The sequence below is a fragment of the Lampetra planeri genome, chromosome 19 (assembly GCF_965212315.1).
Source record: "Lampetra planeri chromosome 19, kcLamPlan1.2.h2, whole genome shotgun sequence".
NCBI classification, from domain to species: Eukaryota; Metazoa; Chordata; class Hyperoartia; order Petromyzontiformes; family Petromyzontidae; genus Lampetra; species Lampetra planeri.
Window position 1 is genome coordinate 12444269 of NC_136125.1, and position 60203 is coordinate 12504471.

The 60203-nt window shown below is 48.3% G+C and overlaps 2 protein-coding genes across 2 annotated transcripts; both read left to right on the forward strand.

The window, feature by feature from the left end:
- Nucleotides 1-4641: 4641 nt before the first annotated feature.
- Nucleotides 4642-48797, forward strand: NPNT (nephronectin). Its single transcript, XM_078603052.1, has 12 exons — nt 4642-5099; nt 10946-11088; nt 19419-19511; nt 20684-20803; nt 30777-30896; nt 35143-35277; nt 37162-37284; nt 38242-38904; nt 40367-40435; nt 41483-41578; nt 42666-42931; nt 45873-48797. The coding sequence occupies exons 1-12, from the start codon at nt 5014-5016 to the stop codon at nt 45975-45977; spliced, it is 2019 nt and encodes a 672-aa protein (XP_078459178.1). The 5' UTR covers nt 4642-5013; the 3' UTR covers nt 45978-48797.
- A 3360-nt stretch (nt 48798-52157) lies between these two features.
- LOC144724147 (uncharacterized) lies at nt 52158-55289 on the forward strand. The gene is made up of 2 exons (XM_078603053.1): nt 52158-52292; nt 53337-55289. The coding sequence occupies exon 2, from the start codon at nt 53339-53341 to the stop codon at nt 55148-55150; it is 1812 nt and encodes a 603-aa protein (XP_078459179.1). The 5' UTR covers nt 52158-52292; nt 53337-53338; the 3' UTR covers nt 55151-55289.
- Nucleotides 55290-60203: the final 4914 nt, after the last annotated feature.

The following is a 60203-nucleotide window of genomic DNA, read 5'->3' on the forward strand; positions in this document are numbered from 1 at the left end:
TTGATCTACTTCGTTGTTGCTGGTGCATAAACAGAAATGACAAAACCCCCAATAAATTTGTCAATAGCATTGCCCTAAAAGGTTTTTTGTTTAAGAAGTGGCGATGCTGCCAATGGTCCTTATTAGCAGAGAAGGGCCATAGCCCAAAAATGTAGATTTTTTTCATGTAATTATATATTTAAGAAATGTTTAAGTATATTTTTCTTTTTAAGGTAGAATGTGGGTTTTTGCTCGAAAGAAGAATATTGATCTCAACGGTAAATTTATGATATATATTTCGAACACTCTAGTTAATGACTGAACCACATCTTAATTCTCCAGTAATTAGTCCAAAAGTGCTTACGTAGATGATCATGTGAGATGTGATTGTGAATTGTGGCAAAAACTTAAAAATGAAAATAAAAATGGACTTGTGTGGTCTTGAATCGCACGAATGCGAAGCTTTCAAGTGATGAATGCACCACTGCATAATCTATAAATGCCATATGCGATAGCTTTTTTCACCCGGCAGTTTGAGGCAATTGATATCAACATAACATTATGGACATCTGTATGTAATGCATTTATACACTTTAGGTGAGGTATCATCTTACGTTGCGCGCGACACATTCGCTCAGCTCGTGCCCCTGTTGCCATCTCGTGCAGGCGCTCTGCAGTCTACACAGATCTCCTGTGATCTGCGGTAGCGTGGCCCACCAATATCACGGATCCTATTAGTGGCGGGGTGAACTGCAAAGTGACTCCACTCATCCATGGGAAAGGTTTGTGGATAATCACGGATCATAGCAACAATAGTGCCACGGGTGACGGGGTTTTTTCATGGACCATCTAGTAATAGGTAATAGGGTCGCGGATAACAAACGTTCTCTCGTTTGTGTAAAACTTCAAAGGAATTTCCACTAAACCCCAAAGAGGGTGCTCGCAGTGTTTGTAGCTGCTTATCCCCGAGTCGCTGAACCACAGTAGCACCGTGCAGGATTACCTTGTTGGTGCACGAGTGCCACGCACACTTGGACAATGGCCATGCTTCTGCGCCCTTGTTAGCGAGGCCTGCCCATTAAGCAGAGCCTCTCACTCTCCACGCCTGAGTGGCAGCCCGAGTGGACATCGCACGGGGAGAGAGAGAGAGAGGAAGACGGGGGCACTCTCCCTTGTGCAGGAGGGAGGGCTCTGAGTGGGGGCCCTGGGGGTGGCTGACTGTGGTTGTCAGAGACTAGTCTGACCAGTGTTTGATGGGGCACATAAATCTGTATACGTACCATCTGTCCCTGCAACCACATACCAAGATGTGGGATGTCACCTGGTGTATCTAATTACTGAGACATGTATTAATTCGCCCGACACAGATTTGGTGGCTTGTGAATTGATCGTCGTGCACAAGTAGGTGCGCCTAACGTGAGCGTCAAAGTTTATTTTAATTAATCAGTGCACAGTTACAAAGCTAATTATCATTTTGGAAAAAGCCGAAAGTCCTTTCGCTAATTTTGCGGAAAATACTTTGTATAGCAGATATTATTTTTCAGATAATTTATTGGGTCAAATTGAGAAGTCAGATCATTTATTGGGTGAAATTAAGTCAAAATTAAAATCGAGAAGTGAACTGAAACACTCTCGCACTCTTAGTGGCAGGGACTAACGTTGTGAATTGTAACAATTCTCTTTGTTGTTATTTATGTTCATGACCAACATTTGCACTAGTAAATATTGCCATTTATACACTGTTACTAGATGCGTCAATAAAAAAATGTCAGTGGTTGGTTAATGTTGAATCAATTCGCCAATGGGCCTTCCAGATTTGTACTTGGGAACATATGTAATGTTGTGTCTTCACTGAGTATCACCACTAAAGTGTGGCCTGTTAAACTAACACAACTTGTGTCATGGGCAAGAGCCTGATGCAGTGATTTTGACGGTTTACAATGTACCATAGCGTGCAAGTTTGTATATTTGCAGATGCTAAAGTGTTCCATTTAGGGCGTAACAAACTTAAGCAGACACACACTCTCTTGTATGTGCGCAAGTCTGCTCTTGGACATGAGCCGGTGCGGAGTTTGGTGGCAAACCCTGAGTGAAAAAATTATGTATGGCCAACAAAAGAGAACATTTGTGATAACCGCTGTATGAACATTTCGCAAGGGTTATCTTCCAATTCTTTGTCATGTCGAGTAATATACCTTCTGAAAATACCGACCTAGTTTTACCACTTCGCGTGCTACTGAAAAGTGAAATATCTGGTATGTAGTCATGGAATAAACCCAGTTGTACTTTCAAAGTGTAATAGACAAACGGTAAACATCTCCACCTTTGCTCGCTCTGCCCTTCCCTAACAGCAGCACACCTGCTCAGCTGTGGGGTTGACACCTGATTTTGCATGCGCGTGTACAAGTGGCTGTGCTGTGCCAGCCTTCATAGGTGCTCGCGAACAGAAGTATGTTAAACGCTATATGAGGTGGGGGGGGGGGTCTTTGTGTTGTGCGTCTGTGCAGACTTTATCAATTATCCTCTATTCTTGAGCAAGCAAATGGATGACTCGGAGAGCATTTGACGAGAGAGGGAGAGAGCGCAACTGCAGTGAGATTGAGAATTCTTGGATGACCTTCGTCTGTCATAAAACACAACCATGAAGCATCCGCACCATCGCCAGCTCTGCCTCGTCCTTCCTTAACACCAAACCAACAACCGCCGTTCGCCACTAAGTGGCGGTGACATCACTACGGCGCTTGTGCCAGGCTAGGTTCACTTTGAGGCCACGTGAAGTGTCGAATGCCCGCTGGCAGGAGGTCACGAAGCTGATCCAGGTGCCATGGGTGTACTGAGGTGACTGGCAAATGCACCAACTGCGCTCCCCACTGTGCCAACTTTCTGCGTTTTATCGGCCCGGCGTTCCGCTCGTTGTTGTGAGCGTGGCTCCCCAGCCCTCCGCTGTTGCTGGAGGGCGACTGCCTCCATCTCCCCGGCAGCATCCTTCACGAACCTCCTCCACAAAGGCCGATCGTGACACTGCTGCTGCTGCTGCCGCTGCTGCCGGTCATCGGCAAGTCCACTCAGCTCCAGGCCCTTCTGTATCGCGTCAGTCCTGCAGGTGTAGCCGCCTGTAGCAGAGCACGGGAGAGGGTTCATTTTCTTAGGTTTTTCGGTAAAGTCACGTAGGTAAAACATCAAAATTAATAAAAATAAAATAAAATAAAAATCACGACGTTTAGCTGCAGCTAATCTGGCTGTGACGGTCCCACCTGATGACGGAGACTTGTGTTGCCTCCGAAACGTCGTGATTTTTATTTTATTTTTATTAATTTTGATGTTTTACTTACGCGACTTTACCGAAAAAACCTAAGAATATGATTCCTTGCAGTCACGAAAGCTTCAAATCTAGAACGGGAGAGGGATAGAGGAACGGTGTGAAGACGAAAATATAGAGCGAGTTCGTATCTGTCCCTAACTCTTTCTGGCGCCTCTTGCACTCACGTTACATTGCTGCTGTTTTACGGTTATCGTGGGTTTAGTTTACGACCGTTAAATATATCGTTTGTTAGTTGTGAAGTGTTCCTTGAGAACTCCGTACTCGTTCTCTGCGATATTGATGTGTTTGTATTTTATTTGCGTTTCTGCTGCTGCTTCTGCGTTCACGCACCACGGGCCCCCCTTGTAAAATAGGCCGGGTTGGCAACTGGCTGAACGGGATCATCCGGGAAAACGAATCAAAGTAAAGTCGAACGGAAGAGAGGCGCTGTGTGGGCGCTGTCTGCACGCGCCTTCCTCCTCTCAGAGTGGTGAGCACCTGACGTGAGTCACTGGGGTGGGTGGACTGGTGAATGGGTGGGTGTACGGGCGAGTGGGTGAGTGGATGGGTGAGTGGGTGAGTGGGTGGGTGAGTGGGTGAGTGGGTGAGTGGGTGGGTGAGTGGGTCGGTGGGTGAGTGGGTGAGTGGACGGGCGAGTGGGTGAGTGGACGAGTGAGTGGGTGAGTGGACGGGCGAGTGGGTGAGTGAATGGGTGAGTGGGTGAGTGGGTGGGTGGGTGAGTGGGTGAGTGGACGGGTGAGTGAGTGGGTGGACGGGTGAGTCAGTGGACTGGTGAGTGGGTGGGTGGACGGGTGAGTGGGTGAGTGGACGAGTGAGTGGGTGAGTGGACGGGTGAGTGGACGGGTGAGTGGGTGGGTGAGTGAGTCGGTGAGTGGACGGGTGGGTGGACGGGGGAGTGGGTGGGTGAGTGGGTGAGTGGGTGGGTGAGTGGGTGAGTGGGTGGGTGAGTGGGTGAGTGGGTGGGTGAGTGGGTGAGTGGGTGGGTGAGTGGGTGAGTGGGTGGGTGAGTGGGTGAGTGGACGAGTGTGTGGGTGAGTGGACGGGCGAGTGGGTGAGTGAGTGGGCGAGTGGGTGAGTGAGTGGGCGAGTGGGTGGGTGGACGAGTGAGTCAGTGAGTGGACGGGTGGGTGGACGGGCGAGTGGGTGAGTGGATGGGTGAGTGGGTGGGTGAGTGAGTGGACGAGTGGACGGGTAAGTGGGTGGGTGGACGAGTGAGTCGGTGAGTGCGTGGGTGGATGTGGAAAAACAACCCAAGAGCAGGCGAGGCGGGCGGGCGGGCGGTGCGGGTGACCGGGAGAGCGAGAGGGAGGGGGGTGCGAGGGAGGCGCTGTCGCGTCGCCCTGGCTGGAGCCGCACACACACACGGGGCGCTCACGCACAGCTCAGCGGTCGCGTGGGCTTCACTGCGTGCGGTGGAGGTGGTGGGGGGTGGACTTTTTCCGAGTCTTGTCAACTTTCCTCTCCGATATAAACGGGCAGCCGAGTGCGTGTAAGCTGCTTACGGGGAGTTGGCTTCGTCACCCACGCGGGATTGCATTTCATAAGAACAAATACTCTTCTACGGTACTTGCGATTACTTTGAAGGTTGTGCAAACAACAACAACTTTGACAAGCTCACTGCTGGGCTGTCTGGCGTGTTGAAGACATCTCGACTGGGCGCTCTCTCTCCCTGGCTCCCCTCTGCCCGGCGCTGTGGCACAGCAGTGGACACAATGACCCCTCCACCACTCCTGCTGCTGCTGGGCATTATTTGCCTGTGGACACTGCCGACCAGTGGACAGCACCAAAGCCTAAGCAGGTATGGGCCCAACTCACTCACCTGCTGCGATATCGGAGGCAAAGGTACCCCGTGTCGCCTCTTCACAGACTGTTCGGGCAGGTGCCGTTTGCGAGCGCCTATGAAGGCCGGCACGGCACACGAGGGGCTGGTGGTTGGCCAACACCACGCCCGGCCGCCTTTGTCTCCCCAGTGTTGATGTTTACACATCACTTGAGGCTGAGTTGACCTAGGGGAGATGCTACACGCACACTCGCAGACGTACGCGCATTCACCACCTGCTGTAGCGCACGCCGTGCAGGTTATGCATAACGTATACAAAGACAGAGATCCCCCGTATAGCCTTGACATACTTTGGGACAAGTGCCGTTTGCGAGAACCTATGGAGGCCGTCACTTTTAAGTGTTTTTTGTTCTTTTGACGAATCAACCGAAGCATGCAGCTCGTGCGTGGGACACAAATACACTCGGCACAGCAGCGTGTCTCCAACGAGAACCCTTCATTCCCTGTGCTGTACTGGTGCGTGTCTTCTTGACATCAGCAGCCGCATGGCTTGTGTTGGATGCAGGAACGCGTGCACTCGCGTGACGAATGCACCAGTTCCACTTTCGAACTTTAGTCACTTTCTAAGCTAAGCTATGCACACTACGCTATAGGCTACAGTACTTTTATTTGACCAGGTAAGCTTCACCGAGCTGTGTAGCTCTTTCCCAGAAGCGACCTGGTCACAAATGATCGCTCAGCGTAGTGGCTTATCACGTGGACATTTATACATCAGACAAATACTCAAAACGCGTGATGTTGATTCTAAATGTGGAGGGGAAAACTGGAGGACCCGGAGAAAGACACCCAAACTCCAAATACACAGCAGCAGGCGTCGTGGTCGGGATCGAACCCACGACCTCCTGTGCACCAGGCGAGGTAGTTAACATCTCCTAGCCACCGTGGCGAGATGTTAACTCCGATGTTCATGATTAGCAAGCGAACTGCTCACAGGGTTATGAAAATGTGGTTTAAACATGCCTAGTAAAACTCGTGTATTGAAGAATATCCCCTCCTTATACCTTCCACCTGAGTCACACGTGATGCACATGAATGTCGTGTACATGTTATACGTGATGGGCAGTTTTGTTTTGAAACGAGATATTGTTTGATTTGGCATACGAAGATATCACCTTGAATGCACCCAATCTCGTAAGACCTCAAGCCAAGCAGGTGTGAGCTTGGTAAGTAATTGCACTTTGATCGGAGCTAGATTGCTTGGTAATGCCCCGATGTTGTTGGCTTGGCTGTGAGTTGACCGTAAAAAGGTAGTATAGCAACGAATTATTGTATCTATCTGTGTGGAGTGTGTGCATGGGCTTTCTCAGGGGGCCCTGGTTACCTCCCATATACCAAACGTGGATGCGATTGCCCAATCACTCCACCGCAGGCCCGTCTTGAATGAGTCTTGAGACTCCTTAACGATAACTTTACTTCAGCGCTTCTCATTGATTTCAGTCAAAACTACAATTCGGGCTCGCTGTGCGATTAGTGCTTCAGACTTAGAAAAATATATGCATTTTAGGTCGGTACACTGTACTGTTTCATTGATATTAATATTATCAGCACATGCGATGTTGTATATTCTACACATCCAACAGTGACCTTCTTTATGTTAATAGTATTTAGGTGTATACAATTTAATAGTATATTATATTATGAAACAACAAGGCATTTGTGTCTTTGTATGTTGAACTTTTTTCGCAAAGTACGTAGCCAACCGTGCTCATCGGGGCTGCGGGGAATGCAGCAGCAATAATAACAATAACAATAAGCTCGTGAATGAAATCATCTATTCGGCACATCTACTGGGACAATGAGCTTGTGGTGCATCGTCAGGTGGGCAGGTGCAGGAGTGTGTCTCACCCACGAGATGTTTAACACGCAGCAGCAGCAGCTGCTGTACACAGGCCACGTCAAACGGCACAATCAAAGTTGCAGTAGATGAAAGTTATGACGCGTATTTGTTTTGTTTTTTTTATACGTGAGCAAGACTGTTATAAGAGTTTTGGGGGAAAACAGAGTGGTGAGTGTGTTCGAGTGGGTGAGTGTGAGTGTGTGTTGTGACCTGTGTGGTGAGTGTGAGAGTGTGTGTTGTGGCCCTCATTGTGGTGAGTGTGTGAGAGTGTGTGAGTGTATTGTGACCTTCTGTGTGGTGAGTGTGTTCGAGTGGGTGAGTGAGTGGGTGAGTGAGTTGTGACCTGCAGCGTGATGCTAGAACACACTGTGGATGAGATGAAACAGTGAGTTCGGCAGACCGAGTCCTCTAAACAGGAGCAGTGATCACTGTGTGTAGTGAACACGAACGCTAACCATGGCAGTAGCGATAGCAGAGCGACAAGGAGATGACTGGTCTCTCATCAGAGCGAGTGCTGGACCATCTCGACCTGGCCCCTCCACTCTGTAGCCTGTCGACGACATCGCAGGCGACCTCTTCTGCCATCCACTGCTGGATGATAGACCCCCCCCCCCCCCTCGCTGTGTCAGTCCAGGGGGAATGTTTTGACCCCACTTCACTGCACAGCGCAAAGTGCGGGATGGTGAAGGAGGCACCCGTGGCCGCTTCAGAGGTCACTCGCCACTGATGTTATCCGTGACCGAGAATCCAACTGGGATGCGGCGGGTTCGTGGTGTCGTGCGCGAACCGCTGTGCCCCCCCCCGCTCCACCGCATATTCAAGCACCACCCGATCCACTCGTCCTGTACACATCTAGACTCGCAGAAGCCCGTGCAGTCGACCTTGTTAGCTGCTGCGTGTTTCGCGAGTGTTTTGAAGTGTTTTGTAAATGCCCAGTGACGTTGTTATTGCGCATCTCTGCTCTTTAACAATTGTCCCATGCACCATCACGAAACAGCGTCACCATCACGAAACAGCGTCACCATTAATCATCAATAGCAGCGAGCACAGAGCACACACCACCCAGACACACACACCACCCACACGCCACCCACACACACACACCACCCACACACCACCCAGACACACACACCACCCACACGCACACACCACCCACACACCACCCAGACACACACACCATCCACACACCACCCAGACACACACACCACCCACACACCACCCAGACACACACACCACCCACACACCACCCAGACACACACACCACCCACACGCACACACCACCCACACACCACCCAGACACACACACCACCCACACACCACCCAGACACACACACCACCCACACACCACCCAGACACACACACCACCCACACGCACACACCACCCACACACCACCCAGACACACACACCACCCAGACACACACACCACCCAGACGCACACACCACCCACACACCACCCAGACACACACACCACTCAGACACACACACCACCCACACGTACACACCACCCAGACACACACACCACCCACACGCACATACCACCCACACACCACCCAGACACACACACCACCCACACGCACACACCACCCACACCCCACCCAGACGCACGCACCACTCAGAGTTTCAAGGCTTGGGGCATGGCAACTTGGCAGGACAACGCGGTTGACAAGACACACTTCACGTGTTCGTTTTTAACGCCTTAAATTGTTCATGAAAATCAAGCGACCGAGTGCTGCGTTGGAGATCTACTGTATAAATATAAAAACACATCCTTTAGCATTCTTTGCAGGCGCATGATCTGCATTTTACAGGTTTTGAGAAGTGGAAACCATTGCACACAAGAGTATTTGTACACACTGGTTCAAACAAATGTGTTCACTTTTCTGTTCGGTGCCCAGTGCCCATCAACTTTATCGCCACGTGAGTTGTTAACGAACGTGGGAACGTTGGAGTCACAGTTGCTGCCACGTCTTGATCCCATCATCATCATCAACATCAATGACAATGGTCATTGTGATGTACATCCCAAGAGCATCGCATTCGCCCCGGTACATCGAATTAAGCCAAATACTCTTCAGTCAGCTGTGCACGAGGCAGCTGGAATAACCCCATACAGAAGCATGCTGTCCGTGTCTCGGTGTGTTAACTCTGGATAACCTAATTCTAGATTACCTAACTCTAGATAACCTAACTCTAGATTACCTAATTCGAGTCTAATTCTAGATAACCTAACGGGCTCTCTTCACACATTCGCCTACTTTACAAACCCACGTTGACTGCGTTACATCCGAGGGTCTGCCTGCATTTGATGTTAATAGCACAATACGCTCATTTAAAACTAAGTATAAAATTATGAGTTTACGCTGAATGTGAATGGCTTATTCGACATACAAGGCGCAGCCATGCAATCGCTTGCTCACGCCACTGCTGGCAGTCGGGGCCGCTCTGGGTAGCCCCTTCGAGAGAGGGGGGCACGTGGCCGACTCTGCTACGCTGTTCGATGTCTCTGAATGTGTGGGGTATTACCCACGCGTCACCCCACCACGCGCGGCCTGCGGTATTCACATGCCACTGATGGGTGGACGGTGGCGGGCTGGGGGTGGGGGTGGTGGTGGTGACTCAAACTGGCGACCCTCTGGGTTGCAGGGCACCGTGTGGCAACCCCGGGGAAGCATCCCACCCACACACAATGAACACCTCCGGCGGGCTCCGTGCGTGTGCCAAAGAAGAGCATCATGCAGACAGTGCAAGCACGAACCTTCGTAAAACGTGAATAAGACACCTTCACCTAAGTGGAGACAACTTTTGACTTAACCCCAAAACAATTCCCTTCCGATGTAGTCCGTAGGAACACCGACCGACACACACGCAGGGCTGGTTTGCACGGCTCGCCTCGCACAGCTGATTATGAATGCACCATTAGCGTGTGAATGGGAATGCAGATGAGGGCCCACAAAGGGAATGTGTTCGGGGATGACGAGGCTGCCGCGTCGTGCGTCTAACGTACACAACGATGCGAGCCAGCGCTATTCTTAGTTTTTATAGCTCGCGACTCAGTCACTGGAGCACCGAGCAATCCCATCTTGGGACATCACGCATACACGTGTAGCGCGCACTATGCCCGCGCGCAGCCGGTGATCTATTATAGCACGGGTCCTCACAGCTACAGCGCGGAAACTTAGTTTCAGAAACCTTGTTTAAGAAAACTTGTTTCTGAATGTGCAAGTTGTGGTGGCACCGCAGTGTGGTGGACGCAGCCGTGCAGCGACCTTGGTGGAGCAGCCAAGAAAGACGGGGGGGGGGCATTGCCCCATCCACAGACTGTGAACATTCACTATTCTATTGATATTTACCAAAGAAAATATTTAAATGTTTTTATTTATTAATTTGATCAATTTAGAGTCGTGTTTATTTTTTGGGGATATTTTCAGACCTGCCCCCCCCCCTGCCACCTTGGGAAGTTTCTGGATCAGCCTCTGATCCCAATGACCCAGGGCTGGATTCCTGGCCATGCACCAACACCATCTCGGCCTGGCCTACGGCTGCCCTGAGTCGCCCCGGCTTTAACGAACGGGGTGCGTGGTGGAGTGACCGGCTCCGCAATCTCCAGTGCGGAGACAACGAAGCTCACTCCCGTGGCGTCCCGTAGCTCCAGTTCAGGTTTTCCTGCCAAAGAATCCCACACGGGCCTCCCAGTAGAACAGGTCTGGCGATAGCCCCTGCACCCGCGGCTGCGTTGACATCACCTCCGCTTTGCTGTTGCTCTCATCAATGGATCGCCTGCTCATGTCACCCGCTATTACAAAACCCCGAGACAGAGCGCCTCCATCAACCTGAACTGGATCCGCGGCACGCCTCTGGTTGTTACTCCACCTCTGGCGTTGCCTCACCGCAACCAAACATCTGCCCCTCCAGCAGCGCGTGTCCCGCTAATCGGGGACGATGCGCGCGTGTGTGTCGTGCGAGCAGGTACCGCCACTACCACCAGCTGATCGTGGGGCCCCGTGCTCCCTACGGGATCCCGGCAGGCAGCCATCCCGGGGTGTGCCGCTTCGGCACGCGCCTCGACTGCTGCTACGGTTGGCACTGGACGGAGAGGGGCACCTGCCAGCGTGAGTGTGACGACGACGACGACGATGATGACCTTGCACAGCACTGCACCCAAAGGAATGCTCAGGGGGGGGTGGGGGGACATTAAACTTCAACAGATGTTGCCTTCCATGCACCCTCAACTGTAACTCAAGAGCGACTGGCAGTGCTTAATATCTCTCTGAGTATTGTGTGGTCGACTGGGGTAGACACGTAAACGAGTAGCTGCGCTGGATGCGGTGTGGCAGGTGCGGAAAGATCTCCCTGGTCACTGATCCGGGCAGATCTGGCTGAAATTAAGCCCTGGATATTGGGACAAAGCTCGTGGTGGGGGTCTCATCATCATCATCTTTATCACCTGTGGCCATGGTCTATCTGTAGCTGGATGACTGCCCCCCCCCCCATGCCGTCACCATCCCGAACAATCCCGCGATGCCACAATCCGTCATCTCTACGTCAACTGATGTCGTCGCTCCGTCTCCGCGGCGGTCGCGCTCTCTCCGGTGCATTCCTTCCCTTGACTGACGTTCTGTCACCACGCTTGTCCATCGGCCATCCTCCCTTCTAGCGACGCGTCCTGTCCTTCCGATTGTAAATACAAGTGTCTGTTGCACGCACTGTGGCCAGTGCTGAAGCATGGGGATGAATGTGCTGCATTGCCGCCAGCGCTGCTCCCCAAGCGATCGTGATAATCGACAACATACCACACGCCGTCCACGCTGCAGGTGTGGGACTTCTGTGTAAGGCCATATTCTCTGGATTACCAGACCCTCAGGAAAGTAAAACCCACCACAAGCTTTTGGCGAGTGCCAATAAAGTCGTGCAAATCTGGTCACACACATACACACCAATGGTAGTGTAAGTCATGCCCCCAACTTTTGCTTCAAACTACGAGGGGGGGGGGGTGCATCCTATACTCTGGAGAATGTGGTAATACTGTACATAGTGGGGTTCATAGGATGCCTTGAACGCTACTGTACATCGTGGTGTGTGTGACTCGGGGTGGGTTTTTTTCTAATTGTGCATCGTATTCTGGCTCCCGTGTTAGGTCTTTTTGTGGTGTGACAGTTGGATTGGGCAGCCTAAACCTTCAAGACTTGAGAATAGTCACATCCTCCTGGGCGTAATGCAGGGCAGTGAAAACAAGTTCGACCGTACAGGATCAGTAAATTTTGAAGGGGCAGTCACACCCATACACACACAGAGAGAGACACACACACAAACCAAGTACAAATACACACACACAAAGAACTTTTGCCTAGCTCTGGTGGCCCTCAATAAAGTGCCACTTAGAATAGGGGTTAAGCATTGATAGGGCATCTTAAACAATCACACGTTTAATTACAACATACACAGGCCAATAGAAAACACACCGTAGAATAATTATAGTATAAGGTATGTTGTGTTTTGATAAACAATATCCAAATGCAGTGCTGTGGTATGTAGAGTCTGAACAATGCACGCACGGCCATTTTCAGTCCACTGCTGGGGCGAGGCCTTGCCTCAATGTTTCAGTCATGTTTCTTTTTCGACCATAATTCACCACGACGCTCAGTGCCCATCGGTGAAGAGGTGGACATATTTAGTTTCTCGTGCAGAGAAAGTCTCACAATAAGAGGGCCACTGTTGATTCTGACTAAGTGGTGCACAATTTATCGACCCTGATAGGATGATGGGATGAGTGCGGTGAAGTATGGGAAAACAAAACCCATGACCAACACAGCATCGGAAGGCCTTCATCCAACAGTGGATTGCTAAATGGCTGCATATTTTAATCATATTTCAGATTGTATAGAATATTTTATATGTTGACTGTACTATCCAGTCATTGTCTGAAACCATACGAATGTACGTTGAACTTCTTTCGCACCGTACGTAGCCAACCGTGCTAATCGGAGGTGTGGCAGTTATAAACATAACTAGCGATGGTTACCACTGCATGATCGTCTAAAAGAGGAAACACTGCGGTGACTTTCACATTGCAGTTCTCTTCACGTGATTGTTGTAAATCACAACCTCTCCTATTAATAGGAACGCCATACTTATACTCTGTATATTTTTTAAACAAAGAACATCAAAATAACGTGAATGTTTGTTTCTTGGTTTATACTGTAGTATTATCCGCTTACATAACTGGTTAAGTGGTGCAGAAAAAAATTCTTCCAAAAAAATAATGTGTTTAAGCAGCTGTCAGATTCCTAAAATACCGGTTCGCTTTGTTGTACATCCAGTCTTCACGCCTGCTTGACAGATCAGAAGGTGAATCGATTTTACCTGTCAAGTTTGCTCGGGATTTTATCAATGCCAGGCGTACATCAGAGGCTCCATACACCGACCTGTCGTGTTTGCCTGTGCGCAGTATTTATTCAGAATTTTAAAATGTTTTTTGATTTAAACATACTACAGGTGATCCCTTATCGAGTGAATTTACCACAAGCTCTGTACGTATTCAGTAAACCCCATGTCAGTTTTTCGTTGACACGGTTGTAAGTTGTAAAATGCCATTCATGCGACTCTTTTTGGCACGGTGACATAACGGAGTGGTTCGGAGGCTTGCCAGTTGGGGAGTGAATCGCAAATGTTTGGCGGAATGAACCCTCATTTTACGCTTGCATATATTTTCCCAGGAAAACTTATCTGACATTTTTATCATCTCATGCAGGAAAGGCGTATGTTGAATGTTTAATCCATTCCTCGTATGCATGCATGGGCGAACAAAGGTGCCCATAGGAAAGCCGAGCTTGCGAAGCAAGCATGAACTCACAAGCATCGCCTGCCCAGTCACGCAGCAGGTCATTGTCATTATCACAAGACGCTCCCATCACTTGAACATGATTAAACCTATGAAATCTCTCGCTGCAAATGAAAAACAGAACGTGTTTTGAATTCTCTTCCACGTTTGGCAAGCTCCAATTTGAGGAGTGGCACACGAGCGCCTAAACAATCTCGCTCAGCCGCTTGCCTGGCAACTTTTTGCACTGCCAACTTTCCAGAAGCCGTCGTTAAAATATCCATCTGCTTGCTTCACGGTACGAAGCAAAGCCATTTAGCGACACACTCACTTCTTTGTCGGCAGTTCGAATCTGCGTGGTCCATCACTGTTTAATGTTTTTTCGTGAAAGAAAGACACCTAAAAAAATGAAAATTCATCTTGTTCTCACGGTCAAACACAATATGCCTTTTTATTTAAATTAATGCTGCAGGAGGAATTTATTTTGCTTCGTGCTGTACACGACGGCTCTCTGAGTGGCACGGACAATTTCCGCTGCTAAGACGATTGAAGCGCCTTTTTGTTGTCGAGTGTCCCTGCTGCCATGGCAAAGGGCTCTGCTTAAGCTGCGTAAGATCATTGCTTTCATTTTGGAACGTGCAACAGGGGACCTTTTGGGCTTTCAAAAAAAAAAACCTGTGGCTAATTCTTCAAGGTAATGGTGGGTGTAATGGGGCCATTGGCAGGACCGAGGATAGCATTCAGGAATGCTCACAAAGCGCCCGTGTTGTTATCCAGGTTGAGTTGAGGGGAGACAAACAGAATCAGCGCTAATCCAGTAGCCCAGATTGTAAGTGGCCTTGCGTGCGTGTGTGTGTACGTGTGTGCGTGTGTATGTGTGTACGTGTGTGCGTGTGTGAACGTGTGTGTGCGTGTGTGTACGTGCGTGTGTGTGCGTGGTGGGGAGCGGTGGTGTAGCGGTTAGCGCGCTGCGCTATGAACCCGGCGACCCGGGTTCGATTTCTCGCTCACGGCCAACACCAGGGACGATTATCTGAACAGGTCCTGGGCCTCCCCTAGGTCGACTTAACCTGAAATGAGTACCTGGTGCGGTGTGTAAAATCGCCACTGGGGAGACAAAGGCGGTCGGGCGTGGTGCTGGCCACCCACCCCCTCGTGTACCGTTCCGGCCTTCATAGGTGCTCGCTAACAGCACTTGCCCCTACAGTCTGTTAAGGCTATACGGGGGATCTTTTGTGTGTGTGTGTGTACGTGTGTGTGTGCGCCTGGCACGCGGGTGCGTGTGTACACACTTTGGTGCACACACTTCGTGATTATTAATGTGCACGATTATGTTTTCGTAATGAATGAAAAATAGATAATTGTGACCGACTTAGTGAGTAGCTGATGTTAATTGTAATGATGACGTTTTATAACTTTAGGCTAACCATTCCACTTTGAGTAAACCCTGCAGGCCATTTTTTGTGCGGACCAAACTAAAAAAACCGGGATAATCTAGTAGATAGATATATATATGTGACTATTCGTGTCATAACCCAGCTTAGGTCTCATGATGAAACTGAAAAATACATGATCCCAATCGCCAGTGAATCAACAAATGTTGCGCCTGCAGCATGTAACACTAAAGCCGATAGAAAACACGTGCAGCCCGCTATCTGTTACTCTTTTATATATATAGAAAGCGGGGCTGCATAGAGTATACCGTAGAGTGTTTGCCATTGAGCCAGTGTGCATGGAGTCAATTATTCAATACTCGCAGCCACCTGGTGATTCCAGTGGGGAATGACCAAAGCATGCCAACTTCGATAAAGTGGACATTAGTTCATAGCTGGGAGGCCGACCATCCCAAAGTGAGCCAGCGATTTGTAGACATCTGTTGGGCCCCCTCACACCCATCCGGAGGTGTCTGCTGCCCGTTCCGCTCATACCGGGCTCTGGTTCCCACCCACGCCGATGGCGTTACATCAGTGTCGCGCTCCCAACAACGCCGGCGGACATTGTAACAACGCTCACCCCGTAACCCTAGCCCAGGGCTTCCCAAACACCACACCTCAAAACCCTCCCCCACCTCAGCCCAGCGGTCTATTTTTTCTTTTTATGTTTGAGCACAAGCATGTGCAGTGCGCGTTGTGCGCGCGCGTGTGTATAGTGCGTACATTAGTAACGTGCTAGAAGATATATTTGTTCTTTGCAGATAAGCATCAAAGGGATGTGTTGGTACATTTTGTTAATGCTCTGCGTTGAGACACGCCGAGCTGATTTAAGGCTCGTGAATGAAACTTCTCCAAATATAAATGTTAATAATGCACAGTCCGTTGATAAGGTATCTTGTATTGTGATAAATACTTTCCAAATACATTGCGGTTATATGTACAGTATAAATAATAATTCCAAATAATGTGTCTATCTATTGCTGGCTGTGGGGTTTATTTGACCGTGCCTCATTATTAAATTAATTAAGTTCACTACATTTAGGTCCACGTGAGCTTATCGCAGACATTTTTGAACTGTTTTACAAAGTTGGCCACGTGGCCTGGCAAGAGCCACCATTATGATGACCTCATTGGTATGCTGAACAAGTCACCTGTTCATCATCAGCATCACCAGCTATGTTCTAGCCACTGCTGGATGAAGGCCTCTCCAAGCTGTCACCTTCATTCATCCTCCTGAGATGCTACAATCCATCGTGCCCCTACAATCCATCGTGCCCCTACAATCCATCGTGCCCCTGTGCGTGAGCTGAGACGCCATCGAGGCGAGATGTTAACTGCCTCGCCTGGAAAATAGCAGGTCGTGGGTTCGATCCCAAAACTGACGCCCGTATATTTGCAGTTTGCATGGTCTTCCCGTGGTCGCGTGGATTTTTCTTTGGGCCCTCTAGTTTTCCCCTCCACATTTAGAAACATGCGTTTAGGGAATTTGGCCGCTATAAAATTCCACGTAATCAGTCACTTCGTTAAACTTAAATTTGTGGCTGGGTCGCTTCTGAAAAAGAGCTACATAGCTCAGTGGGCCTTACCTGGTAAAGTAAAAACAGTCGTGATAGTAAAATAAAAATAGTCGTGATAGTAAATAGCGATCTCAGCCGATCGCATTCTTCCTCCTCCACGTGGGGCTTTCTTTTCTTTGGCTGCCATTCGGTCACCAGTCTCGTCTGTCGGCCGTCACCCCTTCGAGCGATGTGTCCCCGCGCTCAGTCGCTACAACGTCTCCGCGTGGCATCGCTCCGCGTCTCACCTCTCCTCGGGTAAAACTATTTATCAGGTGAGAATGCTCAAGTTTGAAAATAAATATTCTTAGGTTTTTTCGGTAATGTCACGTAGGTAAAAAATAGAAATTAATAAAAGTAAAATAAAAACTTTTATACATTTTACTTTTTTACCTACGTGACTTTACCGAAAAAACCTAAGAATATGAATCCTTGCAGTCACGAAAGCTTCAAATCTAGAATTGAAAATAAATGTTCCGTGGACTGTTGTTGCACGACACTCAATCTCTGCCTTCACGCCTGCCGACGTCGAGTTTTGACGCTGCATTAACACCCTGGGCGCACAGATGGTGTCTGTGTGCAAGGATTAGTCTGTGTGTTGTTTCAGCAGGTGTGCGTTGGGATCATTATAGCACAGGTTTTTGAAGTTTGTTCTTGCAATAGTGTTTTGGTTTAAAGTGCATGTTGACTTAGATTGCAGAAATATGGTATTTTATTACCAACGGAGCGTTTTTTTTCTTCCTGACAATCAATGAAGGCCATCTTTCCATCAATATTGTTGCTCACCAGCGATTACAAAAGGCAAAGTTACTTGCGGGCAATGAAATCCATCGCAATGAAATCCACAGCCAGGATGAGCGGCTGGGTGGCATCGCGGCCCCGCTGGGCGCAGGGCCCGACGTGGCCTCCATGGCCACCACCTGCGGGCGCCACCTCTCGCCGGCACCGCGAGGGAGGCAGCGCCGCCTCGTCACGCCGTCCACCCGCGCCGCAGGTGGACGCACCGAGCGGCCGCAGCCTCTCACCGGTCCCCTTTTAGCCCCATCCCAGAGATGACGGAGATCAAGGCCCTCTCGCCCACCTAGCCCCCCTCGCGACTCGACGCCCCGGAGCCGTCCAGGGCTCCGCGTTGCGACGTTCCGCCTCGCGCTCGCTGCCCTCCCGGTTAGCCCCGGGGCGAGCTCGCTGTCGAGTTGCGTGGATGCGCCACCGAGACAACGGCTGCCCGGGTCCCCTGGGCGTGCGTGCGTGTGTGCGTGCGTGGCACCTGCGCTCGTTAGAACGAGAGTGATGTGTTCCCGTAACCTAATCATTCGCAAAGTCCCTTCCTCGTCCAGCGCCCGCCCGCTTGTGCCCGTGTCTCGTGATAATACAACGAAAAGTGAACGTGAGCTCTTTTGCCAAGTTCCCACGCGAGAGTCTCTGAGCTCACATGTCTCTGTGTGTCCACTCTGAGAAGCACGAGTATGAAAACACCAAATTGCCGATGCTTTTCGCCCTCCCAACTTGTCACCTGTGGTCTCCTTGCTCATACAACACTCTGGGTTTCTTAGGCAGCGCCGCCCCACGGGGTGCCCACCACCCCGCGTGGTGCCCACTGCCCCGCGGGGTCAGCGCGAGCGTTCGCCCCTCGCGCGACCACGGTCATTGACACCACGTGGCTCTGCGGCTGCAAGTGTTGGGTCTGCGCTGCGTTTTGCCGGGTCCTTGCTTGTGTTAAAGCGTTCGAAACAGCAACCGCTATTGTCAGGTGCTACCCGCGTCACGTCTGCGCCAACTTGAATGTGGTAAGAAGACATGCAAACATCTATGGCTTATTGTCCCTTACGAATAGTGGGGAGTGGTGGCGTAGTGGTGAGGGCACCGCGCTATAAACTCGACTCACAACCACGAGAAAGTGACATCGGAACCGACCCAGGGCCTCTCCCCTTCACCAAGCGACACTGACCAGCGCGGTGAAGTATGACCAAACAACCACCGTGACTGGCACAACGTGGGGAGACATTCATCCAGCAGTGGATTGACACCGGCCTGCATATCAAGTATAATCATTGTCTGACGAATAGCGGCGTGCCGGTAAAACAGAACGTGACTGCCTTTCCCAAAGTCACGGACCCGCGTGTGTCTGTGCCCGCTACGCCACGAGCGTGTCACGTGCGCGTGCCTCCAAATATAACGACACGCACGCAACGGTGTGGAAAGAAGTCTCGATTCGTGTCGTTGGGAGCTTCGCTTTGGGTTGCGTGTGATGCGACTCGGCTCCCTCCCAACCACCAGGGAAGCGCTAACCGGTCAAACTTCATCTACATCGCACGCGCTCCACGCGAATACAACTGTCTCGGGGCACCTCATGAATAGATAAAATGCAATACACCTGGTTTATAACAAGAAAGCAATGTACCCAGGCAATATAATGAAACACTCCTGAAAGCGTACGTTATGATCAAGACTAGTTACTAAAACGAAGGAATAACACCGTGAAAGCATCGGCCGAGCTCACCTCACGTGTTTGCTGTGCACTGTTACAGAGTGGTGGGTCTCTGCGTGAACCGTGGCCTCTACCGACACTCTTTGTCTCCTCTGCCCTGTTGCTGTGGCCCCGATTCCGTACCCCCCCCAACCCCCCCGTGTAGCGATCTGCGAGCTGGGATGCAAGCACGGAGAGTGCGTGGGGCCCAGCAAGTGCAAGTGCCAGCCGGGCTTCACCGGCAAAACCTGCAACCAGGGTACGGCCACCAGTGGAGTAACAGCAGCAGCTGCTGCTGCTGTGCCCTCGTGTATGCATCCCTCACAACAACAACAACAGCAGCAGCAGCTGCTGCTGTGCCCTCGTGTGTGCATCCCTCACAACAACAACAGCAGCAGCAGCAGGATCAGCTGACTGGTCATCGAACAAAAGACGGTGGCCACTGCATCGCGCGCTTTCAGACGCGCTTCTGCGGCCGTCTGGAACGCTCTTCCTTGCGATATTAGGAAGCCACTGGAGCTATGAAAGTTAATTTCTTTAGCACTGCTTTTTTGTGTTTAGTTTGTTGTCCTGCCCCCCCCCGACACCTCCGATTAGCGTGGTTGGCTACGTACGGTGCGAAAAAAGTTCATTACACATACTCCCCGTGTCGGCTGCCTGTGTAAGAAACAAGTTCTATCCGGTGGCACCGCCTGGCCCCGTGGGTGGTTGAGGCTCATGCCGAGGAACTCCTCGTGCTCGGATGTTCCTGAGGTTCACCGCCTGCCTGTGTTGTTGTCCACTGCCTGTGTTTGTGGTGTGTGGGACAACGTGTGAACACGTGGACGTTTTAACGACTCGAAAATGTACGGAGCGCAGCCACTTTGTCACCTCAGGCACGTCGACGGCAGCAATTTATTTAATCAAACAGCTTTTTGGAAGCTTTGTTAGCTTTTGTTTTAAGTGCCCTTGTAGTGCTGCTATGTTTGTACAAACACAAAAAAAAAATTTCTTACAAGCAACATCACTCAAACAAACAATCGCAAATTATCACAACGGAGGTGAAAACAACGCAGCGAAGGCGTTGGCGCTCCCTTGCTCCCAGCTTGCTCTCACTGCGCGAGTCGCGAGGGCTCTCCCCGCTAATCACTCATCTCGCTCTGCTGTGTCTGCTGTCTCTGCTGTCTGCTGTGTGCGCTGTGTCTGCTGTCTCTGCTGTCTGCTGTGTCTGCTGTGTTTGCTGTCTCTGCTGTCTCTGCTGTGTGCGCTGTGTCTGCTGTGTGCGCTGTGTCTGCTGTGTGCGCTGTGTCTGCTGTGTTTGCTGTCTCTGCTGTCTCTGCTGTGTGCGCTGTGTCTGCTGTGTGCGCTGTGTCTGCTGTCTCTGCTGTCTGCTATGTGCGCTGTGTATGCTGTGTGTGCTGTGTATGCTTATGTCTGCGCCACGGCCGGCAGACTTCAACGAGTGCGGCCTGAAGCCCCGGCCGTGCCAGCACCGCTGCATGAACACGTACGGGAGCTACCGCTGCTACTGCCTCAACGGCTACATGCTGGCCCACGACGGCAGCTGCACCAGTGAGTGCACCACGTCGCACCCTCCACCACGTCGCACCGGTGGGCACCCCGTGGGGCGGCGCTGCCTAAGAAACCCAGAGTGTTGTATGAGCAAGGAGACCACAGGTGACAAGTTGGGAGGGCGAAAAGCATCGGCAATTTGGTGTTTTCATACTCGTGCTTCTCAGAGTGGACACACAGAGACATGTGAGCTCAGAGACTCTCGCGTGGGAACTTGGCAAAAGAGCTCACGTTCACTTTTCGTTGTATTATCACGAGACACGGGCACAAGCGGGCGGGCGCTGGACGAGGAAGGGACTTTGCGAATGATTAGGTTACGGGAACACATCACTCTCGTTCTAACGAGCGCAGCAATCGCTGGAGCCTTCAGCAGTGAAAGATATATGACTTATATTCTCCACAACGACACGAATGGTTATTTTTTATTCTTTAAATAATTATCGATTCTTCTTCGATAGTTCTCTTCCGTCTTGGGTTCACCTCTCGCGTCATCCAATCTGTCTGGCCGGCAATGGAGGGAGGAAAAAAAATATTAGGGGGGAGTAGGGAGGTAGGGGGGCCACCCAGGCGTGGCGTGACCGCAACGCCGCGTCTGCCGCGGGTGTCCCCTCTTACCCTCTTGTGAACGTCGCCATCGGGATTGCCGCGCGGCTGGAGCACGAGAGGGCGGGCGGCTGGAGCCCGCTGGACGTCCGCCTCGGTGCCAGCGATCTCGAGTGGCCGCTGCGGTCACCGTCCAGTGAGAGCAGGAATGCCCCTTTGCCGGACCGCCGCCCGTGACTTTGGCTCTCCGTGCGGCTTGTGCGGGCGCTACGGGCTCAGGGTTGTGAATGTTTTACCACCGTGACGTCGTCGGTTCCCGTGTCCGAGTTACCGGGTCGCTGCGAGGTGGCCGTTTTACATTGCGGCTATCCGCAGCTTTTTGCGGTTTTCTCAGTCTCCTGCGTGGCTCTGGATCTTCGCCGGAGATCATGACGGCCAGCAGAGCCGTGTCCGGGAGCGGTGCGAGAAGTAGAATATTGCGACAAATTGTGTAATGCCGCAAATATGCGCGTGCGCATCTCTGTCCGCAACCACGAAGCCTGCGTCACTCAGCGTATTTAATACATTTTTATTAAAGTAATAATATAACTTTTAATATATGCAGGTCTAAGACTGACGAATAAATATTAGGGGAGATTGATGGCACAGTGGCGATTTATATCGGGACTCATCATGGGTGCCCCCCTTCACTGGCCGGCACGGTGAAGTACGGTCAATAAAACGCCATGACCGGGATGGGATGGGGAGGTCTTCATCCAGCAATGGATTGACAAATGTCTGTAAACTATGATTATTATTTATTCTGTGACTCGATGTATTTTCCACTGACAATGACCATAATTCCTCTGGCAAGATTACCCGAAATGCACCCCTGCTAGATGAACGGAGAGAGAGGCTTATTTAATAAGTTAGAATGGTGCAAAGTGTATTTATATACAACTTGGTCTCAGCTCTCAAACAAGTGTCATTCAAAACAACCGAAAAGGTGATTGAATATCACTTGAGGGTTATTAGAATTTCAATGACCCTCACTGTCGCTGATTGTCAGTTGCTGCCGATCGCTGGATTAATGTCTTCACGTCAAGTAGCTGGCCCAGTGGGGGATACATACACACAGCACACTCACCATCGCTGTGATACATACACACATCACACTCACCACCACTGTGAAACATACACACATCACACTCACCACCACTGTGATACATACACACATCACCATCGCTGTGATACATACAGACATTAACAGCGCAAGCACTCTGGGTTTCTAACTAGTGTTAGTGACTTTGTGCAATTAATCATGAATATTGACTCGTCCAGGTCCCTGGACAGGGGGGAGTGGTGGCACCGTGGTTAGCACACTGCACCCAGAACGTGGCGACCTGAATTTGATTCCTGGACACGGCAAATGTCAGTGGCGAGCGGTATCTGAACTGGCTCTGGGCTGCCCAACTTTACCAGCCCACGCTGACCAGAGTGGCGAAGTATGGTCAAACAACCACCACGACAGGCGTGGATTGGGAAGACATTCAGGAAGCAGTGGCTTGACAAAGGGCTGTAGATATTTGATTATGAACGACTTTGTTCACCTTGCATCGTGGCCGGGAGAGAACTTTAGCTCAATGTGCTGTGGAATATTTGTGTTGGTTAAGGTCTCCGAATGCCATCTCAAGTAATACGCGCCGCACAAAATAACCTCAGAGCAGTATCACCACACCGTGACCAACCCTCACTCCGATCTAAGCGGAAAATAGATTTTCGCTCAGGGCTGAATGTTATCAATTATTGACCAGATGGCAATGTCCCACTTGCTGTTTGTTTCTTTCAGCCACAGCTAAATCACATTCACCTCAAGGCCAATTGCAACATTCCATTGGTTATGTATTCCCTTGGTTATGTATCCCCTTGCCAGTCTGCACCACTGAGACCATTCTCCTGTCAAGTCCAGGCTCAAGACTCTCCGCTTCTCCTCTGCCTGTGACTGCCTCTCTCTCTATGAAGCATCTTCATTCTCATCTTACCATGATGACGTCGTCCCAACTCAGCAGTAAACCCTTCTCTGCCCGCTAAACGAAACACCGCTTGTTTTCTTCGTACTATCTCGATGTCCGTCTGCTATCGAGTACAACAAACGTGCGAATTGCCTAATGACCCAATCGCCCGGGATGCTCTCGATCTTATCAGATCTCAGAAGCGAAGCGACGTTGAGCCTGGAGAGTCCTCGGCTGGGTGACCACCCTCGTGCATAAACAACACGGCACGGTCGGCGTTGTGGGCAGTCAGGGTTCAGTGCGGGGAATTCCATCGTTCTGCACTCCCACCCCCACTCTCACCTATCCGCCGCACTGACCAGCGTGGTGAAAATATCCCTCGTGGACTGCAATGTCTTGGGAAGCCTTCACCCCGCAGTGGATAGGCAACAAGCGGGCTGGACATGGCATGTGCGAATGTCTCTCTTGTCGCTGCCCACCGCAGAATAAACCTCCTCCCTCGTCGAGAGCCACCGGTTATTATTATTATTATAACGCGGCCTTGCCTTATTAGACCCGCTTGTTTGTTAAGAAGGCTCGTATGCTCTTCCGCCCAGGATATCCTTTATTAGTTAGTCGTATAATTTGAAAGAACACACACATTCAATCGCACGACATTGAAATAGCTGCCATACCAGAGAGCAAAGCATAGCGGGACACACTTACACACACTTGTGTATATATGTGTGTGTGTGACCACAAGGGAATGTGGCTCGGCTGAGAATAACTGCCACACTGGCGGTTCGTCCCTCATCCCCAAACTATTTTCTGTCTCGCCAGCTTGATTTACATGACAAGTGCTCCGCAATCTTTCACCCCCATTGTTATTGCAATATCAGCAGCGACGGGGCAGGGAGGTAAAACAATAATGAAAGCTAAATTTGTGTCATTCCAGCGTTCGTTTGATGTCACCGCTGTATTGGTTTAGCCACGTTGAAGCGTTGCATGAGGCTCTTGTCCACGCTGTGGACATTAAAGAAGATCTGCGCCTCTGTTCCTTCTAGGTGTTATTTTTACCTTCTGTTTTACCCGAGGCCTCTCTTGCTCTCACCTGTGTACGTGCCCACTGAGCCACCCACCGAGTGGGTCCACGCTATCACCACGCATCACAGTGTTCAAAATATTGGATTAATTATCGAAATAAATCATCACCCTTAATTGCAACAGTTAAATTAATCGCTGGGAATGGGATGAGGGTGGTAAATGATTCCATGCCAACTTACCAACCTACTCGCCCACTCACCTACTCGCGATCTCGCCGACCTGCTTACCTACCCACTCACCAATCTACTCAATGCCTCACTTATCTACCCACCCATCTGCTCATTGACCCTCTTACGTACGTGAGACTTTAGCCAATATTTTCTTAGATTTTGTTTCACTTGGCGGTGAATAGTTTTGCTTCTAGCGGCTGTAGCGGTGATGTGGAGACATTGTTTACATCATCATCATCAGCCACAATAAATTCACTGCCCAGGTTGCGATGAAATAATTCACACGAGCTGAATTCATTGATCCATCTACGTAGATTTACAACATAGACACATTGAAACGCATCGACATTTACACTTGCGGTTCGATGCACGTACCGTGATCTTCATAACCGACAGTAACTAATGGGTCGATGCATCGTTGCACCCCCGGTTCGTACGTATGTGTGTAAGCTCATGGCTCGAGCAGAATGTTTAAATATTTGACTATAAGTAGTGACGGAGCCATCGACGTCTATTAACAGGTATGACGCTTGGCAGAATTCCTCGCGGGCCATATTTCTTGTGCCTTAAACAGGGTCGCGTCTAATCGCCGTGGAAGGTGATAATTTAGGAAAGCCGTTAACGGTAAGCGAGACGCGTGGATCGCGCCCCGCGTGATGCCGCGAGCACGCGGGGAGCGATCTCGACTGCGTCGCTTCAATCGAGCTTCGGAGCCGAGCTGGCGGCAGTCCAAAGCGCTCTGCGCTCGCTCGACGCTCCCAGCCGGGGGAGTTGAAAACATCATGGGACCTCCTTTGCCAGTACTGAAATATAAGAATAGGTTTCTCCCATTTTTTCTGGTAACAAAACTGAAACCTTTGACAAGGAATCATGTCTGCATTGACCACAATACTTGTGGTCAGAATTAAAAAAAAATACTCTGATAACATATGCGTTGTCCATGAAACTGATTGGTCCACACCAGAGAGAGCTTTCTTTTGAGTTTCGTCTCGAACGGTGTTAGAATAGAGGACGACAAAAGGCGTACAGCTCAAAGACAATGCACTATCAGAGTAATGTTTGCATTCTGACCACAAGTATTGTGGTCAATGCAGACATGATTCCTTGTAAAAGGTTTCAGTTTTGTTGCCAGAAAAAAGAGGAAAAACTATTCTCATATTTTGGTACTGGCAAAGGAGGTCCCATGATGTAGATGCTCACCCCGAGCTCTCATTAAAAATAACCTTTGGCGGGTTTCTTCATCTGACATCAGTGAACGGACACGATATATAGAACATAAGAATAGGTCGTTACCCTTTCTCACAATAAAACACTGATTGGCCTACACCTAAGAAACTGATTGGCCTGCATCGAAGACAGTGCATCTGTTGTCAGAGTTTGTTTGCATGTGCACCACAAATGCGTGTGGTTCATGCAGGAACTTGATTCCTTGCAAAAAGGTTTCTATTCGGTGCTTGAACATCTTAACACCTGCTTTGTTGCCGGAAAGGGTAAAACCTATTGTTATTTTTCACATTTCGATACTGGAAAAACATTCCCATGAATACGTTATAAGTTCGCACTCATTAAACGCAAAGTGCTCGCCACAAATGAACCACAACACCTCGCTGATCTCGTCAAGGAGCATAAACCACCATCACGCGACACTCCGCTGGTCATCCTCGCAGCGGAAGCAGCAGCGGCTGTTGTCTCGCCATCGAACAAAGGCGGTGGTCACCGCATCGCGATGCGCTTTCAGACGCGCTTCTGCTGGGGAGTGGGCAGGGGGTGGTGATCGAGTTATTTATCTCCTTGAGACCCCAAATATTGTAATTGTATTGATATTTCCAAAGACAATAAATCACTTTTTGTAATTATAAAAGTAGGGCCCTGTTTAAAGAGAATTCCATTTTGGAGCTGGCTCCCACCACCCCCCCAGAAGTTTGTCGATCTATCTCAGTCTGACATCACCCTCCATCAACGCGCTGGTAAATGTAGCTCACTGCAGTGGCCTGTTTGGTGAACCACTTGCAGTGGGGTAAAGTGTGGGGATCTCCAACTCGAAGGGCAGCTTTTAGGTGTGACGCCGCCGTGGTGTGAAAATCCTGCATTGGTGAGAGCACTGAGGACAGAACTCACAGAGGGATCGAGAAACGCTCCCAAGCCCAGGGGATGTCAGGATTTTTAAATAGGGCCCTACATGAATGATAACAATAATACAAATATTCAATGTACTTTCTCAGGTAAATATCATTAAGACATTATTTTTCCAGGTCTCAGGGGTGGGTGTTCAGAAGGTCAACCAATCACCCCCATCGCCCCCCTCCCTTGGACCCACCACTGCTCCCACATCTGATCCAATGGGGCTGGTTGAGAGCTGACGCGGTATGGCCGGTTGGCCCTGGTTAGGGTTGACCTTTACTGCCAATGAAAAGTGAAAACAATGTTAATGATGGCGACGAGTAGGATGCAAGGACAGGGCTTAGAGGGGGGAGGTTTGAGTGGCTTCACGGGGGAGCCACCCCGCATGGAATGCTGCGGTCACCCTGGAGAGGCGACGCACACTTGTGGACGATGGTCGTGGCTCCTCACACCCTCAGAGGGCGCCCTGACTGAGGGGTGGTGACATCAGCCACTCCGTGCCTGCCGCCAGCACCGCGGGTTTCTGTCTGGTGGAACGTGGGAGCTAAGCGCTAAGCAGGTGAATGGTTAATTGTATAGTATGTGGTTTATTATCTTGTTAATTTCCACTAAACGAATTACAATAGATATATATGTTTTTATTGTCCCAGGTAAGGCCCACTGAGCTACATAGAAGCGACCTGACCACAAGTGATAGCTCAACGAAGTGGCTCATCATCATCACGTGGAAATTTATAGCGGCCAAATACTACAAACGCGAGATGTTGATTCTAAATGTGGAAGGAAAAGCCGGAGGACACAGAGAAAAATCCACACAACCACTTAGAGAGAGAGAGACATACAAACTCCAAATTTCCAGGCGTCAGAGTCGTAATCGAACCCACTACCTCCTTCACGCCAGGCAATAAGGGAGTTAACATCTCGCCACAGTGGCATCCTATCAGTTCAGTCATCACGGTGAAAGTTGTACAAGTGAGATAAATTCCACGCTTAATATTTTATAATTATATTCTTCAAGCCATGCTCTTCATACTGTATTAATATTCGTTCTCACTTTCTAAAACATTTTTAATGCACATTTTTTTACTTCTTTCTCAAAACAATCCCAATTTCACCAACACAACCTGTTCCCGTCCAAGTTTCCATTTCAACAACAACAATAACAACAACAACACAAACAATTTGATGAGCGGTTCAGTGGCTACTCAAGAGCTATCCTGTGCGCACGGCGAGGGGAAAAAATAACAACATTTCACAGAAAACAAAAAACAACGAAATGTTAAACCAGTTCCAGTGGCCGTGCCCGCAGGCACCAGAACCAGCTGAGTGTCATCGGGGCGATGGGCCTGGGAAGCCGAACTGAGGCAGGACGTGATGCCTCGTAGGGTCCCGTTTGACGGGAGAGAGAGTGCCGTGCAATACCCATGGCAATCTCAGCCTCAGGGTAAACAAACATTTGGCAGGGGGAGGCTCGGCCCAGAGGTGGAGCGATGACCCCCAGAGCGCCCGCCACGCTCCCCGGGGCCTCTTCTCACTGCCGCTGTGCGTGCCCACGGATGTCTGGACACCCCCGACATATATGTATTTGTTTTTGGCTTAGAGACACCCACAGAGTTTTGGAAAGAAAACATGGGAATTTTCGACCTGCGTTGTTTCTCCCCCTCAACAAGGTGACGTAAATGGTGACGGCAGAGGCTTTAAAGACACAGCAGCACGTGAGCAATTAGTGCAGTTCCACGCCAGTCACATGTTGTGCAGACTTAACCTCACGACGTGGCTACGAAGAAGGCCAGTTTGCCGAAATGTCACCGATCAAATATATAATTGGATTTTAAGGCAGTGCTATTGATAAATGTGTTGAGTTTTTGTTCTTATAACCATAGTGTGGGAGAATTCTGAAGCGAGGCGAGTGGGCAAACCGTTTGGAACCCTTTCCGTGAGTCTCAGCGATAAGCACGCGGACCGCTTTCCAGACGGACACCGCCAACTCCCGGCGTGTGGCCGTGCCCACGATGTTCCCGGCGGTCGTGGTCAGCGGAGTTCACGAGACGTGACTGGCAGCTGCTGTCCCGCCTAATGCCTGGGACTCGGGTGCCCTCTGCGCTGATCGTCTGCTGTTGACAGCTCCGCGAGATTGAGTTGCCCTCTGCTGAGTTTTGTTAAGCCTCGCGCTGTACAGGGCCGACCACGCCGCTCCTGTTTTACAAGTGGTGTTTATTTTGCAAACTTATGGAAGTAATGTTTGACCTTCTGCTCTTCTGCTCGTCACGTGCTAATAATGGTCCAACGTGCTCTCTGCGAGAGTTGGCCAATGTGTGGCTCCACAGATGTATTTCACGCACGCAGCCGAATGAATATTCCCACTTTGAGTGGTTTCTACATTAACAACACGGCTGCCAAAACGCACTCGCGTTTGTATAATTATGGTGCACAAGCAGTGTTTTGAATCAGATGAAAAATAACCACCGCTTTGTTTTTGCCAAAACGTCCCAATTGGATCTCGTTGGTTTGACAGAGCGTGCAAATGTTTGGATGTTTGTTCTCTGTCCATTGGCGAGGGTTTGTGCGGTGCCAGGAACATGCAGCTGCACTCACCACTGCTCTAAATAGACACCGTGAACTTTCAAAACCTCCAAGCACTTTTTAAAAGTCTGTGGAATAACAGGGTGCTGCTTATTGCAAAGGTAACCATAATGATAGTTATTACTAAATTGAAAACCAATTTCCTGAGTATGTATGTTGAACTTCTTTGCACCGTACATAGCCAACCGTGCTAATCGAAGGTGCATCTGCCTTTGTAGAACTACTTTGTTGTGCTTAGTTTGTTGTCCTTCCCCCGCACCTACGATTAGCACGGTAGGGCTACATACGGTGCCAAAAAAGTTCAACATACATTCATTAGAAGTTGACAAATTATTATAATGATACCAATGATACATGTAATAATGATTGTGACACCGTTGTAAAATTAGAAACGATGACTACAGTACTATGATCATTATGATGGGACTGTGTTGTGGGTATTATTATCCTAGCTGCATTAATGTGTCAATGTCTGCTGTCACTCGAGATGCTGTGTGGTTGTGGTTCGTGCACTATTCACACTAACCCCGACACATGTATGTATGTTGAACACCTTGCCGCATTAGGTGATAGCCATGCCATGCGTTGTGCCAGGTCAAGTTTACTTTGAGACCACACGCACAGCCAAAGTCTCGCTGGCACGGGACAGACTCATCTCTGATGACTTCACTTGTAATCCACTCACGCTCACACAGTGGTCGCTCATTTAACGTTAAGGACATTATGCTGTTAGTGCTGTGCAAGTGAGCACTTACACAGGCAAAGTTCCCCATATAGCTGTTTATGGCGGGACGAGTTTCGCAGTGAGCCCCTGTGAAGGGCGGCACAGGAGGTGGTGTGATCAGGACCAGGCCCGGCTGCCTCTCTCTCCTCGGAGCTGATGATTTACATGGCTTAGGACCACTTCACATAAATCGCTGCTGATATTAGCCGCGATCGGGAATCGATCTCGGGCTTCCAGGTTTAGAGCGCATTGCGCTAACCCCTATGCCCGTGCTCGGCAGGCACGCAAAGACACAGATCTCCCGTGTCGCCTTAACAGACTGCTGGGGTGCTGTTAGTGAGCACCTAATGAAGGCCGGCACGGCACACGAGGGGGTGGGTGGCCAGCACCACACCCGGCCGCCTTTGTCTCCCTATTGACGACATGCACATATCCTACCGGGTACAGGACACATTTTTGGCCGAGTCAACCTTGGGGAGGCCCAGGACCGGCTCAGATAATCGTCGCCGGTGTTGTCCACGAGTGGGAATTGAACTCGGCTCAGCGGGTCCACGTCACAGCGCGATCACCGCACCACCACCACCGCTGCTCCGCTGCAAGGCGCCACACGCACGCACGCAGAGCACGCACACACAGCACGTACACACAGCACGCACACACAGCACGCCACAGCACATGCCGCGGGCTGGCGTGGGTGTCGTGGCGCGAGTGCTCGCTCAGGCCGTGTGCCCCCCCACGTGCCGCCCCCTCCTGCGCAGACATGCGCACGTGCGGCATGGCGGGCTGCCAGCACGGCTGCGAGGAGACGGGCGGGGAGGTGCGCTGCCTGTGTCCCTCCACCGGCCTGCAGCTGGGACCTGACGGACGCACCTGCATAGGTGAGAGCCCCCCCTCCTCCTCCCCCCGCCCGACTTCCACTCCGTCGCATCGCGGACAGACGTCCCACGGCCGCGTGAGGTCGACCCCTCGTCGCCTGCGGTCCGGCGACGCGCAGCGGGGTTGGTGGATCGTGGAGAGCTGGAACGCCGCCTGCTCGCTGCTCGGTGGCGAGGCGCGATTGGTGAACTCTAATCCGAGCCCCAAGTGCAAGAAAGGTTCCGTGTCTGGACCTCACCAGCTGGTGATCCTTATTACTGGGTAAAGGGATTTAGTGAATTAAAACGTTTCAATTTCAAAGATAAATTATGCAATATTGTACTCGGACAGGATATCGTCGATATATTTTTTTATCTATAAATATGTCATATGGATTTGATCAACATTTATACCTCAACTACATTATAGGAGGTTAAGTAGTATTATTTTGAAATTTCGTAGTGTCACGTCAGCCCAGTGAATGACTCCAGATAAAGAGGAATCAGCACGTGGCCTGTGAAGGAGTCACTTGGCAATGTCCTCTCTGAACAACACCAGAGGGAACTTGTTAATCATCAGATTTGGACCAGGCCAAAAGTGAGTTTTAACCCGTGTGTCTGATGAATATCCATTTGAGTTATTGATGATGGTGCTGAGGCCATCGACACATTATCCCTGCTTGGGAACTTGATTTAGTATCAGCTCTTGACCTGGATCTGAACCCGAAATCTAATCTGTACGCAAAATAGACGTTAGCCCTGAGAGCCACCCAGCCAATCCTACTAATGTTAAACATCCTCACCACATACATAAAACATTCACAGCCTTATAACAGAGAAATGTGCAATTTGATAATGTTGGGGGCAATGCTGTTCAATTGGCAGCGTTACCACCCAGCCAGGATGTTTTGGCTTCTTGGCTACAGCCACTGACCAAGTTGCAATAAATTGGCCAGCAGTGAAAATAAGACTCGTACGTACGTGCAGAGTTTGCGTCTATGCGTCAGATTAGCCAGCAAGGACGATGTTGAGCTGCCTCTGAGCATGGGTTTATACTGGCATGCAAGTTTATTTACATGGACATTAAAAAAGAGAAAATTAGTGTTGGCAATGAGCGAAGCTTTTCTGGGAAATTAATGACAAGTTATCAGTTAGGTGTGCTTGCGCATGTTATAACATAAGGGTCTTTAAGGCTGTATAGTTCTATATATATGCAGATGCTATATTAGCACCTTTCACCAGGAAGTAAATCTACTTTAAAGTTTTAATATTTTTTGGATTAGCCACTTTGAGAACTTGAAAGTCAGTGGCTGTGGTCAGACTGTAACAGCTTCTCAAAGGTGTTATTGTCTGCACAACAAATTAATTCCCCGAGTAGCTTTAACAGACTGTTGGGGTGCTGTTAGTGAGCACCTATTAAGGCCGGAATGACACACGGAGGGGATGGTGTGGCCAGCACCGTACCCAGCCAACGTTGCCTTCCGAGTACCGACGTTTACGCATATCACGCCGGCTACTCGTTTAAGGCTGAGCATACAAACTCTGCGGCCTCGATGTGATTCCCACAGCTGACATCAGTGGCATGTCATATATGGATGGGTCCTGGGTCTCACCTAGGTCAACTCAATCTAGTGGCATAACCACATGTGCACTCACATACATTCTACATTCACATGCACGTGCGCAAGCAAGTGGTCACATTAGCCCATATTCCATAACAGCCACCGTAAATATAGCGACATCTCAAATATAGCGACATCTCAAATATAGCCCGTGCTGTCATCTTTGTGGTTTACTCTTTCTCACCCTTCTCACTTTGCAGTCCCACACATGGCTGCACTTGAAAACACGACAGCATTGGTCAGCTGGCCTGAGCCACCTGAGTACTTAAACCACGTCACGAGTGTCCCCTGAAGGACACCTGCATCCAATGGTCTTTGATGTTTACCGAAGGATAATCTATTGGAACTTGGTCAGTTGTCACGGGGATAGGAAGCCACAAAAACCCAGCAGTTGGTGAAACTGTTATTGAGCAACATTGCCCCACAACATGACCCGGTTTTTTCCCCTTTTATATATTTCTATCATAAGGCAGAGTTCATGAAAAATCGAAGTTGGGTTTTAGCATTTGTAGGAGTGGCTGGGTGGTTCATGGGATGGTTGTCCATTCTCGCTCCTTATTTGATTTTGAGTTGAATCTGCCACTTGATATTAAATTAGCAAGCATAGCATGTTGATAGTCTCAGTGCAATCGACGGTAACTGTAGAAAATCATACATGAGGTCATTTGAGTTGTTCATTTGCATTGGCCTCATCCACATTCGAGGAATAAAATGGTTAATCTTTTTAAAATAACCAGGTAACACCGAGTGAATAGAGTGTTGTTCAACATCGGCATTACGAATTCACTAAAGAGGACATCTGTGGTTTTTATTTTCTGGACTGATCTATTTCCTTGGTAAGGTGATGCTCTGCTAACTTAAGTTTAATTGTTGATGAAATCCATGAGTTGCAACAACGAACAACTCTTAGTATTCCGAGTACATTACTGCGTGAATTCTCTCAGGAATTGGAATGTTCATTTCTTCACCCACTAATAAGGATCACCTGCTGGTGAAGTCCATTGCACTGCTTGCATTTGGGCTCAGCTTAAGGGTTTGAGAAGTGAAACTCAGCTGGATGCACTCAGTGAAAGAAGTTGTGCATGTGCCTGGGCTTATGCTGGCTCTAATCCTGTGCCACTCTCAAGGATTTGCTGCTTAATTGCACTTACGACGTAGACCCAGGCAAGGAGGCAAAGAAATTATGTGGGAATACCCTTGGCCTCATTAGGTTTGGATGTAAAAATACAAATAAAATAAACAATAAATATTTTTTAATTCTTCCAGGAAAGGCCCACTGAGCCATGCAGCTCTTTTTCAGGAGCGACCTGGCTGCTATCACAAATGATAGCTCAACGAAGTGGCTTCCCGTCACGTGGGAATGTATAGCAGCCAAATACTCTAAACGCGTGATGTTGATTCTAAATGTGGAGGGAAAAAAACGGAGGATCTGGAGAAAAATCCATTCAATCAAGGGGAGGACATGCAAACTATAAATATACAGCAGGCGTCAGGGTCGGCATCGAACCCACGACTTCCTGCATACCAGGCGAGGTAGTTAACAGCTTGCCACAGCGGAAACATTTTCCAAAAATCTTGGACATTTAACTCCCCTCTCCCCCCCGAGTAACAGCACAAGGTACTGTGTAGGTGTTGTGGTTGTGATATGTTTTTGGGTTGTGCCGCGTGTTGTTTGGCACGATGTCCAACGTTTCGCTCCACGTTCTGGGAGCTTATCCTGGGACTGGATTCGTTTCCACACCACACACGGCACAACCCGCAAAAAACGTCGGAGAGTTATGCAGCAAGAACTGCTTCTGTTCCGACGCGGGATGTAGGCGTTGTGTATATAATCTTCATCGCAGAGATGACAATACGTTTTGTCTATTTGTCTGACGATCTGTCTCTCTGACATGAGTACGCACCTGTGCCTGAACCTGTATAACTCTTTGTATTTTCTCTGACATTCGCAGCCAATCTTTCAACTCAACCTTTTCCCATGTGTTAATGTACATCTCCTGTTCACGTGGAAAGCACTGTGTTTGTTTTGGAGAGTGTCACTTAGCGCCAGCCGTTCATTTGACCTGGACACCAAAACCTCTCAAACCGGCCACTGCAGTCAGCATTGTCTCAGCCTGTAGAGACGTTATTCAAAAGTCAGAGTAACTTCCTTTCCGAATGATGGCATACTCCAGGACAGCGCGTCCACTTGTCACCAGTGGTGGTGCTTGCCATCAGCAAACCAAGCCAAGCCAAGGCTTTTTACGGCCCGAAGCAACCCAAGTGCCCCCAAATTCATGAATGGGGATGCACCAAATATCAGCTCGAGTTGAGATTCTAATAAATATAAAAACCAAATTAACATAATAGAATATTAATCTCTCCAACCTCTACGTTGCCTGTATCTCTCTCTCTCCCACCATATTTTATATTTAATATCTGCATCTTTTTCATTTCATTACATGTCTTCTCTCCATCTTTCTTCTCTCATCTCACTACATCTCTAACTCCTGTCTGCATCTCTTCCGTCATTTCGTGAAGCAGTTTATAATCCAATTGGTCAGGCAGCCAAGAATGATTCCTGCTTTGCGCGCCCCCCATTGAGCCGGCGCCACCGCTGCTTGTCGGGGTGGCAGACGTTGAGGAGAGCCACGTTTGTCTCGCCGTAGACGTGGACGAGTGCAAGGCGGGCAAGGCCGTGTGCCCGCGTCACAAGAAGTGCGTCAACACCTTCGGCAGCTACCTCTGCAAGTGCATCGACGGCTACGACCTCAACTACCACAGTGGCAAGTACCAGTGCAAAGGTGAGAGGCAGCAGGCGTCCATCTCCCGGCGCGGCAGTTAAAACAATGGGCGGGTTTCTCTACTCCCCCTGCCCCTGTCCACCGAGCGGCTATGCAGTCATGGGTGTGCCGCCGTCGATCGGTGGGTCACATGTGATGGAGTCAAGCATGGCTACTCCCACCTCTTCCAAGATGTCTGGCCAGCGTGGAAGAGGAGGTCAATATACCCTCTCAGAGCGGCTCTAGATCTCCTTGTCTGTATGTAAGTTGAACTTCTCTCGCGCCGTACGTAGCCAACCGTGCTCATCCGAGGTGGGGGGAAGGACAACAAACTAAACACAAAAAGCACTTCTAAAGAAATGAGTGTTCAATGTAGATTAAAAGTGCATAGCTTCCCAGTGGCATCTTAATATTGGAAGGAAGAGCGTTCCAGACGGCCGCAAAAGCGCATCTGAAAGCACGAGCGATGCGGTGGCTGTCTTTATTCGAGTGGAGGGCGCTTCCACCAGCAGTGGCATGTGCAAGCAATGGCAGGGCTGCACCTTGACCCTCATCTCTACAGGAAAGGGATTTAGAATAAATGCCTTCACACTGTTATATACTTTAACTACAAACCTCATTTCCTCCATGAATTGGTTGATGTGCATTGCAGTCCCCGGTTACAATGGAACGCCGGGCTGTGGCAGGCAACCATGTCTCAACGTTGACGGTGGCTGCACTGGACTCTATTTTAGCTTCCCGTGAAGTGACCCAGACTGCACATTTCTAAATATTCCATTCACACCAGGTGTTGCCAATGGGGTAACTGAAGATTGACCGCACATGCAGTGCTTTTGGAAACCAGACACACACCTGGCTTTGGGATTTCAAAAATAATTCTCAGCAGATCCCTGCACTGGGCCTGTCCTGAGCGACACGGTGTCTCGACACGAAGCCTCATCCCGCACCCTTCTCGCTTTGCACGTTAGCGTAGCAGCGGGAGTTTCTGTCGCCACGACGGATGTTTGAAGGGGCACCGTGGTGGCGATGGGGCGTCACGGTGGCGAAGATGTTAACTGTCTCGCCTGGTATACAGGAGGCCGTGGGTTCGACCCTGACACCTGTATAATTGAAGTTTGCGTGTCTCTCTCCCCGTGGTTGTGTGGATTTTTCTCCGGGTCCCTCCACAATTAGAATCAACATCACGCGTTTGTCTGCTATAAATTACCACGTGATAAGCCACTTAATTGAGTTATCATTTGTGGCCAGGTCGCTTCTGGAATAGAGCTACTGTATATAAATAAATAGTAAAACTAAAGGATTGTCCTATGCATAAATGCAGCAGCAGCAGTGTGAGATGGAATGGGAGGTTAAATCTACGAATCTTCTAACTCAACGCACCTCTCCACGACGTGCTGGATTCCACAGCTAATCACAAACGCGTGCGTAAGTGTGTGCACAGGTGTGCATTGCTCTTGTTCTGTAGCTAGGTGTGGGTGCAACTGTAAGCCACATGCTTTTGGAGTGTTCAGCTCTTTAATCGGGTTCATGGGTACTGCTACTGTATTAAACATTCCCAAATGTTCCATTGGGCTGACAAGCAGCATGAAATACTGAGAAATATGGCCAGGAGTTCCTTGATGGGCAATGAACGGCTTGAATGCTTTTTTTCTTTTACTTCAACCCATACGTTCTTCACGATTCGAAAAACTAATTTTGAATGCCAGCAAAACAAAAATTTAAAGTCTGAACATGGGCCCCACGTACACAACGCTGCCTCCGTCTTAGCAGCCAAAGCGACTCCTTACAATTGTTGTGACCCTAAGCCGTAACCCACGGCAACAGAGGTGGCTGCTATGAAGGGCGGGCGGGCGATCCGTCTCGATAGCCCGTGTGCCGACGCGGAGTGAGTGGCTTTGTGCACAGACACGGACGAGTGCAAGCTGGGCAAGCACAGGTGCCACGCCAACGCCGTGTGCTACAACACGCCCGGCTCCTACCGCTGCAAGTGCAAGCCGGGCTTCCGTGGCAGCGGCTCCGACTGCACACGTGAGCTCCGCCTGCCGCCGCCACGTTATCTCGCTTGACCACGTTGGATGTGAAATTCTGGTTGTTTACCTGCATCTACGAAAGAAGAGGAAGCTCCTCCTCCGCAGCGTTAATTATGAAGCAGTCCCCCCTCCTTAACCACCTTCCAGTCCTCTCTTAAAGCCTCACCACCGCCACCACTTCTTCTCCATCGCCCATTGCCTTCCTCTTCCCTCCCCTCGCCCCTCCGCTCTCGCCGTGCCTCCGCTGCCCTGTCGTGACCCCCACGTGCCCTCTGTTACGGTCGCTCATTCCTCGGCCCTTGCACTGCCCCTGCCATCTAAATCACTCTCATATTTGTTACTGCTTTTAAACAATTTTATATTTAGAAAGCGCCTTGAGCTCTATAAATATCAAATAAGATTCAGTGGATAGCCACAACCCCCCCCCAAACCTCTTCCCCCCAAGAAAATGCACCGCTTACTTTGATACACATTCGATTTTTGTATCAGGCAAACGTACGTACATAATGATCCGGACAAATTTATGTTGCGAGACGCTCCACCACCCCGACACAGCCAAACGAATGATAATGTCGCGTGAGCGAGCGTCTTAACGATGCGCCAATTATCAGTCGTTTCAGGTCACGCATGGATACGATGACGAACGGTGCTTACAACCACATGTTAGAAGCGTGGGTATTTCCCACCTCTTCCGAGATATCTGGCCACCCTGGAAGAGTAGGCCAAAATAGCCCCAAAGGGGCTCCCCAGAGCTTTCTACTCGTCGAGGTCCATCTGCCAGCAGTGGCGTGAGGAGGCAACTGCAGGGCTGCACCCTTGCCTCTCGCCATTCCACGCAACGCGCGGGGAACACAGCAGCTGGTGACTCCTGGTGGAGCCCCTCGAGTTCCTGGGTCGTGGCAGAGCTTCGGGTGACATTGCGCTCCCACTGTCCCCCCCACCCCTTGCTCTTCAGCGGTGCCAGAAATCCCCAACGTCGCCTCGCCCGTCTTCCTGGGCGGGGGCGGCAGCCGCCACTACCTGCGCAACCTGGTGACCGGGCGGCACAGCGTCGTGCGGCCGCACCGCAAGGAGCTCAGGAACGAGATCCCCACGCCGCCGGCCCCGGCGGCACCCGCGCGCACCCCGGCCCGCACCGAGCGGCGGCCCGGCCTCCAGCCCTTCGACTACGACGAGAGCGGAGCGTTCATCGGCGCGCCCCGAAAGCCGGAGGGGCCCGCCGGCCGCAAGGGCCTCAAGGAGGAGAGCAACGCGGTCGGAGGGACCACGGCCCTGGGAGGAGGAGCGACGGTCACAGAAGGAGCGGGGACCGCCGGTGGGAGCGTGGGAGGTGGGGGGAGTGCAGGTGGCGGTGGGGCGGGAGGTGGTGGTGGGAGTCCCGGAGGTGGTGGGGGGAGTGCAGGAGGTAGGGGGAGTCCCGGAGGTGGTGGGGGGAGTGCAGGAGCCGGTGGGACGGGAGAAGCTGGTGGGACGGGAGGAATCGCTGGGACGGCAGGGCCCGGCGTTGCGGCCGGAGCGGGAGCTGTGGGGCTGACCCCCAGGCCGGAGGGCGGAGACGACGTCCACGCGAGCAACAGCATCGACCCCGAACCTCAGAAGCCTCGCGGAGACATCTTTGGTAAAGCCTGCGGTTTTCAAAGCACTGCACGTCATCTGCACGCTCTCACCTGCTCTGGTTTTCATCACAGAGAGGGCATTTGGCAATGATTTTGCTCCGAGGAATCTGACCACGGCTGGTGGAGGCTCCGGGATACAATGGCCTCGAGTCAAACGGCTGTGTTCCAGGTGACGTAAATATTTACATGCAGCAGTCAAAATATTTTGAAGGCTGAAATTTAAAGGATGTTGCTGAGAGCGACTTGCTCTTGATACTGGAGTCATCAATAGAATAACCTTGAACTTTTGTGCATTTTTTCTTCCTGGGGATTTTTTTACACAAAGAGATGCCTTTAAAATAAAGTTCACGTTAAGTTTGTGAAACTTAACATCACAATCATTGCCCCCTACTGGCAGACCAACGCCCATTGGCACGCCAAGTGCTGAGCCACCACCGTGTGCCTGCATGGACAGCTGCCACGGGACGTGGCTTTTCCACGTGGTTGAGATGAGGCGTCAAGCGCTCCGAGATGCCCCGGCTCATAGGGGGCCACTACTGTTTATCAAAAACAAATCAACATTAATATCATACAAATCAATATTCATATCATACAAATCAACATTAATATAATACAAATCAATATTCATATCATACAACTTAACATTAATATCATACAAATCAACATTAATATCATACAAATCAATATTTCTATCACACAAATCAACATTAATATCGTAAAAATATATTTTAATATCAAACAAATCTATATTAATATCATGCAAATCAATAATAATATCATACAAATCAATATAAATATCATACAAATCAATATAAATATCATACAAATTTAATTGCAGGTGGCTTCCCACTCCAGTGGCAATGCGGTGGTGCCCAGCTGCTGGCCACAGCCCCTCGGCACAAGATGAACATTCAGGATTCCCGTAGAGTTGAAATCAATTAAATTTTCCTCGGAGGACTGAAGGGCTGAGTCGACCTCTGTTAGGATGTGAACTTTGTGTGCTCTTCCAATATTGAGCGTGCGCTCCACTGTTCCACGTTCACAGTTTGGGTCACCATTCACGAATTCAATAAATTAACAAGTTGGGAGAGAAAAACAATTGCACATACTCATTCACGTGGCACTTTCCCCAACGCACTTTGGTCTTCGGAAACATTGCTTCATTCGTATGAAAGCCGAGGAGCAGGTGTCAAGGCGAAATGTGTTTGTGTACTGGCAAATACACTGTCGTAATTTTTGCTTTGATGCATCCCTTTGATAAATGTCGCCCGATTTCAGCTGAGAAAGTCCTGAACGTTAACTTTATTATAAACATAAATTGACATTGAATCATCTTTACGAGAGTTATCATGGCCATCCACCACCCGTTCCAGACAGATGTACCGACAGAGCTAATCTTAGTTGGACAGCGTTCAGAAATATCTGTGTGTGTGACGGTGGTGTGTGAATGTGTCTGTGCTGCAGTGCAATCTGGGAAGGAAACCTTTCAGGGCGCCATCTCAATCGACTGGGGCAGCAGCGCGGACAGGGAGAGTAAGTCACGCAAATCTCTCGCGAGCCTTGCCTCATGGTTACGGTCTGACACGCAGCTCAGGAGCAAAAGCCTCGGCATATCTCACCCCAATGGCATGTTATCTTTGCGTTTAGTGAGAGGCACCACCTGCCCAGATTATCCTGATACCAAATGCCTTGGATGCTGATGCCCCGTGCACGCGAACAGTCTTGCATCGCAGCACCTTACTGAAAGGTTCTCCCACATTTTCCACACGTGGGGAGCTTCTGTTTCCAGCTGGTCTGGTTCATAACCTGTGCATCTTTGTACACTGTACTTGCGTGAGTACACCGATTGTCATCAGCCTTGGTCAACGCACTGGAGGATGAAGGCCTCCCCAAGTCACCACCATCTCGTGACCCCGCGGTGTAACAATCCACACGAGCTGATTTCATTGCGTGGATGGTGGATGTCCTCTCAGATGCGTTTTCCATGCCTTGGCTGCCACTCCGTCGACTAACCTTGTGGAAAAATGACATTCAACAAATGTTGCTGTCTCGTACCGAACGGGCGCCACAGTGTTTGTGGAGTTTTCTTGCCGCAGTTGTTTAACAGGCCACACTCTGGTGACGAGAACGAAACCAGTGTTTCCTACTTAAACAAATTCCTGTTGACAAACATTGGTCCAGAAGGCTGATAGGTCGACAGGCTGGAGGATTATCAAGTTATTTAAATCCCCAACCACCCAACCGCCAGGCCTCTGTCCACCCAGCCGTATAACTCGGCACAGCAGTCAGTCCGTCAGTCGAGCGGAAGGTGACGTGTGATGGAGACCAAAATGTGGAACTCCCACCTCTTCCCAGACTTCTGGCCAGTATGGAGGAGTAGGCCAAATACCCCCTCTAGAGCTCACATTAGTGGAAGTCCTTCTGCCAGCAGTTGCGTAAGCAGGGAAGTGAAGCGTTGATGGTAACCAGGCGCAGCATCAGAGTTCAATGGTTGTGCATCAATGCTGGTTTGTGCTATTGCTGCTGCTGTTGCTGCTATTGATGTCGATGTGCTGCCTCTCCTTGTGCTGGTGCTGCCAGATTTCTACAGGAACTGCGCCTTTGGGCAAGGAACCTGCGAGTGGATGCAAGACGCTGAAGACGACTTTGACTGGAAATTCCTGGAATCGCCCGATGGTAGGGAACCCACGTGTCTATTGGCTCATTAACAACAACAACAACATCAGCAACAACAACAACAACATCAGCAGCAGCTGCAGCAGTAGCAGCAGCTTAAGAGCTATTCCTGTTTGGAGGAAAGCAATTCCCACTCCTTACTCACAGTTGGAATCCCAATGCTAGGTTTGGATTCAATTCTCACGCAAAATAAAATACGAATGCCGACTTCTCCGCAGCTCTGATTGGCATTGTAGGCTACGTATGGTGTGAAAGGAGTTCAACATACATACACATGCATTGCTGAAAACCAGCACACAAAGTCTCGCGATGAACATAACTCGTAATCTCTTAGCTCTACACAAATTAGTCGTCTGCATTTGTTTTGAACGACGATGGTGAAAAATTATGGTTACAAAGATCGCGATGGGATAAATGACGAAGATTTTAGTCACGTCAGTTTTATTGCTGGTTGTGTTGATTTTTATTGCCATTCATGAGATGATGATGTAAGTTATAGGATGATAATGAGGTCAGCCAAGATCAAATAATGATTCTAGAAAGTTCGATGAAGATGGCGATGTTAGTCAAGACGCTCACGTCAATTGTGACACGGATGTCAACATTAGTGATGGCGATCATGGTGAGAGTGTGGGTGTCAGTGATCAAGCGTTGATGTCTGGAGTGACGGTGTCATGATGATGATTATGATACCAGTGCTGCTGATGATGGTCTCCCAGATTGAAGGTGATCATTATATCTGTAATGACAACGTCTTGACGATGATGGCGTTGTCTTCTTCATAATGAAAGGGATAATGATGTCGTCAGTACGACAGTATCATTGTCATGATAGTAATACTAGTGCTGATGTTGGTTGATCTCAGTGATGAAGATGATCATCATATCGGTAATGACAATGTCTTGATGATGATGAAAACGATGATGATTATAATGTCATCAGTCACGACAATATCATCATGATGATTCCGATGCTATGAGCGGTGATGATTATGAAGATGACAATTGTCAGCAATGAGTGTCTTCGCGACGACAATGAAAGCGATCAACACGCACGTTTTGTGTGTATGTGCGCGTGCCTTCCGCAGGCCGCGAGCGCTACATGACGGTGCCGGCCACCTCGAGCCGCCGCCGCGAGATCGGCCGACTGAGCCTCTCACTGTCCAGCCCCGTGCCGCAGGGCGACTTCTGCGTGTCGTTCCGCTACCGCGTGGCGGGCGAGCACCCGGGGAAGCTGCGGGTGATGCTGCAGAGGGGCGGCCGCGTGGGGCCGCCCGTGTGGGAGTGGTGGGGCGCCGCCACGGGCCAGTGGCGCCACTCGGGGCTCACGTTGCTGCCCACGGCGCTGGAGAGCGTGAGTCTTCCCCCCGGGGGTTCGCCTGCATGCACGGGGGCGGTGGCGGGGGGCTCGCCACGTGGCCACCGTACGCCGATCATTAAATCTTTTCCCGTTCCGTGTACTTCATCAGCTTTTCTTCCGATTGCATTCCGATGTCGTACGTGGACGTCATCGGAACGTGCGTGGACGTCATCGGAACGGAATCGGAAGAAGAACTCAAATAAAATAACTTTATCTGTATCAAGGCTCCCACAAGGCTATGCGGGGGGGCGTGTGGCTCAGTTTGGCGCCAGCTATCGTAGAGTGCGGTCGTGTCGCTACGGTTCTCTGCGGTGAGTGCGACGTCTTTAAAAACAACGGTTCCACGCCTCTCTAAATAAAATTAACTCTGAACCGCTGAAACAGGACACTCCATCCCTCAAATTGTAGACGTCTCGTAAGGGGAAAGGGTTGAGCACGATGGTGGAATGGCGGGTAGTGGCGCTGCTCGGGACACGCGTCGCTTCAAGAGAGCGCGATGAGTCTCTTCCCCGGGGTTGGTTTGTAGAAGGAGGACTGGGCTCACACTGGGGGTCACTTCACCCGTGCGTCCCTCTATACAGATCAATGTGATGACAGCAAACCAGCCCTGTGGCGGGGTCATCGCTAGGAGGAGCCGGTGGGGCCAGGCACCACGAGTGAAGGAAAAGAAAAGCAAGCTTTTGACAAGACTGCTATTTATAAGTGTTATAAGCATACTTCACCACGCTGGTTAGTGCGGGTTGGTGAAGGCCGGGGGAGTGGGGACATAGATACGGGAACATAGAAGTACAGTACAACACACATGTTTTGTTCACTGCCCTAAGTTGATGGTAAAGTATAGCCACAACGCCTGAAACAACTCCTATGCATGGTGGTCGCCCATCCAAGTTCTGTCCAAGATCAAATCCTACTTTGAGATCTGAGATCTGGTGAGATCGTGTGCGTACAGTACTGGACAGCGTGCATCAAGCACAATTCTGTACTTAGAAATACCCAGGATGCTTAAAGACCATACATTAATTAACGCAGAATCTCAGAATTATAGCTATAAATTGACCAAACACTTGGGATATTCGCTAACAATAGCCGCGTTTCTAATGAACACGCGCTTCACGGTATTGTGTTTGGGGAGACACAGCGGGCCCTGCTGGTGCCGTTATTTATACGCCGCGTATTTCTGTCCTGAAAGCTCAGTAGGGGGAATGTTTCGGCAGTCGGGGCCTGGCTCGCCACCGCAGTCAGAATTTATGGAGCATAAATTGCTCTGAGCTTTTTTTTTTAATGCGGCTTCGTGTTGCCGTTTAAGAAGATCACGAGTGACAGCTGTCCGCTGAAGTTACGTTCGGGATAAAGGCTGCTTGGCACCCGTCTCCCATGATTTTTATTTAGCCGGTTATGTCAAAAATAAGGATGAAATAATCGCGGGCAAATATACTCTTCTTCCATAAAGCCGTCACACTGCTCCAATGAAAGCATGAACATATTATAGTTGTTATTATTATTATACAGACGGTCCATTGCCTCAAATGTCACCGATTAAGTATTTTTCATCCGATGGCTCGCAGTGTCATTGACGAACGTGTCAAGGTCTTTTTCAACACGGCAGCATCGTCACCAAATAATTTTTTTCGCGTGAACAAAAAGCGCGCTCTGCTCGGAGACGATCGTGCGGCAGTACTGTAATTGAAGAAGCAGCAACGGCCCGTGGAGGTGCAGTGTTTTTGCCGGTAACGCGAGCGCACGGTCGGGGAATGAGCCACCAAGACGCAATAAAACGCCGTGCTCACGTTACTTGCGTGAGCAATAAAGCCCCTGCGTCTCATTTCTGCCGCAGAAATAATGGTTGTACGCGATCAATGCCGTTGTGTCATTAAACATAACACTGCTTGCATTGTTAATGTCGTGTTCACGGAAAGCTGCTGCTGGGTGGTTTTAACGCTCGCATTTGTGTCTTGTTTAAACTCTGGGGTCGTTTAACGCGCCGGCTGCTTGGCACTGCCAGGTCTATTTAGTTGCTTTCTTCACTTGCGTTGTGCAATCTCATTTTCGCTGTTTCAATTGTGTTAATGGTTCTAAATTACTATTATTTTTAAATACATTAGTTTTAACTCCGACTTTGGTTTTGTATTTTACGTAACGCGTCTTCCTTGGGTTCATCAATTCCCGTTCACCGCGTTATTAAGCTATCCAATTACACCGCAGTCTCACTGGAACGAGACCGGGTTGAAAGCTCCATGAAATACTGACAAGGTCACAATTCTAATGTAAAGGATATGGAGATGGGGATTACTTTCTCAGTCCGGGGGGGGAGACAGAGAGAAGGTGGCATGGCGGTACACAACGAGCTGCGACATCTGAGAAACACTGAGCGGGATGTGTGTGCCACAGCGGGATAGGGCTTAACTTGAACCTTGGTTTTGGCAGAGAATTTGAAACGAGGATTGGGGCTGTATTTATCTCTGCTTGGGCCATTGTGCAGTGCACCCCCTACATTGTGCTTCACGGACTAGTTTGATTGCCAGCAGAATGTACGGAATTTCAGGTGTGCTGTTGATTCCCATGTGGGTGCGATTACACACTGAAATTCAATGGAGCACAGGTGGCAGGTCAATGTGTGTGTGTGTTATTTGAGAACGCGACTTCCTTTTAACTTAACCGTTGCAAATGCCAGAATTAGCTACAGTGTAATTATCAATTTCCACATGCATGACTGGATGTGTATCTTTGTGACAAAATAATTTGTTGTACTCTAATGTGCTCCCACAGTCTAGGCTCTCCAGCTTCACCTGACCATAAAGTGGAAGTATGGTCAAGTCACAGCTGTGACCCGCGTGGCCTGGGGAGGTCTTCGTGCCGCAAGTGGATTGACAAGGGTGCTGCGCGCGGCCACCGACCAACCTGCGTCTCTGCCCGTGTGCCCGGCTCGTGTGTGCAGATTGTCTTCGAAGCCGAGAGAGGGAAGGGGAGGAATGGAGAGATCAGCCTGGGCGACGTGATGCTCAAGTCCGGACCCTGCCCCGAAGAGCTCATGGAAGATTAGTGGAGGGCGGCGATCCGGCGTGCGTGCACGCGCACGCACGCACACACCTATACACACACACGTGCGCATAGGCGCACGCACAAACATGCACGCACACGCACACACCCACATCTGCGTGCGTCGGACTTGCAGCGTGTATATACACCGGGTGTGATTCTACACTGGCATAAAGACAAACCAGAAATGCATTTCAAAAGCAGTTCCTTTGGTAGCTTTCATTCTGCCACTTTACCCTCCCAGTCCATAATTCTCATTGCACTTTCGGCCAACCGCTATTTAAATACATATACGTAACAGTGAGTGTCTTTATTCATGCCTTAGCCCTTAATATTATTATTATTGTTGTTATGGGAGACACAACAATTTACCAGTGCTCCGGTACAGATCTATGTACGGGCACACCTTGAAGATAATTTCATGTTGTACATGTAGTAGGATTTTATTTAGTTGAAACCATTAACTCAGTTATCTTGCCATTATTACATTAATCTCGACGGTGGATGGATGCGGATGGAATTGGAGCAGTACGACAGAAATGCCCCTTCAGAAGAACGGTGCACTCCACGATCAGGGGATCACAATTGTTGCCCCAATTAAAGGAACTGTGGGGTGCATAGATTTGTGGTGAGATTTGCGGGGGCAGTCCCATGTCTTGTTAAAAGGGGCATTTTTCAATAAACTTTGCCATCTCTCTGGATTATCCAATTCAGTAGTTATCCTCGATTTTTATTTTATTTCGTAACATGTTTAAGAGGAGGCTTGCAAATGGTGAATCGGCGCAGATGTTTTTTTAATTATAAATTATTCCATCTTCTTCCAAGTGATAGCTCACCATTAAAATTTGGAAAGACAAACGTTGCATTGAAAAGATCACAGTTTCATGGAAAGGCTAGTCCACTGAAGCATTTAAATATGCACTATGCTTTTATTTTATTTTATTACAGAGACCGCTGGCTGTAAGGTTATCATTTGACAATTAAAATCTTTAAATGAGCTGTGGTGAGCATCAGGAGTTCCCACTGTGCTTATTGAAGCAACTGTCAGTGCTGTGGTACTGCTACTTGCGATACACTCAACCTCACGATACACCGGGACAGTTTTAGTTCAAGTCGTCGCTGGCAATGCTTGTTGCTCCATTTCCGAGTGTAAACATGTAGTTGCTCGTATCTGGACAGATCTGGTCACTGCTGTCCCTATGAGCAAGCTTGATGTGAACTTCAAATCTGCTTGCAGTGAGCATAGGTCACGAGAACTCCCAAAGTGGTGGGCTCTGTAAACCAAATCATTGTTAATCAAATGTGCTTTTCAGCTGTTTTCATCGATTAGACACACATACCAAGTTGCTCAAAGCGAACGTGTCGTTTGTGACAATTGGCATCAACGATTGTGATAATATTGACCCGGTGAGTCATGTTTTCTATCGCCACAGTACTTCAATTTGTTAATGAACAAAGTCGTTCAAAGTTAAATTTTTGTAGCTCTTATTGTGTCCTACATATTTGTGTGTGTTTTTTAAACAAGTTATATCGTTGCATATATTGTATTATTGCATTAGTGTGTTAGTAACGTTTCGATTCAGACACATTTACGTGTGGATATTGTATATTTACTTTACATTATGACTGTTTAAACCTGGGTTCTACATAAATCATGACAACAACAACTTTAAAGGGTGCTATTTCCGGAATACTTTGTGAGATTCATGCATACATACTATAAATAACTGCCGAGCATAACATACCACGTTTTTTTATCCTACCTTCAAAGTCTGCTTGAACTTCTTAGATATTTCATCTGCGGTTACAAAGTAGATTAAATATTCCTAAAATGTTGAGAGAACATTTCTAACTGTTTGTTCTATTTTTCTTCAACAATTTTTATTTTTTAACACAAGAGCCACACTTTAGAATTGTTGGTGCATTGGTTAACGCACGGCCGTTATTAACCCACCGAATTTGAGTTTTATTCCTGACTTGGGCAAACATCGGTGGACGTTGATAAATTGCATCTGTATTGGCTCCCCCATTCACCAGTGTGCACTGACCATTGCGGTGAAGTATGGTCAAACAACCTCCACGGACAACACAGTGTGGGGGGAAGGTCTTCATCCAGCAATGGATTGCCAATGGGCTGTGAATTGTGACGCTGCAGTGGGTTAGAATTAGACCGACTTAAACATGTCATGCGAAATAAAACAGCGCTTCGATTCTCTTCTCGTCTCGTGCCACCACAGTCGCGCTTTGGGTATTTTTGTTTTATCCTGTGACGGGCACTTGATTTGAATTAAGATTATTTGTCAGAAGTTAAAATCGAATTTAATGTGGTAGTTTTACTTTTAAGTTCGTTTAATTCTCACAAACACTGACATTCTAAAGAGGTTGTGCGTCATTGTTCTTACAGCATGTTTCCCAGTAACTTGCTGACACTTTCTGTGGTCATTCACAATGTTTATGGTGTGTTTCAATCGGCAAAGTGACCCACAAGCCCATGGTGCCCTTTTCATGTAAACTAACATTATTTTAAAGACAATTTGAGGGTAGCACACACATCCAATTAGCTGTAAGACTTGTGTTTATAATTTTAAAATATTTGTGTACTCCTTAGCTTCTAACTGTGTTTTTCTATTTCTATATCAACTGCTTATCAGTAAACTATTTTATTCTGCCTATAACATTTGTGTTCATACCAATGAATGATCAATTTAGAATACCCTTTCCTGAATTTACTAATTATTTCAACAATTGCTCTTTGGCTTCGATGCTGTCTTACAGCTCATTGCATTTTACGTCTCCTCGCTGGTTTATAAACTTGTACAGATCACGTTTGCTCTCGTATATCTCTTTGGATGATTCCTTTGCTCGCGAAACAACGGGAATTGTAGTTCACCCAAGGTGACACGTCTCAAATGATTCTCATCCCATCTGCTGCTCTTGAAAATATGTCACGTGTAATTGTTTTTATATTTACTATTTAAGAATAATTTCAAGCTGAAACTTTCAGAATTTCCTTTGACAGCCCAGCATTAAGATGTTTTCGCAGAGATTTTTAACTCTATACCGACTCAAGAGTGTTTGTACACAGATATCATAATTACATCACACGATGATATGTGTTATCTAATGAATGCTGATCCAAATTAAATCCAAATAAGAATGCATGATAAGCCTTTTATAAGTTATGTTAATTTGTTATAATTGGTATATGAGGGAATGGGTAGGTCCATTAAATGAAGTGACATTACAATGTATCGAACCAATTATGTTAATATTTAACGAGGCCCCCCCCCCACCTCATACAAGTGGTAGGGGTTGTAATGACAATTCTTCACCATGATGGTCAGAATGGGTTGGTGCAAGCATGGAGTTTAATGTGATGGTTGCGTTAAAGTCTTGAACAGCGGGAACCTTCAGCAGGGCCCTCTGCTGGTAACATCGCCGTTCAGGGGCCCACGCTGCCCGGCCCATGCTCGGTGGTCACCCAATCCGAGCACGATCCACAGCAAAATGTTGCTGAGCTTCTGAAATGTGATGATGATGGATGCATTTCGAGTGATTCGGTCACCTCCACGTGGCACAATTGTGCATTTGAACTCATTGGATGACTCAATTGGAAATGCTCTGCCCTGAAGCAAAATTGTGTATTCTCGCCAAAGTGTGGGATCCGCTGCGTATGTCTGTGTGTACATCCATCCGTATGGACTGCGCAGCAAATGCATGACCGTTGTTTATGACCCCGTGGGAGTCCACTGAGACGAGTCTCTGTCTTGGGAGGGAAACTTGGGCTGCACAGTAAAGTACAACTTCATCTTAGTGCAGACAAATAAACAACACGCAATGGAAACAATGATTAAAAAAATCAGCAATGTATTAAAAAGATTGAAAATACAAACATCTCAAGCCATGCATTTCACACTAACACATTGCAGAGGTGCCGTGCTCGGAGTTAACATCATACACATTGGCCAACTAGTCACCTACAGCACTAAGTCGCTGATTATTACGTTGGTCGAAATAATAAAATTGGCAACACTTCACAATGTTCTGCAGCATGAATTAAGAAAACATCTCGATTCCATGTTGTCGTTTCGGTGATCTACTCTGTGTAATGAAACCTGACAGAGATGGCATGGATGATAAATTTAAGGCAGATTAAAATGTCATTCCATTTTACAAGATTTATCACCAACTTGTATTTTTGGAACACGATCGAGAAATCGTGAGGCGTGTTTTGGATTGCAAGTGTTTACCCTGCGACACCCTTAAATTGCAAGAGGTTGTCCTGTGGACTGGCCAGCAGTGTGAATTGGCGTGGTAAAAGATCGTGATGCCAGGTCAACCCGCACTCCGTGTCGCTCGCTGTGCGGGGTCATTGGTTTTCAGTCACCAGGCAATCTCCACGTGACATGACGGGAAATAATTGTTCACCAGCATCATTCGTGCTTCACATGCTTAAACGCATTTTCACGAAGGTATATTTCGATTTTTGCCCTGGTATACATACGTAAATATATTTCAAGATATGGAGATGCAAGAAGTAAAGGTTTATTAAATTAAAGCTTCGAGATGTATTCTCTTTATGCCACCATGAGTCATAACAAGCTGGGGCAGCCTTTTAACGTTGCAGAATTTGGGAAAATAGTTCACTCGTTTTATCCATCACCGCCTGAAGACGTGAAACTAAATCTGTCCGGCGAGAGAAAAGCACCGCTCGGAATGCGCTAAACAGCCGATCGGTAAAAGTGAATTACTGCGAGTAGCTTGCAGCACATTCTGACCTGGTTCAAGGATTCGTGTTTGTACTCCGTGCTGATCTTTGCCGTGGCCCGGGATTACCCAGCACAGCAGCTCAGGTATGGCCATGTGACCCGAGCCACCTTTTTAGGGAGCCCTCTGAAATGTCTGGCTCCACGGAGAGGCAGCAACACGAGGTCGGTGCGTAGAGACGCACCGTGGCTCAACCAGATACAGTTAATCGCACTGTCTGATGATACTAATGGGCAGAGGTGGGACAAAGTCATTGTTATGCAAGTCCAAGTCGAGTCGCAAGTCATCAAATTCATGACTCGAGTCTGACTCGAGTCCAAGTCACATGACTCGAGTCCACATCTCATAGGTGGGACAAAGTCATTGTTATGCAAGTCCAAGTCGAGTCGCAAGTCATCAAATTCATGACTCGAGTCTGACTCGAGTCCAAGTCACATGACTCGAGTCCACATCTCTGCTAATGGGTGGTACAACGAGGCAATGATAAAGGAACGTTGTCGTACAAAAGTATTTACAGCACATTGAAGAAAAGGTTAAATAACTCTACATATATACTCTTTGGTTCTTTCGGTAAAGTCACGTAGGTAGAACAAATAATAGATCACGACGTTTCGATCGCCACACAAGCAATCGTCATAAGGTGGGAGACGTCTTGCAAAACACTCGCAGACCAAGTTACTCGCAATCCAAGGTTTTACTGTACTACAGATATAAACTTGGAGATATATAACGACATTTAGATTTTAGACTCAAGTTGGAGTAATAAGAGGAAAGGGCCTAAGGACGTGGACCATATTGTAAAACCAATGATTAAGTCATCATACACTTATTGATTGACCTGTGTAAAACTAATACATGTATTCGACTCAAGGTAAATCAATCAAACATAAATCACTGCACTCATTTCCGTCAACACATTGTTTCCCTAGCTTTAGCCATCATCGATCGGAATCGGCATCTTTATCCTGGAGAAATCCGATGAGCTATGAAGCTCTTTCTCACAGATGTCCAGTAGAGGCGAGTTAAAAAAGTTACAACAACAACAAACAGTACAAAAACACGACAGGAGTGCCAATTATTGGCAAATAACTAAATATAAATAAGTAAAAGGAAACTAAACTAAGTATTTTACCAGGTAATGCCCACTGAGCTATATAGTTATTTTCTCAGAAGCGATCTGGACATCACAAATGACAGTTTAACGAAGTGGCTCATGACTACCACCACCATCATGGTCACCGTGTCAATGTATGAGCAGGCAAACAGCCCCAACGCGTGACGTTTCTAAATGCTGGAACCCTCCGATTCGCCCCATCCGCGGTTGAACATTGGGGGGACTTGCGTCGAGAGACGTGGCGTTTGCTACCACCTCGTGGCCAAAGCTGCGGTGCTTCTGTGCTTGTTATTAGCGAGCAGCCTCTGGGGCTGCAGGGTGAGAGGTGAACAGGAAAGGCGGCGGCGGAGGAGGCTGCCCTGGACACATCAGCGGAGCGCATTTGTCGTGCCACAAACACGCTGCTGTGTGCGCCTGCACTGCGAGATCACGCGGAAGGTATTCGCTTGTCTTGCTTAGCTCTGTCGTGTTATGAAATAGCGTTTAGATGTGTCCTTGTAAAGCGGGTGGAGAAGTGACCAGTGAAGTGCGCGCATGTTGCGTGGCGTGTGTGTTAGTGTTGCGGCGGGCGCGCTGCGCTTACGAACTTGGGCTACCCGATTTCGGTTGCAGCTCACGGCCAATACTGGTGACGATTATCTGAACCGGTCCTGGGCCTCCCCTAGGTCGACTCAGTCTCTAATGAGTACCTCGTGCGGTGTGTAGTAAACACCGCCACTGGGGAGACAAAGGCGGCCGGGCGTGGTGCTGGCCAACCACCCTCTCGTGTGCCTTCATGGGTGCCCCAAGTCTAATACTAATTATCACCCGTCGTCCTCAACGGGACCATCTGTATTGTTGTATTGTCTTGTGTTGGACCCTGGATCTCTGAAGCACCGAGCAGTTGGTCACCAAATGCTAACCACTCACCTGGCACTGCTCACATGCCCCTCACCTTCATAACCCACCTCATGCCACTCGGCAGGCACCTCACCCTCACCTCTCACCACACCTTATGCCACTCACCTGATAGCGTTCAACACAAACTCACGCCATCAGCTAACAACTCACCTGACGCCTATGACACTCACCAAGCATCTGATATCACTCGGCTGGCCTGTCAGAAGCTTGCAAGTTCAAATCCTGGTTGATGGTTGACAGCCCATAATCCCTCCGGGATCCATAAAGAGAGTAAAGTGAGTTCTACTTTTGGGGTGGTTGTCCTCTGGGTGGACTTACCCCTGCCACAGGAAAGTAGAAGTTCCACCACTGAGAGTTGTAAAACAGGGAATGGGCACTTGGCCCACGTTTGTCCGAGTGGTAAACCACTCAGAATGTTTTACGTCAAGTAATGGCATGTCAAGTCATGTATAATATAACGTGCACATCAAATGTATTTGAAAAAAAAAGTCTGAAGGGCGACACTTAACTCAATCAGTCAAGCGGAAACATAACTGCTATGCATCAGTCTCCACTCACAGTGTGCGTTTGTCTGCACTGAAGGAATGGCGGACCTCGAAGACCTGAATGCAGTGGGCATGCACCTGGAGAGATTGCACACAGACGGGCACTTCACTGCAATTCTGCCAGTCTTGGACAGGTTGGCCTCTGCCCGCGTGTGTTTGGGAGACTTGCGGAAAACGGCGATTGCTCGCTGTGTATCTGGACTCGAACGAGGCTGCGCCGATGCCAGCGTGCGTGCCAAGGCACGTTCCCTGCTGCGCTCCTGGAATAGGGTCTGTGCGCTCTCGTGCGATCCAGAAGCTGAGGGTCAGAGTTCACCTGAAACCAAGCGGAATAAGTGGCTTCCTGATGGCCTTTGTCATACCGTGGGGCATAACAGAACTGCTTCCGATGGTGACGAGAGCCAGGGGGGCGGTTGTGCAGATTTTGGAGACGAGAGTTGCGCTCGTTTGACCATTGATGCCAGCAGCCAAAGTTTGCAACAACATTTGAGAGACGTTTACACGGATCAAAATTTATCGGTGCCAACCACAGGCGGAGATAATGCCGAGACTACGAACTTGACTGTGTGTGAGCTTTCTGGAGGTAATTCGCTTATGGCTACCGTGTCAGAAAATGTTAATTCGTGCGCACAGTCTGGCAATGTTAATTTGTGCGCACAGTCTGGCAATGTTGATTCGTGCGCACAGTCTGGCAATGTTAATTCGTGCGCACAGTCTGGCAATATTAATTCGTGCGCACAGTCTGGCAATGTTAATTCGTGCGCACAGTCTGGCAATATTAATTCGTGCGCACAGTCTGGCAATGTTAATTCGTGCGCACAGTCTGGCAATATTGATTCGTGCGCACAGTCTGGCAATGTTAATTCGTGCGCACAGTCTGGCAATGTTGATTCGTGCACACAGTCTGGCAATGTTGATTCGTGCGCACAGTCTGGCAATGTTAATTCGTGTGCACAGGCCCTCAAAGCTGACACTGTGACTGGCAAGGTGAATGTAACTCGGTGTAATCGCACTGAAACCGACCCACACGCTAATGAGTTGCCTGAAGATGTTAACATAAAGCCGACGCAAGCGTGTAGCATGCAAGCAGTGAGGGAGAAGGGGATTCAGCTGCTCTACAAGGGCCTTCTTGGAATTGACACTCGCTCTGTTGCACCTTCTGGAAGCTGCAAACCCTTTTGTGGTTCCGCAAACAACATTGCTGAGTGTCCTGAACTCTCACGGGAGAGCACCAAAACTTTAGGTTCTCACAGCCTCAGTGGAGATGTAAAATCGTGCGTTGTCCACGGAAGTGCCGGCGAAAGACGAACCGGTCCTCACATTCCCGACTCCTCGGTGGTGGAAACAGAACCGTCAGAGGAGGAGAGCAAAGGAGACAAAACGCATCTCATTGAACTGGCGAAAGAGATTGAGCGAGCCATCTTTGGGTTGCACCCCAGCGTGGACAAGAAGTACCGAGCGTGTCTGAGGAGCAAAATCGCCAACCTTCGCCACCCACAGAACGGCGAGCTGGCCGGGCGGGTGCGGGCTGGAGCGGTGAGCCCGGCACAGTTTGCCGCCATGACCCCGGAGGAGATGGCGTGCTCAGAGTTGAGGCACCTCCGGGACTCTTACCAGCAAGCTGCCCTCAGGGAACACCAGCTACCGCACAGGCCCGGCGGAACGCGCACGGACTGCGTGCGCTGCCGGCGCTGCGGAAAGTTCAACTGCTCCGTGTCGGTGGTTTGTCGCGGGACGCTTTTCATCCCGGGCTGGGTGCGTGGGGACAGCCCTGACGAGCAGCTCATGACATTCCTGACGTGTGAGGAATGCGGCGAGAAGTGGTACAATGCTGGATGGATGGTGACCTGAGGGTCGCCTCCTTGCTGGAGAGTGATCAGTGCAGGTCGCAATATGTTCAAGAGATGGCAGTACAGCAATTGTATTGAAAGTAATTGTGCACAGCTTTGAGCGTTTACCCCGTCATATGTGGAGTGGTTTTTCTCCAGGGACACCAGTTTTCTCCCTCATGCCAGCCATTATCGGAATTGGCCAAATATCCCAGTTCCAGACCTTCCTAGAACACGAGTCCTAGTGAGTGAGGCTTCGCTGGATAAAGGCTGCTGTTGGATTTGGTAAATGAGTGTAGTCTGTAACTTAAGCACAAGGTGCATTGACGTGGCAGTGGTAAAGTGTTGACAGTGTTGACAGTGTTGACGATGTAATATTCTGTATCTGATTCTCTTCCATTTGGTCCACGTGATAGCCTACTGAGATAGCAATGCTACATCACTCGAGCAAGAGTCCTGGGATACTATTTATTCACTGATGTAAGGGCAATTTCTGCCAATTTTTGGCAGTGAAAAACACTTTTCAGGGCATATAGAGGGTGTGCCCTTCACGTGCATACAGAGGCCCGTTGAAGTGACCTCAGAAATAGTTGTGACGTCTCACATTCTCTGACATGGTGATCCACTGCTAACTGCGTTATCCAGTCAGAGTTCTGAATGGAAATGTCTTCATCTTATAACGTGCCAAAATAAAAAAAAATTGCAATAGTGATTTTTTTTTATATTTAGTTTATGTGTGCGAGTGTACCTACCTGGGTACTTTGGGTCATTGAATGTCCCACCTCCCCTCAATTAGTCATTCACTGTTTTGGCAGTGCATGGAGAAGCTCCTATATTGAAATGTGCTCTTGGCCAGTTATTTGGTGACAGAGGTCTCACTCTGAATCAGCAATAAGTATACCCTCTCTTTATTCAGTATGGCCTGTTGATTATCCATCTGGGTTTTGTTTAGGTTGGACTGAGGATCGCACAGGTATTTGGCATGACCGGACAGAGTTCGATCAGTGGGCTCTGGTAGGTGAGGATATTGTGTTTTGTTCCTGTAGCTTCCAGGTCCAGCCAATCAATGCATCCACATATTGTTTGGTCAGATATAGAGGGGCTCAGAGGAGCAGTACGGGCGAGACGAAAGACACAGTAGGGGATGACTTTGGAACTGAACGGATTTGCCGATGGCAAGTATGTGTGGTGTGAAGATTGCCCTCTGTCGATGTGAATGACGCTGCTGGCTGGTTGCCGGCAGCTGCCCTCCAGCAATCATGGAACAACAAAGAGCAGAGAGTCTGGTGGCTAAAACACAGCAAGCTGGCACAGTGGGGAGTGCGAGTGGTGAATCTCCAAGCTACTCTGGGCTGTTAACCCATAACGTGTGGATCTATTCCACAATCTGCAATCAGTGAGCCTACATATAAGCAGTGTGGCATAGAATAAATAGACATGTTTGTATTGCACAAGGCATATAACGAATTCCCCATGCGATTTGATTGTCAATTTGGGGTGACGGTTTGATAGATGAACCGATCCTCTTTGTCTCCTTTGTTCCGACTCATTTGTATCTGTCGTGGTTGGTCTTGTTCTGTCTTATGACACTAGCCTAAAGGTAACATTGGCATTTTATTTTGTATAAATTAAAAACGTTGATTAATACACACATAATTTTAGGCACGTATTGAGTGCCTAAGAACAAATCACTGGATTGGTATTTTCCTAAAATACACAGTGACCATGTTTACAGGAATTCAAACAAGGATTCACCTGTGGATTGCCTCGATTTTAATTAAGACACTGAAAAGTCCCCATCTGGCTCACCTCTCTTTCTGGTGAGGTTTACATATGGATGTGGCAATGTGTGCATGATCCTTTGGTCCTTCCAGTTACAACCTGAATGAATATATCAACGCGGTAATTACATAACTTGAAATTAAATTTGCGAGAAGTGTGATATTACAATTATCTATGACTGAAAGTGTCACTTTCCTGATTACATGCACTGGGTTATACAGCAGCACTTTACATTCATTGACTCAAGCATTTGCTCATTAACTGGCTATTGAAATATATTTTAGATTTGTGTTTGCATAATTTACACTGGTCAAAAAATTATTGAAAATAAGCCAATGATGTGTTTTATTTTTATCCCAAAGCAGTTGCTGTGAATTAAATAAGGACTGAAAATGAAATTGTAATTCATTAACACACTATGAACCATGTTAAATACAAAATTAAGTAACCATGTTGGCAGTGGTGTACAAGCACTCAATAAAGAATGTACCACCTTCATTATTCTCAGATTTTAACAGGAAAAATTCTGTTGACTTAAAGCTTTCGTGACTGCAGGAATTCTCCTCCTGATGACGATCGCTTGTGTTGTAACCGAAACGTCGTAGTTCATTTTTATTTTATTTTTATGAATTTGAACCTATTTACGTGATTTTACCGAAAGACCCAAAGTATATATATTCTGTATTTTTGTGTTTAAGGCATAGTAACGGTGAAATTGGTAAATGCCTTTTCTTTATCCATTGGCTACACTTTGTTTGAGAAATAAGAATAGATGTGAGATTATCACTTGATTAAGTGTGTTAATTGACAAACTTTATTTGTTTTTTTTACCTCCTCGTGCCCCTTCACAAATGGCATCTTCCACCACATTCTGCCTCCCACAGGCAGGAAACCTACAAGTCGTTCCCAGTATGACGTGGATGATATGCCGATGATATCGCCAGGCTTTGCCGATAACCTGCCATCCAGCAGCACTTGAGGATACAGATTTGAGACTTTTTTGTTGCATCTGCTTGTGTGTTGTGCACTCTGTTGAGTCATCCAACCGAAACAATAGAGACATTGATTTCTGAAAAAATCGGGTATCACAGCTTGAATAAAAAAAATGCAATAGACCGTGGACATCTGAATTAGTTCTGCCCACTGCCGAACTAATACATAAATAAAATATTTTACAGACATGTTTTATGACCCTTAACTGTGTTGCATATAATCCTGTAACAAGCTGTACAATGACATCATCTACAAATTGGATCTCGTCTCATGTACAACCAGTCTTGACATGGTACCCTACGAGTGAGCGATAATGCTCGTTAGAATCTCGCAAATTTCCCTTCTGGTGATCTCTTCAAAGGTACGCTATTATAATGCCACAATGCCCAGCCCTGCATGCTATAGGTTGCATCGTTAAAATGTGACAATCGCCTTTCAGCGAATGCTAAGGATTTGGATCATACGCGATGAAAGCTATTTTGATCCATTGAAGACGTGATGTAAGAATTAACACCATAAATTTTTGCGTTGAAAAAGTCACTTTTGAGACGGTTGTTCTTGGCCCATTATTTCCATGTGTTGAACTCTCGCTTAAAGGGAACCTGACATGTTGGTTCTTTCTCAAAGGTGACTGCTACGGAGAGTGAAATGATAACAACATTGGGTTAAAGCTGTCCAATTTATGCAATTTACTCTCATAAAATAATACCCTACATTTAGCTGTCATCAAGCTCTCGTAACACTACTAAGCTGAATGTTGAGTGTAATTGCTAAAATACTTTAAATGCGCTTTTGACCAGCGATCATAGATACAGTCCTTCATTACTCAATCCTTCAGCAAACTGTTGAGGCAATATTCCCTCAATTTACATTTATTGCAGAAAAAAACGTTATCTTATTTTTTTGTAATTTATATATCAAAGACTCGACATGCTTATTTGCTGCTGTTTTCATTAAGCATGTCAAATAAGGGAGGCAAAGTAATCGTTTTAATTAGAAAAGCAGCTGGAGCAATGATGACAATATTGTTTATTTTTGCTGAGCTGCGACAAAAAAACTAAAACCGTTGCAATTATAATTATATTGTAGTGCCGAAGCCTACCAACTAATTTCAGAATAGCATTCCGGTAGTATAAACATTGGGCATGCAAAGATGTGTCTCTTCATGAATTATAATCGATTATTATGCTCATAATACGCGATTGTATTAATTTAATTTGTATTGTAATTGAATTACATAAACCCTTCAACCGCTGGAGGTGCTACATATCGTCGATACAGAATCCTTCAGTAAACTGTTGAATATTTTAAGACAAATAGGCAATATTACCTCATTTCGTATTTATTTTAGATTTTTTACTTCATTTATCAAAGACTTGCAGATTTGCTGGAATATGCATGGAATATAATGTAAAGTAAGGACATCAAAGTAATCTCGCAAACCCTAGAGGAAATACTTGGCAAAAAATATATGGTAAAAATATTGTATTCTTTAAATGAATCCCAACCCTTTAAACCTGGTTCCTGTTCGCAGAGAGCTTATACAAACAACGTGTTAATATAACGCTTACAGATACTGCTTCAGTGAAGTTTTACAATAACAGGTTCATTAAATATAATAGTAATGTCAGAGAGAGAAAACAATCTTACATTTGTTTTGGTTGACTGGGCTTTTCTTATTTTTCTAACTTCCCGTTTTGAGATACCTATTTAATACAATTTAAATTGGCCAAAAAGTTAAGATCTTATCTATCAGTGACAAAACATTATTCTTACTTTTAATCATGCTGCATTTCATTGTTAGCTAATATATGCTGGTGCATGACAATGAATGAATAAGTATAACCCGTAAAAACAAAGTTTTTCACTATAAATCCTTTATATGCGTGGCAGCGAACTTAATATAAAGGATTTAAAAATATATTCGCCTGTGGAGGACGCAGGGATCGATCCCGCGACCTTTGGCATGGGAAGCAAGGGCGCTACCAACTGCGCTACTCCGCCACGGCCTGTGGAGGGGTTACGCTCTGGGCTCTTACACTGTGACGTTCAGCCAAAGCCATGAATGAGTTCTATTTGAATATATGTAAAATAATTTTTTTTTGCCTAAAAAGTGTAAATTTTTTGGAATTTTTTTTCACGAACATTAATTGTCTCGCACACCGAGTCTGTGTGGAAAATGTCAGCTCGATTGGATCACGGGAAGTGGGTTAAAAAACGACCGAAAGATTTGCACGGTCGTAAGCAAGCAAGCAAGCACGCAAGCAAGCATGCAAGCAAGCACGCAAGCAAGCAAGCGA

What these genes read in the sequence shown, in the direction of transcription:
- LOC144724147 (XM_078603053.1), top strand. Translation starts at nt 53,339, where the DNA reads ATGGCGGACCTCGAAGACCTGAATGCAGTGGGCATGCACCTGGAGAGA.
- NPNT (XM_078603052.1), top strand. Translation starts at nt 5,014, where the DNA reads ATGACCCCTCCACCACTCCTGCTGCTGCTGGGCATTATTTGCCTGTGG. An exon ending in CAGCGGCTCCGACTGCACAC is followed by an intron (nt 37,285 to 38,241) that starts GTGAGCTCCGCC and finishes CTTGCTCTTCAG; the next exon opens with CGGTGCCAGAAATCCCCAAC. An exon ending in CAGCAGCGCGGACAGGGAGA is followed by an intron (nt 40,436 to 41,482) that starts GTAAGTCACGCA and finishes TGGTGCTGCCAG; the next exon opens with ATTTCTACAGGAACTGCGCC.